We start from the raw sequence: 71,239 nt of genomic DNA on the forward strand, positions 1-71,239 counted from the left end.
TCATGACCAACAACTGTGTCCATCACACATTTAGATATTATGGAGATTGGTGGTCAACATAGGAACTACAATGCAGCCACAAAGATACCACCAACAAGTAAAGTTTTTCTACATTAGAGAATATGACCTAGTCTAACAAAACCAAGAAGCTAATGTTTCGATTTTCTCAGACTAACGGCGACAAGAAAGTTTGGATAAATAAACCTTGTCCTCGAATCGGGAAGATAAAACTAACATGAACGAAAGCATATGGGAGATGGAGCATAGAAACTACGACCAAGCAAAAAAAATCATAAAGTCGACTTAATAAACAATCCAAGTAAATATTCAAAAAGGTTATACTCCTATTTCACAGGTGTAACTTGGTTGAAAGCATAGTTAGAAAAATAGATATATGAGAGAGGGAAACATATTGAGTGGTAAGTATTAGCACTAAATGGATGTATCCAGCTACCAGTAATTCTCTCCTCCAAGATAGCATCATCAATTGCAAAGTTGTCGTGAAGAAATTGACTTCAACCACCTATGTCGGAGAAGGAGAATATTTTGGTGGGTACAAAGGAACGAGTCTCTTTATGTCCCTTGCAGATATACACCAGTTCGTTCAGATTCGGTCATTGGAGAACTTGGACAATCTGAGCCAAGTGATGTAGTCTTGGCAGGTATATTTTCATTTGGAATAAATAAATTTGATTTAAACTGCTCCTCATGTCTACACTTACTGTGTCAGAATTGCCAAGAACCGAGGTGCTAGCTCTCACTGGTAAAGCTCCTCATAGGCCTCAAGTGAACCGAACCAATCATACCAGGTCTTTACTCCGTGCAGCAATTTCAGGATGCCTGACACAGTTTATTGTGAGGTGATGTTGTCACTCTCGAGCATTTCTGGTTTGTTTGTATCAGGAATTCCTAGAATAGACAAGCTAGAAATAGAGGGCCGAGGTTTCCACACCAATTTATACGCTGTGAAAGGAACTTACAGCGGAGGAAAGCAAGCCATAACTATCAATTATATTATTGTTTTTCATTATCAGACTACATATTGAAAAACAGAGATGACCACCAAAAGAAAAATGTTTCTCTCATGGCCTGGTTGCAGTTGGGTGATTTTGAATGACGTGATACATATATAAACCATCATTTATGTATACAATCTCCAATATATATATATATATATATATATATAGACATAATCAAAGTATAATTAATATTAAGTGTATAACTAGAGAACAAATCTCAGTCCCACATTATCTTAATCCAATGACTAAAATAAGTAAACATTTTTAGTTAATAAAAACTGCATGGGGTATTTTAGGAAATCAATTTTATTCTCATATTTTCACATACACACACCATTCACCCTCACACACAAACACACACTCTCTCCTTCTCCCACGAAAGAGGATAACTAATTCCCTTCAATTTAGACGTTTCTTCACATTTTGATGCTCAATAAATCGAAGTAAAATAGGCGTGTAGGAGAATCGATCTAAGGATTATAAGATCTATACTAAATCGATTGAAATTTGTTCAAATGTTTTTTATACTAAATCATCTCGCGAAACAAGCAGACAACATCATCTGAACAGTGTATGCAGCTGAAATCTATCGTCGGCGTGCCCAAATATCGCCTCTTTTCTCCATCGAGATCACGGGAAGCTACGGATTTGGTTGAAAATCCTCTGTGAAGACGCTGGATTGATGAATCGATGATCTTTCGCATCACATCTTCTTCTATCTACGGAAATGAGCAGTGCTGCAGATCTTTTAATTCTGCTCCTGTTTCAACTTCTGGTTCCATTTCATTCGCCTAATTTTATTCAATCAGATTTCATGTTCTAATTTTGTGAATGGATTCATGAATTTAGATTCTATAGATTTAGCTTTGCAGCTGTGCAGTGGAAGAAGGATTTAGTTCACTGAGATGGAAATGTCCACTCCGCCGCCGCCGCAACGCCTACAGAATCACTCTCGTCGCTCAGCAACTGCGACGAAGATTGCTTTTAATCGCCGGGGACTGAGCAATACGATCGGCGTCGAGGCCGGACATGAGGTCCCATGAATTGATGCTCTCGTATCGAGCATCAATTTTGTCGATATGTTATTCAAGAGAAATGTTATAGGAATTGTTATAGGAATTTTATAGGAATTGATTTGATTGGGGAAATAGATGGTGATTGTTTATATTTCAACTCTATTCTTTTCACTCCAAGTTTTCTTTCACTCAAAAGAAATTTGTGTATGAAGAATACAAAATCAGTGATATTTTCTTATAGTGATCTATTTTGTTAACATCAGTGAAGTAAATATATGGTTAGAGTGATGTGTATGTGATATTTTCTTATAGTAATCTATTTTGTTAACATCAGTGAAGTAAGTACATGCTTAGAGTGATGTGTGGAACAGAGACTGATTGTGGAGTGGATGATGAGATGATTTTGTGGTGTGATCCAAATTAAAGCAGTGGGAGCTTGTTTGTGTATAGTTTTCGATTCGGTAATTGGTAATTGTCTACTTCAGTGATGTTAACAAAATACATTACTATAACAAAAAATCAAAGAAACATCACTCTGACCCTAAAACACATCACTGTAACCATGTTTTTACTTCACTGGTGTTAACAAAATACATCACTATAGCAAAAAATCAAAGAAACATCACTATAACCCTGGAACACATCACTATAACCATGTTTTTACTTCATTGGTGTTAACAAAATACATCACTATAGCAAAATATCAAAGATACATCACCATAACCCTGGAACGCATCACTATAACCATGTTTTTACTTCACTGATGTTAACAAAATACATCACTATAGCAAAAAATCAAAGAAGCATCACTCTTACCCTGTAACACATCACTATAACCATGTATTTACTTCACTGATACTAATAAAATACATCACTATAACAAAAAATCAAAGAAACGCCGCTCTAACCCTGGAACACATCACTATAACCATGTTTTTACTTCACTGATGTTAACAAAATACATCACTATAACAAAATACATCTCTAATTCTCTGCCACATGACTTTATTTTCTCCGCTAATCTCCTTAACCCTTTTGCAATTCCCTCAATTTAACGCACAACCTCCTCCTCTCTCTCTCTACCTACATCTGTTTTGCACCAAAAAGAATTCGATCTATCGAATCTATCCAACCACCGCTTTCCACCACCATTCAATCCCATTACCTTTTCCAATTAAAATTCTATACGAGTTTCCATTAATGTTTTCCAATTAAAACCTCTTCTATCCAACTATGTTCAGCTCTGACGCCATTTCCAGAGACTTCCTCCACTCCAATCCCTCTCACACCACCAATTTCAAGCACGAAGCCGATTTCTTCACCAATCATGATCAACATCAACACCAGCAGCAGAGCTCCGGATTAGCTCGATACCGGTCGGCGCCGAGCTCCTTCCTCGCGGCGCTTCTCGATTCCAACAGCGATAATAACAGCAGCAGCGGCGATGAATCGGACGCTTTCTTCTCCGCGCTCATGGAAGCGCCGCCGCGCGATCTCAACCCCAAGAGTACTATGAAGCGGTAAGATGAGAGAATTTGCAGAAGAGATCGAGCTTAACTTTCAAATGAGATAAAAATTTACGTAACCTAATTTTTTCTGTGCAATGACCATTATACCCCTGTCTAGTTATTGTGAAGTAATTTGTGATAGATGGAACTAATTTCTCCTTTAAATTTGAAAATCACATGTATTAATACTAGCCCTTGATTTTCTTGATCTTGTGGTTGTGATTTGTTATGTAGTTATGTGCTTAATTAACTATGACCTAAAAGTGCCCTACCTATGATATTGTTCCGCGTTTCTATATTTAAATCTAGTTTTGCATAGATCAAAACCTAGGGAGATGATCAAAATAAAAATGCATTTAAATATAGAAATGCAGCCCAAATCTTGGTCCTAGGATTAGATGATCTAATGGTCAATAATTAACCAAAAACACGGAAGGTCATAATTAAGCAATTTTAGGTCATATTATAATATTTGAGTTTAATGTCATGCTAAGATCATTTTAGGTCATGCTTTGTTAGCATGACCTAAAAATTAACTAACTATGACCTAAAAGTGTCATACGTATGATATTGTTCTGCGTTTCTGTATTTAATATATCAACAATAAGGTAAGAAACGAGGGTTATCAATACACCCGATTCTAATTCTTTAATCGAAACCGATCCAACACGGTGTCGTCTTTAATATTAAAATCCCTTTTAGCTTTTAATATTATGAACTTGAACTTTAATTTTAAACCAATAGATACATAGGTCGCATAAGAATATAAATATTCTTACAAGAAAAACAAGCAAAAGTGCCCCGAGAAGAGCAGCAACACCCAGCTGCTTGTAAAGAAGAATCAGGGCAACAATAATTCGTAAAGGAGCTGACCACAAAGTGTGGAGTGATTGACATATTTGCTGCAAAAAAATGTAGAGTAATATTAAGCAATGATTTATACGATCAAATATTACAAAGTAATAATTAAAGCATTTTAGTATGTGTTCAAACATGAACTCGTGTATAAACTATCATGCTCTCTCCTTTTGAGTTTCTCACTTATTATCGCTTTAATAAACAGGTAAACATTGAAAAGAACTAAAACGTGGTGAGTATAAGGAGAAAAGAATGGCAATGGAACCAATAGAAAATGCAGTTTCATTCACAGATCACCTCAGCAATGTCCAGTTTGGAAAAAAAATAAAAAAAAACAGAAATGTCTTCTTCCATAGAAGTTTTTGGGCATAAAAAAGAAGTGTTGGGCCATCAAGAAGAAATTCAGCTTGGCTCACCTCATGCTGAGATATTGTGCAAACAATTTTCATCAAAGATCAGTTGGTGCACATGGGAAGTCCTACCTTAGTAAGTTATATAAAAGTTTTGCCTCAGCCTTACACACACTTTGAAGGACTTATTTACATTATGTCAGATAAAACCAGTCCTCAAATTTTCATGCATGCAATAATGAAGAACCACAGCTCATGCTTCTCAGCAAGAAATGATATATACCTGAAGAGCTTCAGCATCTGTAGTCATCAAATTAGTAATTTTACCAGATGCAAACATTTTGCGGCTCTCATGAGTCAACCTTAAAGATTTGCGGAAAATTGCAGCAACCTAAAAATCATTTTAAAAATTAATAAGAACCTTGCAGAACAAAAATTCTACTCAAAGCACACACAGTGCCATTTTTAAATAGTAAGACTCTCCAGTCTCCTCCCACCCAAACCAAACTTACTATGGAAATTGAGAGGATAACTCACAAACTAAAGGATATTCATACCAAATACTCCCTCCGTCCATGAAAAGTATACAACGTATGACCAGCACACGTTTTAAGAAAATAGTTGGTGGATACTGGTGGGTGTGTTTTCAGTGGATAAAGGGTATTACTAAAGGTCCTACTATGTAGAAAAAGTGTATTTTTTTTGGTTAAAAAGAGAGGTTTGTAAGGTTGAGATATATAATAAGAGTGTGGGATCTTGTAAAAAGGGAAGTTGTATACTCTTGGAGTGAACTTAATCCAAAATAAACAAAGAATCAAGTACATCATAACCAACCAGTTCCAACCAGTTGCAAATTTTCCTATCACTTTTTTTCTGTCCCACAATGATATCCATATATGCCCACACTGCATGCTATTTGAAACAAGGCAAGCTGATGAATTCAATGTTAAATGGACAAACAAATAGTTGTATTCAATCCTAATGTTATATCACTGATTCACACCCCCCCCCCCCCCCCAAGCAACAAAAAAAAACATAAAAATGCAATACAAGCATGAAACTATTGGGATCTATTGCCAAGAGGAAAACTATGAATATCATTTTGTGAACTAGCGGTATAATAAGATTATAAAAAGGACTTCCAAATCACAAACCTAAGATCGAAAAAATAATTGAGACGTCCAAGGGAAATTCAGAAACTAGTTCTAAGAAAAAGAGAGCAGCACTTTACATAACCTAATACAGTGGTTGTGATTGAATTAATAACAATAAACCATCCAAGGGAAATCAATCTCACCAGTTTCCTTAATGCCTACATTTACCTATCTTCTTTGAGATTATTTTACCAGTATGTATATCGAAGAATGGCTGAACTTTGCAGTTCAACTATGGAGAGCCTGTTTTGTATTAGACGAAAAATGCCCACGTTCCACAAATCGCAGCATAAGCTTATCAGCCTCCTCTAGTTTCTTCTGTGAGATCAACTTCTTACTCACTTCCTCACACAACTTCAAATCAGGAACCAAATTCCGATTGAACATTCTAGAAGCCACTTGATATGATCCAAGAGGATTCTCATTCCTTAAGAAGGTTCTCATAAGAATGTGGCAAGTATCCACATCAATTTTGGAAGCAGTTCTCAGAACTCTTCCCATGAGCTTGTAAGCCTCATCAGTGTGCCCAAAACAACAAAGCTTTTCAATAATTTGGTTGTAGGCTGTTTTGAAGCTTTGTCGAGGCAGCAGCTTGTCTATCAGCTTCAACATATCATCTACCCTTCCATGCTGGCAGAAATTATGGATAAGTGACCTATAGGTGACAGGAGTAGGAAGCAAACCGCGATGGAGCATTTTCTTGACCATTTCAGTAGCCTCGTCAATTCTACCTTTCCTTCCCAGCGTATCTACTACCGTTGTAAATGTCACTGCATCGGGGTGTTTGTTATTCAAATACATGTCATCAAACACAGATAGAGCTGAGGCTAAGTCATCATTTTGGCAAAATCCATGAATTACAGAGGTGTAGTTCACAACATTGACAGCACACCCCTTTTTAAGGCACTCCTCCATTAACTTCCTAGCTTGCTCTGTCTTGCCAACTCGACATAATGATTGAATCAATAGGTTGATGTCGACAGGAGAAGGATAAAACCCTTTTCTGATCATCTCCATCACTATATCACAGGCCTCAGACAGCTTCCCTTCACGACGAAACCCATGCAAGATTACACTGTACGTCACAGAGTTCGGAGTCCACCACCCCTCGCTCATGTCCATCATCTCTCTTGCCTCCGAAGAGTTCCCACCCCTACAAAGCCCGTTTAACAAGGCTGTGTATGATACACAGTTAGGCTTGCAACCATGCTTGTACATCTCCTGCAGCAATTTCTTAGCTTGGTCAACTTTCCCCACGCGACAAAATCCATTCAAAACAGCAGTATATGTCACAACATCTGGGCTGCATCCCTTCAATAGCATTTCATCAATGATACCTTTAGCCCTATCTATTTGTCCTTCCTGACAAAAGCAATGCACTACCGCAGTGTGCCCAACTTTGTCGATACGAAACCCTCTCTCCTCTGCTTCGCGTAGGAACCCCAGTGCCTCATCTCCATGACCATGCTTGCAAAGCATGTGAATAAGAGTATTATAAGTGACTTGATCTGGCTGCAATTTACTCACTTCCAACATCTTCTTCAGAAGCCCTTTCAGTTCATCAATCCTTTTCTCCTTGCATAAAACTCCCGTCACAGTATAATAACTAACTTTATCTGGAGCACAACCTTTCAGAGGCATTTCTTCGATCAGCTTCACTGCATCATCCAACTGTTTCCTTTCACAATAGCCCTTAACCAGACAGTTAAACGTAACAACATTAGGTTCAATCCCGACCATCTGCATCCTCTCCGAAAACCTTAATGCTTTCTCCAACTTATCCCCCTCCACCAAGACATTAACCGCAGTATTGCACACCGAGATATCAAGCTCGACTCCCGCTCTCTGCATTACGTTCAACATCTGCAAGGCTTTGCTGAGATGACCAGCTCTACTGAAAGACACCATTACACAACCAAAATCTTCGGGCCAGAGCTCAATCTTCCTCCTAATCATAAGATGAAGAACTCGCTTAGCACCTTGGCATAGCTTCGTCTTACTCAGAATTCTCAGCATATCATGATAAACAACAGGGTAATGCATGTACCGCCATTGCCTGTCAGCCCAGTAGAAGAAATTCAAAGCATTTCTTTCATCAGATTGAGCTCGAAGCACGGCGCACACTTGGCTAGGTTTCAGGCTGCGCAATAATCGCTTCAACTCCGATTCAAGCTTCGGAGACCATGCTGCCCTGCGATCAATCAACCTACATATCTCTCTCACTAAAGGATGCCTCAAATCACCTTCGTCCACCTCGATTCTTCTAGAAGCTTCGATTCGCGCTCTGTTCCCATCAAAGGCACTCAATACCCTAAATTCCTCGTCGCTGCCTTCTTCACTCTTCCCCTCTTCTACTTCTTCATCAGACTCGTCGAAACCATCAAAATTGCAGTTTTCTCCATCCCAACTGTTCGAATTATAATCTGAACTCAATAGGCGTTCTTTAGAAACCGTTTCCGCAGTCCTAACATAAAAACGTTTGCTATCGTCGATACTATCGCTTTTCACGCGTTCGTCGCGAATTTCGGAAATATCAGCTGAACACGATGAGAAAAAATGTGGAATTGCTCCAATGCGAGTGGAAAACCGTTCACGGAAGTAATTGTGTCCAATATAATCAGAACAAGAACACGTATGTGACGCAAAAATCTCACTCAATCGGTGAGTGATAGCTGAAGTTTCCCGAATTTTCTTAAATTTTCTGAAATTCAATGACATTTCCAGTTAATTATAGAGCAGATTGGAGTGTATGAAGTTTAGAAATAGGGTTTTGAGAAATCACATTTGAAATATTCAGGGATTTATAGCTGGAAGGGCTGAAACTGAAGCAAGTTGCAAAAACACTTCTTAAACTGCAGGTTCACGAAGTACTGTAGAAGAAATGTAATTAACCACGAATCAGAACAATAAATTACTAATTAAAAACATTTAAAAAAATTATGTATAACACATAATATATCTCATTAAATATATTCATAAAGAGGTGCATTAAGGTCCCAACACCCTCTTAGTCTTAAATATAAAACAAATCATAGCCATTAGATAGATGGATTGGATGGATGTGATTTAAATTACCCGAGCTACATTATTTCACGCATAATGCACATTATGGGGGCAGAATTGTAAACACGGTGCTTATTGAATCTGTTTTAAAACTGCAGGTCCTATAATTCCGCGGGATAATTATGACAGACGATTCACAAACCACTCTCTCTCCGTCATTCCACTCTCTTTCATCTCTCACATCTCCCTCACTTTCTCCCACATCCAAAACCCTAACCGTGGTATTTTTTAATCTAAAGAACAGATTTCACCGTCGATTGACCGTGCAAACATGATTTCCCCTTCTTGTTCTCATCATTCGAATGTCATATTTTGTTTTTAGGTGCAACTAGGAGTCGTCGATTTTTCTAAAGCCCAATATCAGGAGCAAGAATTTCAGTTTGCGTGTATATAAAAGTGCATTTGTTTTGGAAATTCGATGTCGTTTTTTTCATCACAGAACTAGAATTTTCCTTCCAGGAATGTACATCGCGATTCAGTAATTCGTATAATTTCCTTCCAGGAATGTACATCGCGATTCAGTAATTCGTTCATTATACGGGTTAGGGTTGTACAGTTTCTAGTTTATTGAATTTTTTGTATGTGTTTTGTATTCTTCTATGATTACTACTTATTCTAACAACTGTTTCTAGTGTATTGATTGATGTCAAATTTGGATTTTTGTTCCATTCATTTTTTCACAAAAAACTATCAAATTAGCAGCATGTACATGCGATTGTCAAAATATTCAGTTGTTGATCCCTAATTTGATTGTGTGTGCTTGTAGTATTCGTTTCTACATAAAGGTAATCGATTGCTATACATGTTTTGCGGGATGTTCTGTACATTTAGTTCATTACTGAATAAGAGTGCTACATTATGCTCAACTAGTTTGTTACATTATTCTCTATTATATTATCACATTGTGCTCTCTAGTGTTCATGATTGTGCTACATTATTGATGTGCATGTTTTACATTATGACATGTTCTATTTTTACAGCAGTGTACATTATGTGCACTCACATTAGAAAAGTATTTACATTATACTCACTATGTAATTTACATTACTTTACATGTTATTTACATTATTTATTAATGTAAATATTTATTTGCTAATAATGTAATTCCTTTATGACTAGTAATGTACCATTTTGAGTAACGAATGAATCTGTTTCTGAATAGGTACAAAGAGGGCCGGTGTTGAATTCGATAATGACTTCGACGATGACATGTCAATTGATGTGTGAAAACAATGATGCGTCCGTCTGTATTAGATTAGAATGTTTTTGTTTTAAAGTAAGAGGGTGACCGAAAACAATTAATGGTTTGTAACTTACGTTTTGAAGAATGTCTAATATTTGGGAATATTATTTTGTTAATGTATTGTACATTATTCTTTGCAATTTGTACATTATTCACTGTTACGAATGTACATTATTAGATACTATTTGTACATTATTTACTGTACCAAATCTAAAACACACAGAAAAAATAAAATTTAATTCATGTGGTGGTACTATACCCTAGCCCATGGAATAATAAACCCTAGGGAATGAATCAAACTTCCTGCTCTTGGTGATAATTTTCGTTTGTGAATGAGTACTATAACCTTGCTCTATGGATTCCTAAACCCAAAGGGCATGAATTCAAGTTCCTTTCAACATTATTCTCTTCAATCTGTACATTATTGATTAATATGAATGTACATTATTAGATACTATCGGTACATTATTTACTGTACCAAATCTAAAATACATTAAAAAAATTAAATTTAATTCATGTGGTGGTACTATACCCTAGCCTCATGGGATGCTAAACCCAAGGGGAATGATTAAAACTCCATGCCCTTGGTGATGGTTTCGTTTGTGAGTGGGTACTACAACCTAGCCTCATGGATTGCTAAACACAAAGGGCATGAATTCAAGTTCCTTTCAACATTATTCTCTTCAATTTGTACGTTATTCAGTGTTACGAATGTACATTATTAGATACTAATGGTACATTACTTACTGTACCAAATCTAAAACACACATTAAAAAATGAAATTTAATTCATGTGATGGTACTATACCCTGGCCCCATGAGTTGATAAACCCAAGGGGAATGATTCAAACTCCCTGCCCTTAGTGATGGTTTCTTTTGTGAGTGTGTACTACAACCTAGCCTCATGGATTGCTAAACCCAAATGGTATGGATTCAACTCTCGCCAAACATTAAATACTTACACAGGTACATCATTTAATATGACGCGTGTACATTAAAGGCCACTTGGCGCACATTATTTAGTTCTACTTAAACTAAACATTATTCCCTGAAACACGTACATTATTTAAATTTGGACTGTACATTACTAGACATTACGCGTACAATATTTCCTGTACATTAAAAACTGTCAATCATGTACTTCATAGCATTATATTCCGTCATTAGTTTCACACTTCTCGCTGTAACTTTGTAAATTAACATGAAATATCATGCTATGGAAGGAAGGTAAATTATACTAATAAAGTAATTATTAATAATTTGAGAATGAACATCTCAAATTTATGAAACGTGAATTAAGGAGTTTGTAGATTAATTTGATATACTAAGTATGTTTGGGGAATGAAAATAATAGGCGTGTGTGCAGGGAATAAAAAACATAGCGTGAATTATGGGCAATTAAGAGCATCCACAATGGAGGCGAGCGGACCGGCTAGCCGATTCCCGGCGTTGGCCGGTTCGCTCGCCGAACCTGCAGGCGGCGAGCGGCAATTCGGCGAGAAAATCGGCGAGCGCACGCCGATTTTCGGGCACTGGCCGATCCGCTCGCCGGTCGGCTAGCCGCCATTGCAGGCTCCCGATCGACGAGCGATCGGCCATCCCATTTTTTTATTTATTTAATTTTCGAAACGTAGCTGATTACCGGCTGTGGATTTGACATGCGTATTTTGGGGTAGCCGGGTCGAACAACGACCTCAACTCGTCGCCCCTTTTCAACGAGCAGTGCCAGGGCGTCGGTCCGGCCATCCATTTTGTCGCCAACGGCAACCGGCATGATATGGGCTACTACTTGGCGGATGGGATATACCCTAGGTGGCCCGTCTTTGTGAAGACGATCAGATGCGCATCATATGAGAGGAAGGCCTACTTTGCGGAACGGCAGGAGTCGGTGCGCAAGGACGTGGAACGCGCATTTGGTGTGCTCCAGTCTTGATGGGCGGCAATTAGGGGTCCAACGTGTTTGTGGCATGTCGACTGCATTGCTGATATAATGTACGCCTGTATTATCATGCACAACATGATTGTCGAAGATGAAGGTGTACAACTGACTAGTTGGGCCAACGACGATAATGAAGCCGGTCCAAGCCACGGCGTGGCCGCCCCCAACGTACAAAGCGGGGTACCTCATGATGAAGCCGGCCGCCTCCAAGCACATGCCGACATGCGCCAAGTGGATGCTCATATTCGACTCCAAAAGGATTTAATTGAAGAGTTGTGGGCGCGGAGGACTGCATGGCGTTAGTTTTTTTTTAATTATGTCATTTTTTTAATCTACCTTTTTTTTAATTATCTAATTTTTTTTAATTAATGTACTTTTTTAAAATTAAATATTATTATTGAATTTTCTCATATTTGTGTGGTAAATTTAATTCCGTATTTTGTGTGAGTGTTAATTATTTATTTTTTATAATTTTGTTTATTGTGGTTAGCCTATGGCTAGCTTATTGCTTGTCCAGTTGCTTGTTCTGATGATGTGGCAGGAAGAGTTTTTAGTGCTGATGATGTGGCAGGAGGAGTTTGTGGCTAGGCTATGGCTGGTCTATTGCTATTGAAGATGCTCTAATTACCAGCGTGAATTTGCTATTCCATTCTTGCCCTTTTCAGTTTTTTTTAATAATTAAACTAATGACAAGTGGCATCAAAATCAACCATCAGATGACAAAAATCAATGCATGGAATTAGTTTTGAGTTTTGGTATTATTTAGCATAAGGATATGAATACATCCCTATTCATAAATCATCAAATAGTTAGTTTAACTAATTTATATGCAATATAGTAATACTCCCTCCATCCCTTTGTAGCGGAGTGTCGTGGGTGAGGGTAGATTGCAGAATTTGAAAGTATGTTTTTTTTGCTATTTACCCAAACAAATAAAATCAAACATATTTAAATATAATCCTATCTTATTGATGTTGGGCCTTGTGAATTTTCAGCCATATTTTGATACTGGGCTTCTGAACTTCAGCCCATATTCTGATGTTGGGCTTATGAATTTCAGCCCATAAACCAAGATATATTTGTAACAGAATATTACCAGACAAACACCACCATCGCCTCAGAGCTCTCTCTCTCTTTCTCTCTCTCACACACACAAACATAGACACGTCATAAATTCATTTCGCCGGAGAGATGGCAGCTGCCACCGTGGTGGTCGCCGACAACGGCAATGCGCGGACGGAGAAATCCGCTTTGATATTTCTCGGTACCGGTTGTTCGAGTGCAGTTCCTAACGCGTTGTGCTTGATCCAACCTTCTGATCCTCCCTGCCCCGTCTGCTCCCAATCTCTAACCCTACCGCCTGATCAAAACCCTAATTACAGGTATTTGATTGATTGCTGCAGCGGTTTCACTACTTATTAGTGTTTTAAGCAATGCTGCAGTCAGTTTGTCTTGATCCTTATTCATTCTTTTCTGTTTCTGGAATGATCACTTTTGAGCTACTAAATATAGCATATAATGTAGATTCCTCCATTCTAGATTCCAATGCTATAGCAATTTCATTGCGTAATATACAATTTAGTAAACTGTTAAGGAATGTGATGCGGTAGATGCGGTGTTGCTTGTTTGAGTGATTGGTGTTGATGGTTTTTTGTAGGTGCAATACATCTCTCTTGATTGATTACTTTGGCAGCGAGGGAAAACATAAATATATTTTGATAGATGTTGGGAAGACTTTCAGGGAGCAAGTACTCCGATGGTTCACTTGTCATAAAATCCCTCAAGTAGATTCAGTAAGTTGTGTATCTTCATTTTCTAAAAAAATCTCTCAATCTTTAACTTTCCGGCACAATCATTTGTCTTGCTGAAATTCATACGTACCTAGTGACTTGGTGTTGCATTTAATCAATAAGGCAATGATCATAGTTATTCCTTCATGCTACCTAATTTACTGTTACATAGTGATACTGTAATGATAAAGCTGTATACAAAATGATAAAATCTATGTCCTGAAAAATGGAGAATCCACTAACATATAGTAATGAACTGCCACTGGATCACATCCAGCAAGATTGATGGTAGAACAATATTGATGGTTATAAAATCTTGGTCAGGTTTGGGCAAACAAGAGAATTAGGTTGGATGAATTTAATTAGGAGTTATTCCTTCTTCCTGTTCACCTTATTCACATTATATGTTCGAGTTTCATCACTTGGTATCTATTGTTGAACTATTAGGATAATATGTTCTCATCATATCTTATGTTTGTTTAATTTCACTTTTCTTTCCCCATGATTTAGTAAAGGCATTAAGATAAACTATTTCGTACAATGGATGATTCCTAGTCAACTGAACAGAGAAGTTAGTGTTTTTAGATGGAAAGGAACTTCTCATTGTTTACATTTCTTCTCGAATTTAATTAATCTTCCATGCTTTATTTTTTTAACACGGGAAAGAAAATAGAAAATGAATAAGAAAGTGGCAAAAGTTGATTCATCTTAAACAAAAAGATTATGTATTATGAGACTGCATCCCCTTAATGTTTGTAACAATGATGAATGCCTACTTCTGCTTTACGTACTTAACCCAGGTGAGGTTGTCTCACTACCTGATCTGGGTAATGGTCCAGTAATTGTTCTACTTGATCAATTTTGAAACCTGTACAGATTATATTAACTCATGAACACGCTGATGCTGTTCTTGGTTTGGATGATATACGTGCTGTGCAACCTTTTAGTCCAACAAATGACATTAACCCGACTCCCGTCTACCTTACTCAAGATTCAATGGAAAGGTATACTTCACCTTGAAAGAATTTTGCCCATACTTCCAGTGGTAAAACTGTATTAATGCTTTTCATTGCCATATCTTATAACCCGACTAGCAAGCTTAAGCAGTAAAATGATTTCATTACTTCATTATGATTTGAAAAGGTGATACCAGTTGGAGTACACATACAATTTTTTTTATGTTGAATAGGTTTTTGATATTAAGTTTCCTTGTGTCATTAGTGGATCTGTCTGCAGTTAACATAAGATATCTTATGCATACAATCTTAGACTATAAACCTTGACATTTATATTGTATGCGATTATAATTAATTATAGTTAAAAGCAAACTGTAAATAGAAAATCTTGCGACCAATGTTGTTTGCAAATGCAATATTCTATGCTACATAATTAATTTTATTTTAACAGCATTGCAGTGAAATTCCCTTACTTGGTTCAGAAAAAGCTAAAGCCTGGCCAGGAAGTTAGACGTGTAACACAACTTGACTGGAAAAATATAGAGAGTGATTTGACAAAGCCATTCATGGCATCTGGATTGCAGTTTGTTCCTCTCCCAGTTAGTTATATCTTATTCCTTTTGTCCGACAAGTGTATTGTTTTATCTGAAGATAGTTCTTATGCCTTACTTGTATACTCAAGTTTTTCTGCTCTTTATAGGTGATGCATGGTGAAGACTATGTGTGCTTAGGTTTTCTCTTTGGCGAAAGATATAAAGTAGCTTATATATCAGATGTTTCACGCTTTCTTCCATCTACAGAAAACTGTAAGCACTCACTTTCTTTACTGTCGATCCAGCCTGGCCAATCTGTTATCCAGCAGATATGCTATGTATAGCATGTCTATCATCATTAATTAGAAGTGTGCTAAAGAATAAGAACTCAAATGGTATATCTTATGAAAGGAAAATGGTCTAATGAACAGATTTAATTATCGAATGGTCTAATGGTAAGACTTAATTAAAGGGTCTAGTGGCAAGATTTAGTCAAATGGTCTAATGATAAGGTTTAATCAAATGGTCTAATGATAAGATTTAATCTTATCAATAAACCTATTATTGTTCTCTTAAATCTTTGTATTCTTTGTGTCTATTTTGTGATACAATTTCTTTTTATCTTCCATGGCAAAAACGTGTTGAAGAACTTCCAAGGTAAGAGAAAATAAATCAAATGGTCTAATCTTGTAACCAGAAGTTGTGATTTATATGCTGCTGTGCTGCGTGACAAAGAAACACATTTGATTAGCCTGAAGTTATGCACTTGTGCATCAGTAGAAATCCAAACCCTCTTACAAAATACACCCCTGTTTTTGTAGATATTTCAAAAGATGGTGGTCAACAGTTAGATCTTCTTATCTTGGACACTCTGTATAAGGTAAGCTGCTGCACCTAAGATCCTTATATATTCATGTTTATAGTGCCACTTAATTCATGAAGAATTTTGCTTAAAATCAGTTCTAGTTCTCGTAATATTTTTTCTTCGATTTGTTAGATAAATTGAAGAACTTGCTTATTCTAAAAATGCAGAGAGCTTTCAGTTTTGAATGTGTTTTCCTATATTAGTAAAACTTCTTTATTACTTTCCAGTTATTGCCTCTTTGAAAAGCCATTTGATTTGAATCATTTGATATGTTTCATTCTCACGGACTGCTAGAATCTAATATTTGTACGCGTATAGCTTCTCTAGTGCTAAAGCGCAAGTTCCGAGCTAACTAATTACCATTTTTTATGGATTTTTAGGTCCTCGTTATTTCCTTTTCTTCTTAATTAACTCTTATATGCATGCTTTGCTTATCTATCTACTCATATTTGCAGAAAGCATCCCACAACACTCACTTATGCTTTCCTCAGGTTCAGCTTATGTATTTACTTCCTTAATAAAAGAAATTCCTCAATGCCACGTGTTTCACTGTAAAGTTTGTTCTTCAGACTCTTGATGCCTTGAAGAGGATACATCCAAAGAGGGCTTTGCTTATTGGAATGACCCATGAGTTTGATCACCATAAAGACAACGAATTTCTCAAAGACTGGTCTGAAAGGTGTGCTTATAATAATAAGTTCAATTTTCAGAGGAGGTGAGCGGATCACATATTTGCATTGACGCCCTCCATACTATGCTTGTGTATTCAACATTTAGACATGACATACAATTGTTTTATTGTTTCCAGAGAAGGAATTCCGGTTCAGCTTGCACATGACGGACTGCGAATCCCTGTAGACTTGTAATGAGGTAAACTTTCGAAGTCATTAATTACTGATGTAGCCGAATCAATCATTTTTCTTTATACTGATGCTGAATGAAAGTTCTTCCAAGTCGACTTTAATGCTCATTCTTTCCAGTGAAGTTGATGATGAAATTGTTTGGGATACAACACATCACGAATGCTATGTGTATACAATGTCTTATTACTGCGTCTTTAAGGGATACACATCACATTCTAATTGCATTAGCTAGTATTGATTGAGATTAAAAATTTACCTTTTTTTGTGTGTTTTGAAGGAAGGTCGAATAAACTGCTTGTATGAGAATGACTGGAGACTCTCTTGGTTTAACTGAATATACTTGATCTTCTAGCACCATGCACTGAGTTTGAAACTCCAATTTTACCTCAATACCCAATCATTTGTCAAAAATTTCAGCACAAATACAACTGTGATCAAATTACGAGATCCTTACAGTTTACACCAAATGCATTTTGTTGTTTTAATATACATATATCAGTTTCTGTAGCATAGCATTACGAATGTTTCCCAAATTCTAATTCATAATTCAGTTTACGTCATGCACAAGAGAGCACTTTGATTGGTTGGAATTTTTATATTTTACAGAGCGACTTAAGGTTAAGGGTATGTTTGGACGACATTTAATTTAATGTACTCTTTCTTTCAATTTTGTCTGACATAGTTTACCATATTGAGATTTCCCTCCACAACTCAAAAATAAAATGAAATGATTGACTTAGTACTAATTGGATAACTCGATCCTAAATTTTCTTTAGTGCGTTATACGATAATAACTACTTAAGTGAAAGAATTAAATACTACTCCAAATCTCTTTAATTGATAACTTGTTCAGATTTCGCTAAATGCCCCCAGTTTTTTATATTTATCATATTGGTCCTTTGTGTTTTATTGTCTTCTTCTTTTGTCTCCTTTTAATTTTTTGTCCCTTCTAACAAAATGCTATTGTCTCAAGACACTCCCTCACTTGGAAGTTGAGCTATGTAAATGCGATTTTATTGAATTTTTTCATTAAATTAAGTTCAATAAGTAAATCAGAAAAAAAATCTGGTGCTATCAATGAAATTTTCGATTCAAAATTATGTCTTATGTTTGCCAATAGTCCATATCCATGCCAATTATATGATCCATTTTTATGTTCTGTAGCTAAAAGTGAATTTATGGCATAAATAGATTGGCAATGTGAAGGCAATATTGGTCAAAGATTTCATCCACAAATTGATGGGTGGTCAAAGAATTGGGCAAGGTCATAAAATGGAAGCTATAAAATGGAAAAAGATATTTGAATTTTGAGGGAAATGTCTATCAAGAAGAGAGGGGACACTTTCCATGTGAATGTGGGTTCACTAGTAAAATGCAATTAGCCCTACCCTTGGAAAGAATGTTTTGGACTCATGCTTTCCCATATTGACAAAATTCCCCTTACAGCATTAGTAGTGGGGAAGAGGCGGGTCGGGCATATGTCACGAGTGGCTAGTCGCGTAGCAAGGGGAGAGGTCGGGTCGCGTACGGTTGAGATGAGTGGTTGTCTTCCCGGCCCTCAGTAACATATTAGAAGGAAGTGCAAAGATAATGCAAGAGAAATAAAAATAACATTTTGCAAGAAATAAAAATAACAGTAATAAAATAATTAGGAATCACGTGAGGCACGTTTGAAGGTCATAAGAGCATCTGTAACGCCATGGGCCAGGCCGCAAATCGCGAGTCCCGGCCCGTCCCATGCATTACACGGAAGGGCGGCACGGCTCAGGCCCGTCCCGGGGTCGCGTTCCCGGCCTGGGGAGGGTCTCGCGTCCCGGCCCGGGACGGGGTTGCACGGTGACGGGCCGCATGTCCCGCGTCCCGGCCCAGCGTTACATGCTCTTCGGGCCGGGCCGCAAATCTTTTTTTTTTAATTCGATGTCTATAAATACGAGCATGCGTTCCATCCATTTCAATCCCGCGTTCCATTTCAATACTCTATTATACCCTTTGTTTCGGCGCCAATGGATTGGTTCAACAGCGATCAACGTAGAGGAATGAAATGTTATTTCAAATTTGCTTCGTCTAGTAATGTAATGTTAATTTCTAATGAACAATGCATTTTCCCGGTTTCAATTGTTCAACGAATTGCGTTTACGAGTTAAATAGGTTGGAGTTGTGAATAGTGTCATTTATTAGTTGCGGCCCGGGCCGCAACCTGTAGGGTTACAGCAGTTGGGGCCTGGGCCGCAACTGTAGAGGAATGATGACGTGGAGGGGACTTGGGGCCAGAAATAGGGACGGGGTTAATGATGCCCTAAAATGTGTCTCATATGGATATGCAATTAGCAGGTCTTGGGGTTCGCGATCACATGGGATTAACTTTAAGCTAATACCAAATGATAGCATGAAAAAAAAGTAGCTAATTAGTACCTGAAAAAAACATACTCCCTCCGTCCCACATAATTTGGGACACTTTGACCGGGCACGGGTTTTAAGAAATATAATGAAAAGTGAGTTGAAAAAGTTAGTGGAATGTGAGTCCTACTTTTATATATTAGTTTTATAATTAAATGTGAGTAGGAATGAGTTAGTGGAATGTGGGGTCCACTACAAAAAATGGTAAAAGTGAAATGGGTCAAATTATGTGGGACGACCCAAAATGGAAAACTGGGTCAAATTATGTTTGACGGAGGGAGTAATTTATATGCCTAATCCAATGCCCTATTACATAATCATGATGCATGAGTAATAGCCTAGCCCCCATCTATATGTGACAAAAATATAGACTTTGGATGCCCCTTTATATAATGAGAAATTTCAGAATAAGGGGTTAAATTCGCTGACCTTTCGTAATTAGGGATTCAATTCGCTGGTCTTTCATAATTTAGGATCGAGGCATGCGTATTCTCCAGAATAAGGGATTTATGATATTTTATCTTATTTATATTCTTTTTTAATATTATTTCCCTCTAACCATTTATCAATTACCTAAATTACCCTCTTCAATTTTTTACTAAATTCTACTTTATAAAAATTTCAGCGACCTAAATTCTATTTCATAAAAGTTTCAGCGCCATTTAGTGTCCTCTTTTCCTCATTCTGCCCGTTTCATCTCTCCCAATTTTTTTTGGATTTTTTTCTTGAAATGCATGAACACGACTGTAGAGTGGCCGCATTGTGAGCGTCTGGTGTAGCCACCACCTCCTCCTTCTGCTGTGGACTGATCTCTGCCATTCCCTCTCTACAAAAAACCAAAGAGAAGAAGGGAGAACGCAGAAAGCAGAAAATTTGGAAGGCTGAATTTGTGGAGTTTGGCAGTAGTAATAAGAGTGGAGGAGGAGAGGTAAGAGGGCTATATAGCTATGTAGCGTCCACAGCTGGTTGTTATGTTTTCGAGAGAAATAGACAAAGAGATAAAGAGTGAGAGACTACGGTTTTATTTTCAATTTCAAAAAATAGACAAAGAATATTGGATGGATAATTTAGGCAATTGATAAATAGTTAGAGGGAAATAATATTAAAAAGGAACATAAATGAGATAAAATATCACAAATCCCTTATTCTGGAGAATACGCATGCATCGATCCTAAATTACGAAAGGCCAGCGAATTGAATCCCTAATTACGAAAGGTCAGCGAATTTAACCCCGTATTCCGAAATTTCTCTTATATAATGCATATACAAATTTTTTTTATACTCAAAATAGTTATATTTTTATCTCGAAGCATACAAAAAAGTGTTTGTCTTCTAGAGACCACTAATTACCTAGAGTAAATTTTAATTTGAAAACTAAACATAAACTTACGGAATTTCAATTATTTCGAATAGTTTTATCTTAGAACAAAACATTGTCTTTTATTAATACTTTAAACAACATTGTTTTATTAAAATAAGTATTTTTTATTTTATTTATTCATAAATGAAAGGTGTCATATTTTCATAAATACTACTAGTATTTTCATATATTGTTTTAATTCGAAAAACAATATAGGAATTTGGAGTTAAAACGATTCAAATATAAGTATATTTTGTATTATCGAAACATCATCAACTTAGGCAATGGGGAATTGCACGATTGGCCATACAAAAAAAATTACAAACATATGATATTTTAGAGGAAAAGCGAAATATTATTAAAAATATAAAATCACATTGTACATTATATTGCGATGCATTATTCTAGATATAAATAAAGCAATTAGATGTATAAATTAAAGTTTATAACGTACATTATAATGTGATTTATTTGTTGGGTGTAATGAGGAGCCAGTTGGAAATTTATTGAGGGGTTAATTAACACACAATTTTAAATAGTATACATGGATGAAATATTGTAAAATACGTATGAAATTAAAGAAGTTGTACAAAATGCGATCCTCTCACAACAATTTTCTTTTATTTTTTGTGCTGTTAAAAGATTATAGTACTCTCATCGTCCATTATTATTTGTCACTAATTTCTTTTAGTTCCGTTTGCCAAATCTTATTTGTGAAAAATAAATGTCATAATCCTGATTGACAGAATCGAAGCCACTGTACAAATGGTCAAACATTAAAGTCATAAATGTCATTACAGCTTAGATGTAATCATCATAATTGCTAAAGACAAACTTTGTGAAGTGGAAATGAATAGATTAGGGCATTAATAGTATTTCGGAATAAATTTCCTTCAAATAATAAAATGAGTAATTGAGTCTCAGGAATATTTACCACTAAATACCATTTATGCACCAACCAATATTTCAATACCAATCTCCTAAATATTCTTCTCCCACGTTGTAGATTGTTTGTGGATGACTTCTATGTAAATACTAGTATCATTCTATATTATAATTACACAAAAAAAAAATCTTTAATTAGCGTTTATATAAACTTCTCACTTTATAGAAAAAATATCAGGACAAATTATCAAATAAATTGCAAAAGATAAAAATTCTTGTCTTTTCCACACGTTTCAAAAACTGAATTATAAATTATGAAGATTGTACTTTTCGCAATTATTTAAATCGTTTAATTTCCAATAAAATACATGATAATGTGATAACCAATTTTAAATATGTGGATATGCTATGGCTACTACGTTAGGAATATCAATTCACCTCATTATAATGATACATGTTTACGCAGTGAATGACGTTTTCAAAATCAGATGCAAGATCATCATGTATCTTAATGAAAAAAAGACAATGAGATGATCGCAAAAATTACAATCATTGTAATTCATAGTTCAATTTTGGAAAAGTTTGGAATATATCAGAATTTGACATTCCTGATTTGTTTGACAATTTATCAAATTATTAATCTCTCTAATCCCCATTAATTATCTCATTTTTTACTATTTTTAAGATTTTTTTTTACTTTATTAGATCATCTTCAACCATTTATACCAAACTCAAACTCACTTTTTAGTATATGTTACACTAAAAAGTAATTATACTTGAACCATTTACACAAAGCTTAAATTTTGGCATCATTTTTAAGTATATGTCTCGCAAAATTTTTACAATAGCCCCATATTTAGTGTTTTTCCGTATAAAAAATGAGTTGGAATTTGTAATATAATTAGAAAAAAAATTACACAAAAAATGAGATTGAATGTATATTGGAAATGGGCTTAAAAAACTGGAAGAGAAAAAAGTATTGAAATACTCCATATACTTATCAAATATAGTAAAATAGAATTAGACAATTAATGCAGATAGGATAAGAATAACAAAATGAGACAATTAATGAGGATTTGAAAGAGTATTTTTTTCAAAAAATCATTCCAACCCTCTCTAAATAAGGCATCAGATTAGCAGTGCTCTGAGTCTCTGACCATAAACAGTGTATTGGCTGGCTTAGCTCACCCTCTCCTCTCTCTCTACACCTCTCTTCACGGTTTTCTTTATATACTCCTACTTATCTGCGCCTGTGAATATAACAATAGTAGAAAGCAAAAAAGTATAGGCAGAATCTAATGGACTACGATAGGATACACAAGGTCCAGGTATTCCAATCTTTTACTATCTTCTCTCTGCATACATGCATTTCTCCTCCTTTTTCCTGGTTTCTTCATCGATATATTTCAAATTAGATGTTTTGTGATCCCAGCACTCCAATTGCTTGATTGATGGTTTCAGAGAAAATCACGCTTAAAGAAAATTAAGGTTGAATTGAGATCATTTAAATGGGGTAAATTTAAATTTTTAATCTTTTCCAACTTTTCTAAAGTGGGGTGTGTTGAAGTTTCTCAATTTGGATAATTTTTCATTTTTTTTGCAGACTGGCATTCTATCTCCGAGTAAACTGAGGATGAAGCTTATGGGGTCACACCATCAAAAGAGATCAAACAGTATTTCTTCAAGAACATCTCCTGTTAGAATGGAAGATTCAGAGTTTGCCAAGGACAGCTTATTGGCAGCCGAAAATGGGGATTTTGGAGAGGAAGGTTTGATGATTTTTCCCCTTTACCTTTTTGCCTTATGTTACTCTGTTATTATTGGTTGGTTGCATTTGTTAGTTATCTTTAGTCCTTAGATATCATTGAATTAGTGCTAGTGCTAGTGGGCCTAGTAGCTTTTGCCTTCTTTGAGCTGTTTCTATTGGTATGATATATAGTTTCTGGAAAAAATCGTTGAATTAGTTTTAAGTTTTTCACTGGGGAAAGACTTGAGTGAAGTTATTTGTTTCTTTGAGTGAAGCAGCAGTTTTAGTGCTCTAATTGTGAAAAGCCCATTTGCTGATTTTAGGCTTGCATCCTGTTTTCGTTTTGCAGCATTGAATTTAGAGGTTTCACAAGTTAAGTCTGGTGGTGCTAGCCAAGGTGATGGGAATTCATTGCAGCTGAAGGCTAATGGCGATGCTAGTCGTTTTAGAATGCAGCTTCTTTCCAAGGGAGATACCGGTAATTCCAGTTCTGTCCACCCCATCAGAATGACAGAGGATGAAAATCTTGATTATGATAGCACCTCGAGCTTTGAGTTCCATAAAGGGGAGAGGTCGCTGCACCATTCCATAACAAGATCGTTCTCGAGGCCAATGTCATCTAAATGGAACGATGCAGAGAAGTGGATTATGAACAAGAAAAATGTGCAATCCAATATCTCAAAGAAGGCCAACATCCAAAATCAGGTGAACAGACAACCAGCGAAAATGGTAAGAGTTGTGCCAGAGCCATCGGTGAAGCGTGTCGATTTTTGCCAATCTGCTTCGCAGACAGGACCGGGGAAATATGCATTGATGGATTTGTGCCCTGAGAGTAATGGTGTAACAGACGAAACAACAGGTGAATATGGTGCTTTTACTCTCTTGTATATTTTGAATGGGTATCTTAGTTTTCATGCTTTTTGACTTCATCAGCTTGAACTACCATTGCTTTTTATCACTACCCTACTTAGGAGTAACTATCTCATTAGACTGGAAATTTGGTTGATTTGTTTTGAAATATGGTTCTTTAGTACTCAAAAAGTTGTACTACAAGAAAGTTGTACTTGCTTGAATCTCTTCTTAATCGGGAAACTGATTAATTATTTTACTCCAATGATTCTGTTGCTGCAGCTGCTGCTATCTTGATCTTGTCAGGGAATGAATGAATATAATGTGTAGCTAAGAAAGAAAACAATGGTTTGCAACTTTGTGAAATTGCATTGCTTATTGGCTTCTTTTGATGCCAGCAGATCCTGCCATACGATCAGTATCAATGAGAGACATGGGAACAGAAATGACTCCTGTTCCGAGCCAAGAGCCGTCAAGGAGTACTACACCGGTAAGTCCAACAACCCCAATTCGCAGCCCAATGTCTTCCATACCATCTACTCCTCGGAGAGGGGAACAAGCACCCACACCAACGGAACATTCCATCAGCAATTCCACTCAGAACTTGGCCGAACATGCTAAGAAGGAATTGTCCGAGCAAGAGCAAAAGCTTAAAACGAGAAGGGAGATTGTGGCCCTGGGCGTTCAACTCGGTAAGATGAATATTGCCGCTTGGGCAAGCAAAGACGAGACTGATGAGAGTGATTCTGGGTATGAAGCTATAGACAATGATGAGCTTACACCGACTGAGTATACAAAACGCGCAGCTGCCTGGGAAGAAGCTGAGTATGCTAAGCATGCTGCCAGGTTCCTTCTTCAAGCTTTTGTTTTGTAGTTGAAGTACCGCTGTTGTTATCAGTTGCAGCTTTCAACTTACTTGAATCTGATTTCAGATATAAACGCGAAGAGATAAGAATTCAGGCATGGGAGAGTCAGCAGAAAGCTAAGCTTGAAGCTGAAATGAGGCAAATAGAGGTAAAAGCATCTCATCTCCTTACCAATGAAATCCATAAGAATTCAATGTCGTGCATCAAAAGGAAAACTGATAAAAAATCAATAATCAGGCTCAAATCGAGCAAATGAAAGCCCAGGCTCAAGCAAAGATGGTGAAGAAAGTAGCAATGGCAAGACGAAAATCGGAAGAGAAACGAGCATTAGCGGAAGCTAGGAAAAAACAACAGGCTGAAAAAACAGCGTTGCAGGCAGAATACATATGCGACACAGGCCGTATCCCTTCTTCCACCTTCATCTGCTGTGGTTGGTCATAACCGAGCAGGACGTCCTCTCAGCAAAATAAGCAGGAAAACACACTCCTGTGGGAATAAGTTTGTCCATGTGAGAATCACCATTGTGGTTATGCTTTCCACCATATATTTATTTTCAGTCAAGAATTTGAAGCTTTTGGATTGAAGTTGAACTGCTAGTCTTTGCAGCTATACATGTCCTCATTCACACCAAGTATAGTTTTGATGTAATATCTGCCATTTTTTGTTATACTATATAGTTTCCTATCAAGTTGAGTCAACTTAAAAAGACTAAATTGGCTTGTCAAAAAAAGAGTGTAAACAAGACATGAGAAGTAAACAAAATAGGGCTATACTGAGTTTTTTAAAATTGATAGACAATCAAAACTAGTGCTATTTCAAGATCAACTAATACTACTAAACAAGAACATGGGAAGAGAACAGAGGAAGATGAACTATGAGATACTTACAGTATTATAGCTTCTATTATAAAATATTTTCAAGTTAGAAATAGAAATTCTCATGGCTACCAGATTCAGACAAGGCTAATATTACAGACAGAGATTGCAACTATTAATACAACTGGCTCAGAATTCAGAAATCAAGACTTCCAACAGACGGTATACCGGTGCTCATGTTCCTACCCTCCTGCCGGCTTCCATAACTATCACAGCCGCCGTTTTGGACAGGCAACCTTTGTAGGGGGATGGAGTTTAGAAGCTCCAGTCCTTGTTTCCCCATTTCCTGCACCTCTTGTGGCGACAGGATCTTAATGCACCATACGCTGTTTACGAACTCCCTGAAGTAGTACAGGAATCAGAGAGTCCTCGAGGCGGCAGAAGATATATACATTTGCATATTCTGTTAAGAATGTGAGTGAGAAATGGAGAGAGAACTTACTGCCAGGGGTCGTCCCCGAGAAGAAGGACATCTTTTTCACGGTCCACAAATACAAGCTGCCAGCCTGATCTCAACGGATCTTCCAATTCTCCTTCAAGGCCAAACATCTGAGCAAGCTCACTGCGCAGCTCCGGATAACTGCTAAATTTGGTGATGTCGAGCGACCTTCCGAACGACCCAGTTTTGTGAACCTGTGGAATAGTCACAAACACGTACCAGATATCAACTCGTAAGATGGCATTTACTTTGGGTGATAGATTAGATTCATAATGCACAGAGCAGAGTTTTCGAAGGATTAGACATATCTATGAAACCTATCCCCAAATATTTTTCGAGGAAATTACCTTAACAAAGGTTCTATCGGCCGGATCATTATGCCCACCATTGTCATTAGATATCAGAAAACCCGAGTCATCGATGCAACTGCTTGAAGTCACTGCATGATTGATGGAGTAATCAGCACCGGAGCTAGTCATGTAGCTGGAAGAGGCGAAGGTCATGGCCGCATTATCAGGCTCACTGACTGCTTTCAGGTTTGACAATCCATTCGGCATGAGAAGAGAGGAGGAATCTATGTTCACTCCAAAGAGAAAGTGGTTGTGGGGATCGTTATTCGCTTCTTGCTCCATCAAGCAATCTCTACCGGGAAATGGAGGCAAAGAAACCGGATTGCTGGTTGCATTTGAGTTTAAGAGTCCCAACTGATCAGCCCGCGGTGAGATAGTCTGCGAGGGGATACCACTGGAAAGAGGATCTAGAGCAACCCGTTTTGTCGGCCAACCACTCGAAGATAGCAAGTTGTTCGATCTTGACACGTTGAGGAGGTTGGAGGCCTCCTCCTGGGTGACCGAACTCAACAGGCTGTGCAGAGGAGAGCTCATATTACCGACAGGTTTCACATTCGACTCTGGAAAACACTGCTGCATGGAAGACATCGAGTGCATCGTCTGAGACTGCACTTGAGAATTTGATGACAACTGTGATAGCTGAGGATCAACAACATGCTGCGTCTGATTACTGTGCTGCTGCTGCTGCTGCTGGTGGATCTGTGCATCGTTGAACGAGTTTTGTTGAAGCAGTTGCTGCTGGAGGAGATTTTCATGCGACTGAGACATTGCCTGAGACTGAATTCCTTGAAGGCTTTGAACAAAGGGAGCAGAGGACTGAGGCTGCTGCATAAAGCCTGCAGATCTGCTGCCGATGGATTGGGGCTGCTGGAATTGCATAATCGGGGAAAGCATTTGTTTCGAAGGGTCCATAACCCTCATATCCTGCATAGCTGCAGCTGCCATAGCATGATAAATATCGTTTTGCATGCCAAGCATCGATGCATCAAACCTCGGCTGCATCCAAGGTGAGACCCCCATCCCTTGGTTCAGGGCTTGCATTCCTCCGTCTCCACGAAGCCACATGAGGGAGGGATTTAACCCCATGTCATCAATCTTCATCCCTAGGTACAACAAACAATGCGGATTTTAGAAATACAATCAGACACGCATGTGTGAGAGATGACAATATAGATAGAGCTCGAATAGATCCAGTCAAGTGTGGAAGTGGGATTCAACCTGCATAGGAGGGGAGACCTGACGGCCATGGCCGCTTCAGTCTTAGAGGAAACGGTGATGGATACATAGGGAATGAGGTTAGAGGTTCGATTTCCCAAAGTGAAACTCTCGGCTGCCTCTCTCCAGCTGTTGATTCGTCCCAGCCAACCTTTATTGATCAGAAATCATCTAATTAAGAAGGCAGCTCACTACAGTTCTTTCAGAGTAGTGGGAGTGGTGAATACGATCAATGTGTATCTATCCATGAAGTCATACACGAGTTGGTAGGAAGCTGAGAAGGTGTAGCTTACCTTAACTGATCGCCAATGTGAATTCGGCCACCTGACAGGATCTGAGTCGCTTATGCCAGTTATTGTGCCCATATAGCTGGAACCATAAACATCTCAGAACCAACGCAAAAAAAACATGTCGAAAAAACATTTCTCAGCGTAAAAAGCATCAAAACATACCGACGAACACTAGATTCTTCTGTTTCAAATAGCATCCGGAAGCGCATCCCCACAGATACTCGCGTATGATGCACTGCTTTTATGTATTTAGCCAGAGGTATAACAAATTCGGAGGGACTTGCCCTGAATCAAAATTGGTGTCAGCAGAATGTCGTTAGAATCCGATATATATCAAATCGTGCAGGCATTTATCTTGAGGAAGCAGCATACCTGGGATTATAGAATATCGTGAAACGGCTATTTGTTGCAGCTGCATGAGCAGCAGCAGCAAGCAGACCTAAATGCATACTATCACTAGATAACACCGACGAAGGCATCACTGTTTGTGGGCGGTTAGCACGTCGAATGCCAAGAAGCAGCTGATTCTTCTCGTTCCTGATCAACACATAAACAAACCAAGTAAGACCTCGCCGCCCTAGAATTTTTGAACAAGATGTTGCCACATTCTAGAGAAATAAAGTGTGTACCATATGAAAAGAACCGAATCACCAGCAACAAGTCTTTTAGCACTCACAAAAACACTCCAACCAGTTGTTAGCAGATGCCTCTTTGGCTGACCTGAGATTGTGATAAAGTAAGATTTTAACATCATATTGTTGAAAATTATTGAAAAGAAAAATCCATGGCATAAGCATACATTTTATGACACTAACATCAATTAAAATTTTAATTATCAAAACCAGATGTAACGATTATGCTAATAGACCAAAGTCACCAAACCTAAAGGCCATATATATTTAGGTTTTGGTAAAATATGCAAACTGAAGATATTACAATCATTCCCCATCTACATTTTTGTATAGTCAAGAACTCACCTCGAAATATATGCCTGAATTTCCACTCGTTGTTATGAAGATCCCTGGCAATCAATTCTTGTGCTGGAGGTTGCTGTGAAAAATCCTGTAAACAGATATTGATTGCATAACTATAAATGCCAGATAGCAAAAAGATTTTTTAAAAAAAGACATGTTTTAAAATTTCAAAAACAATATTTTTACCAATGGTGGGAACACTTTTTCAGCTGCCCTACGCGGAACTGAGAAGCCACCGTGAGTACTTGTGTCACTAGCTGTCAAAGTTTTGCAGAAGTAATTCGTCGGCTGTTTACTGGCTGCACCCATGTCTGCTGGAAGAAAGGAAACCTCTTTCTGTTCCTGCTGCAAAAGATCACAAAAATAAACAAAGATTAAGCAAAATTTGTGATTTTATCCCAAGGATAAAGACTAAGATTTAAGGAATCCACAATGAGATAAGTGACATACTGCATTTAGTGGCTGCAGGGTCATCTGTGCATACACCTCATCCGTCTCTATGTCGGCCTGGTTAATAACATAAACATGAGCTTCATGAACTAGCTCACATGAGACGTGATAAAATTTCCAGACGCGAGATGACTTACATGCATGGTCACGTTATGAAGCTGGCAAACGAGCTGTGCAGGTAAACTTTGGTAATTGGGCATCTGAGCATCGACTTCCTTGTTCGTGGACACAGCAACCTATGCAGCACGCATTAAGAACTATGAGCTTTTGATTCACAAACCATGAGTCTTTGATTCACAAACTATGTTCATGAATAAATAAATAAATGTAGTGTGAGACGAATACCTGCTCGCTGTGGCCCTGAGGAAAATACACCACATGACTTCCGAGAGACGGGAGAGAAACGAGAGGGCCAGCACAGGCATGCCAAAGTTCAGAATTTAGGCAGCTCTTCTCTCCTGATCGAATTCGAGAAAAATCATCAGTAATCAAGAACAGTCAGAATCAACACATATTCAAGAAAAATCATCAATACTCAAATACAGATGAGGAATCAACAACCATTTACGCCAAACTCAAACCCATTTTTGAGTATATGTCACATTAAAAAGTAGTTTTACTCCAACCATTTACACCATATTTAAAATTTGCACCATTTTTGGGTATTTGTCTCATAAAAATTTTGCAACAACGCCAAATATGGTGTTAATCCATTGAAAAACCCAAAAATAGGTTTGGGTATGGTGTATGGTTGGAGAAATTGTCTACACAAAAAATGGGTTTTGGTGTATGATTGGAGATGGTCTAACACACAAAAAAAGGAAAATGTTGAAAAAGGGCCATGAAAATATTCATGAAAAAGGGAAAGGCAAAATATTCAAACTCCCAGAAAACCTCATCACCCAGAAAAAACAAGGAAAGAAGAGAAAATTCAAGAAAGAGAATCAAGTTCTTTTGCAGATTTTGCAGAGTTGAATTATTACTTACTATTAGTATTTAATTTTAAACTTAGAAAAGCATAAAACAAATCAAGATTCCACATCAACTTTCTCCAATAAGTATATGTCAAAATCTCACAGTTGAGCAGCCCCAAACCATCAATGCATAGAAACAAAAGGGAAGAAAGGGAAATCTCACCTTCAGGAGACTGCTGATTCAAGCAAGCAGAGAGTTTCATGATGAAGATTCAAACAATACAGTTGAAGAAGCACAATAAACAGCAGTAACTGCAAATAGGAAAATCCAAACAAATCATAAATACTAAAATAAATCCCTAATATTCCCAAAACTCAAAATAATTCAGCTTCCAGTTACCTCCTCTCCACCCCCAAATAGCATAACACCTGTACTTTTATCCTCCGAATTTCACCCTCCAAAATTTCAAAACTCAATTTTCTACCCCCTCACTCCTCCAATTTATTGAAATCCAAGAACAAATTAAGCCTTATTTCATGAAGAAAGTAAGGCCAAATTGAAAAAGTTTCCCCCAAAACTCAGCACAATCAGTTCCTGATTTTTTTCCTCCTCAATCAGAGAAAATGCAATTGAGAAACATTATCTTTAGCTCAAAAAAAAAACAAAGAAACTTTCCAAGCCTCCTCAGATCTCAACATCTCATGCTAGAAGAAAGTAGCACACCAAAACCCTCAGCAAAATTGAACCTTTTTCCCCTGAACCAACGCAAACAAACAAAAAAAAAGAAGTCTTGTGTTGTATTCGAAGGCGCGGATTTCCAGACGAGGACTAAATCAAACTCCACCGTTGCATGCGCGTAACAATGCTTCGGTAAGTGTGGAAATGGCGAAAACTGAGATACTCCTCCAGCTGCAAATTAAGCAGAGCCAGTGACTTGGAGGAAAGGAGTAGAATATAGCGATTCTCTCTCTGTCTCTGTGTATATATGGGTTTCTTTCTCACTCCTGCTCCAATCAGTCAATATTCAATATCACCTTTTCCAATTCTTCAGATGTCATTTTTAATTTAGGCGAGAGAGAGAGAGAATGTGGTGGGAAGAGAAGAGTGGACCATGCAATAATTAGATCTTTTGAACATGGGAATTACTTTTTTAACCTTTTTGTGCTTTTTCCCATCTTCACATATTTTTAAATTAAATTAATTTGTAAATTCCAATTCGAAGTGGGCCTGGCCTTCTCAGATTAAGACTGAGATCTGCTGAAATTGCTGTCAGTAAAGGCCCACTGCCAGCCCACCCTTCATTTTTTTTAAAATTATTTATATTTGTCTATTTATAATTATTATGTACAGAGACATTTAAATCGCAGTTATTTGAGAGAATTGAGTCATTATCAGTTCTATGTGACTTTCAAATCCAGGATATTTTGTCACACTGCATGGTTGGATGATCATGCAAGGGTGTAGTTGGTTTCGAATTGCAGGAAAATGAATCCTGAACAAGCCTGGCTACATATTTGATCATTTCAGTTTCAAACAGTCATTTTCGATTCAAATTTTTTTATTTTTCTTTTTTTTTTCAATTTTGTCCATTTTCATGGTTAGTTTCGGTTTTGTGCCAAAATCGACGATTAACCGTCAATTCCCGATTTAAAAATATTCGATATGTAAAATCAATAAGTCAATCTGATTAGGTCTTTCGCAGCCATAGCTGATTAAGATTCAAATACTCGAATTATCAATCTGATTTGTGATTGGATGACGTTCTTATTTAACCATGTATATTGAAGACTTGAAGTGAAAAGCTTGTAAATGTTGCAAGCTATGTGCCTCTTGATGGACTAAATGCACAATTCATCTATCAAATAAATTACAATTAAAAATCTAATTAATCTGTAAAACGAACTTGATTGAATCTCTTTTAATTGAGTCAATCTTAGTATCAGCATGTCATCCAATCATATGAGGGTACGTGTGGGAGTCACTCAATCCCCCCATAAAATGAAAAGGTATTTAACTTGTAAGAATTGCGTAAAATTTGATTTTATTCATTAATTGGTAAGTTGACTTGACTCTCAAATTTTAATAAATATAATAGAATTGTGAAAAAAAAAAGTTAGTGGAGTGTCAAATATGTGTCATATTTTTTTAATTTAGTTTTATAATAAAATGTAAAAAAATGAGTTACTATAAAATATGTGATCCATGAAAATTAAACAATTATTTACCGATAGACTTAAAACAATTAATCATGGACGAAGGAATAGAATATGGTATTACTAAATTCAAGCAACTAGTGGAAATGAAATTTTTTTCTCATGCCACCATAAATGAAACACATGCTCTGTTTAATGGATAGAGAATTTATGGGATTAAACCTCTTTAGATTTAGGGGCCTATCAATCAATTAATATAGCCAGGTCCATCCGTGAACTACCTAACGACTAATGATGCCAATTAAATTATCGAACCCCACAATTTTATTTTATCTTTGTCTACTCCCCCGTCTCATTTACGATGATTATCTTTCGTTTTTTTAGTTTGTCTTATTGAAGATGTCCACTTTTTATATTCGAAAATAAATATCTCTCCCCTCTTCTTATTAAAATATTCAACAACTTTTTCTCTCTATTACTCCACCAAACAACTTCTTCTAAGATCTTGTGTTACTCAAGAATGTGGACATCTTGAGTGGGACGGGGGAAATAGTGCTTAATTAAGTTTAGTTTCAATCATATTTATTCCAGCATGCCACACTTAATAAAAGTGGATATTCGTCGTTGTTGATTAGATTATACTTTGGTTTTTTCTTAAAAAAGGTACCCACAAAAATGGTCCATTTTTCTTTATCCGTCCCAACAAAGATGATTGCTAATTTATTTAGTAAATAACTAAAATATATAACTTTATTTTACTTTATTTGTTCTCTATCTATATTCATTTCTAAAATTTTAAAATATCCAATAATCTTTTTTCTTTCTTACTTTATTCATCTTTCATACTTTAAAACATAAAATAACCTTTTCTCTCTCTATTTAAACTTTTTTAAAATAAAAATGCATAAAATCATGTGCCGACCAGAAACGGGTTATCTTCCCAGCGAAGGGAGTTATATTTTAGGCCAACGTATTGAGATACTTGTATGTAAGTCGTGTTGCTTTAAAAATATAGAATAACATGATGTCAATATAGTACTTAATATTTAGCGAGTCACTCCTCAAATCACCAATTAATTTTGAGGTGAGATCTCACTAGAATTTATTTTCTCTCCCTTTTACGTATCAACACAGTAATGAATGAAAGTGTATAAAACACTCTAAAAGTTAACATAGTACTCTCTCCGTTCCATGTTAATAGAGTCATTTTTCTATTTTGGGAAGTTCCAAGTTAATTGAGTCATTTCTATTTTTTGAAAAAACAATTCTTCTTTTTACTTTATTCTCTCTTCATCTCTCTTGTTTTATTTTCTCTTATTTTTTTCACCATCCATTAAACACACTATTCTTAAACTCTGTGCTGAAAAGAAGTGCATCTATTAACAAGGAACAAAGGGAGTATTAGAGTGGACGTCATGCTCGAGCTGAACGTGCCGGTCGAGGTGATGGGGTATGGATGATCATACTCAAATAAACAAATAAGAATGAGTCGTATATAAGGATGTGTGTTGCAATATTAACATTTACATTGTTATTGATATATTTGGTTTTTAGATCTTGCCAAATACAAAGGACTAACATGGGAGGGGGCTTGCTGAGATATTCACATATATCTTATCTTTCATTAGGGATTGATTTTTAAATTTAATAAATACGAATGACTCACATGCAACAATTGACGCAAAGAAACATGTCAATGGGCTTCGGCCCTTATAAACCTTATTCTTTTACTGCATTTGTTCCATTTTAAGTGGTAAATTTTTATTTTTGGAATGTCCCATTCAAAATGACACATTTCTTAAAATATAAATATCACTTTCTATATTTTATTCTTTCTTATACTTTATTCTCTATCCACTTAACTAATAAACCAACATTACTTAAAATCTTGTGACGAATAAAAAATGTCCTATTTAAAATGGGTCGGAAGGATTAGCTTTCTTCTAGCATTATAGAGATTTCAAATGTAACTAAATTTTATGTAAATTGTCATTCAATAGACCCTATAACGACCCGGATCACAAAAATAAATTTTTATATAAAATTTGTAAACGTAGGCCCTATTAATATAACACTCGTGCATACATATAGAGTGGAGAGGGGCATGTTGAGATATTTACGTGTACATTGATTTAAATAGCTAGGTGTTTTTTTCGATAAGCTCCTACGAATGATAATGCAAACTTTTCTTTATTAAAAAAGATACTTAATGATAATGTCTAATTTATAGTATGTAAAACTGTTGTATTTTAATGTCATAGTATTATTAAGAGTCATTGATCCAATGTTAGAGAAACAATTCTCTTTTCATTTGAATGTGTCTGTCACTACATAGAACTAAGAAGAGTTTTAAGTTCCTCTACCAAGCAAAAGAATTTATTTTTAATCCTATTCTACAATAAAATTCTTTGTAATTAGTGTAAATTGTCGAAAAAAGTCTTTAATAACGCATTAAACTCAATTTTTAGATTCAAAATTTTAAACATATAGCTTTATAATAAAAATTTATACTCCACTTTCTCCCCAATAGTCTAGTTGAATTATGAAATAGTGAGGAAATGAAGCTAAGAGCATTAGCAATTGGGAGCCCTATGGCGCGCCACGTCAGCAGTTTTATCCTCCTACCTCCCCACCTGCAGTGGGGGGCGCGCCCTATGGCGCGCCACATCATCATTTTATTGTTTTGTTTAATTAATTTAACTGTTTTCAAATAACAAGTAACGAGTAAATAAAAAACAGTCTAAATAACAAACGGCGAAGTTTTAATAAAAAAAAATTACATCATTGAACTAATAAAAAAAAAACTAAGTCGGACCAATTCCCAACTTCCGACGCAACTCATCGAGTAACGCCCGGAGATATTCGGCTTCGTCGGGGTCGGTACACTTCGCCGCTCCCCTGTGACCGCGTGAACTTCTCGAACTCCGCCGCGTACAAGTTCACTTGCTTCTTGACTTGATCCAAGTGCTTGCGGAGTTGCTCACGCTTGCGCTTGTAAGCGGTCGGCGGCTTCACCGAATTGTAGAGGTCCGCGATGCGTTCCCAGTACGCGATCTGTCGCTGGTTGTTTGCGAATATCGGATCTTCCGATATATCTACCCAACACCGGGCCAAGGTGAGAGTTTCGTCGTCGTTGTAGTTCGTACGGCCGGGGGCGTACTCATCGCAATCACCGGGAGGCGACAACTTCTGCGCCTGCTGCCGGTTCCGCTTCTTTCTGGCTGGGGCGGAAGCGGTCGTGGCGGGGTCGGGATCGGCCGCTGCGGTTGGGCGGTGCGGAGACGGCTCCATGTCAGACAACCCATACGATTACGTACTGAAATCGGGATCGTAATGGGCGTTGGTGTCGATGGCGCGGACGATCGTTTATAAAAAAACGAAACCGCGTGCCATCGTCCGCGGTTGATCGTCCGCGACCTCCACAATGGGGCGGACGATGGCACGGACGATGGCCATCGTCCGCGACAGTCGCAATGGGGCGGACGATGGTCATCGTCCGCGCTATCCTCCGCGACCGAAGTATAGGGCGCGACTATCGTCCGCGCCCTATGGCGCGCACCCGCAATGGGTGCGGACGATGTATGGCACGGACGATGCGCGCCATCGGGCGTGCCATCGTCCGCCCATTGCAGATGCCCTACAAAAACAAAGCAAAAAAGGCTTCTCCATTGCCACCTTTTCTGATCGACCTTGACATCACACGTGCAAGTTGTCATGAAATGGTCTTGAATAAGTAGATACATCTAATCTCCATCAAATAGTACTTGCTCTTAGACTTAGATCCCAATGCAAAATTTGCATTAGGCCATCCACAACGCTGTCTCTATACCGTCTCTTAAACCGTCTCTTAACTACTATTTGAGCACTATTTGAGGGCCCCACTGTCCTTTTTTCCTCCATCTCTTAACTAAGAGACGGAGGCTGCAACGCTCCGTCTCTTAACCGTCTCTATACCGTCTCTTAATTACTATTCATTCAATTTAATTTATAATTTTTTTTAAAACCCAATTCAATTTAAACAAACACACTTTATTAAAATTAAAACAATATTACAACTTAACATTAAAAAAGCGAAGACATAATTAACATTCTAAAAAAATAAAAATGACATAATTTAATATTCTCCGCCAAAGTTTTCCCAAATGTGCTCAATTAGATCCTCTTGGAGTTGGGTGTGGGCGCTAGAGTCGCGTGTCCTTGCCCGAATAGCCAACCGTTCTTGTATAGATGGATGCGCTCCACTTCGCGGCGGACTACTTGCAGTTGAGCTTCCGGGGGATTCGGGGTCGAACCAATTTCCGGCATCGGGTCCTTCGTCTCGGACAATCATGTTGTGCAAGATTATGCACGTATACATGATGTCGACCATGCTCTCCATGAACCACGAACGAGCCGGGGCTTTGATGATGTTGAAGCGCGCTTGGAGAACCCCGAACGCCCTCTCCACATCCTTGCGCGCAGCCTCCTGCTTCTGCGCAAAAAGAGCCTGCTTTGGGTTCGCTGGCCTGCCGCACGTCTTCACGAAGGTCGGCCACTTCGGGTAGATGCCGTCGGCGAGATAGTACCCCATTTTATACCGTCGGTTGTTGGCGACGAAGTTGATGGCCGGCGCTTTACCATCCAAAACTTCGGTAAAGAGGTCGGACTGTTGGAGCACGTTTACGTCGTTGTTCGAGCCAGGGACCCCGAAGTACGCGTGCCAGATCCAAAGTCGGTAGTCGGCAACGGCCTCGAGTACAACGGTTGGGTGGGTGCCTTTGTGGCCGCTCGTGTAGGAACCCCTCCAAGCCACCGGGCAATTCTTCCATTGCCAGTGCATGCAATCGACACTGCCAAGCATCCCGGGGAATCCGTGCACTTGTTCGTGCAGGTTGAGGAGGAACTGACAATCCTCCGTGGTTGGCCTCCGGAGAAATTCGTCACTGAAGGCTGCCCGGACGCCTCTGAAGAAGTTGAGCAAGCACAAGCGCCCAGTACTGTCTCCGATGTGCAGGTATTCGTCGAATATGTAGGCCGTTTGTCCAGTCGCAAGCTGCCGGATGGCTGCAGTACATTTCTGCAGCGTCGTGTGGCTGGGACGACCGACCGCGTCGAACCCTTCTCGGAAGAACTCCTCCCTGGCCGCCAAAGTATTCGCTATGTGGAGAAATAGCGGTTTCCGCATGCGGAAACGGCGACGGAAATAGGTATCTCCCCAAATCGGGTTATCGCAGAAGTAGTCGCGTACTAACCGTGCGGCGGCTTCCTCCCGGTTCCGATTGATGTACTTCCGGGAGCGTCGTGGGGGTGGTGCGGCTTCCTCCGCCTCTCGTCGTCGATCTTCTTCGAGTGATTGTTCCATTAATTGACGCATTTGCTCAAAAGGATCCATTTGTTTGAGTTGATTGAAGATGGAAATTGGAGTGATAGAGAGGATTTGAGAGGAATAGATGTGTGTTTGTGTTTGAAATGAGTATGGAATAGAATTATTTATAGAGTAAAAAAATTAAAAATTTAAAAAATGAAAATAAATATTTAACGGTAATATTACCGTTTGAAAAAAAAAAAATTTTTTTTATTAAAAATCGATTTTTTTTTAAAAAAAAATGAATTATTGCGTCATCAGTGACGACGCCCACTCGCGGGCCAGCGAGTGGGCGTCACGCACGCATGGGGACGTGCCACGTGTCTCGGGCGCGTGGCGAGACAGCTCGTCTCGTGTCTCTCCGAGACGAGCTACGCGACGAGCCGGTCGCGAGCTGGAGACGAGATGGCCGCTGCAATGCGTCTCGCGGGGGTCTCGTCTCTCCGAGACGAGACGCGAGCCCGGCGCGAGACGCGTTGTGGATGGTCTTATATTCCCAGTTCGCCAGCAAGATTCATAAAATTAATTTTCTCGTACTATTTGGTCAGTATTATAGATAAATTCAATAATTGAGTGGGGGTGATTTAATTAAATGGGATGGGCAGGGGAGTGAAAGATAACCTGTCACCAAACAATACAAGCCAAATTTAATAAAAAGAATCACATGTGTAGGTTGGTCCAAGCAATTATAGTTAGAGAGAGAGAGAGATGGTTAGACCATCCACAACGCGTCTCGCGCCGGGCTCGCGTCTCGTCTCGGAGAGACGAGACCCCCGCGAGACGCATTGCAGCGCCCATCTCGTCTCCAGCTCGCGCCCGTCTCGTCGCGTAGCTCGTCTCGGCGAGACACGAGACGAGATGTCTCGCCACGCGCCAGGGACACGTGGCACGTCCCCATGCGTGCGTGACGCCCACTCGCTGGCCCGCGAGTGGGCGTCGTCACTGATGACGCAATAATTCATTTTTTTTAAAAAAAATCGTTTTTTAATAAAAAATTTTTTTTTTTCAAACGGTAATATTACCGTTAAATATTTATTTTCATTTTTTAAATTTTTAATTTTTTTACTCTATAAATAATTCTATTCCATACTCATTTCAAACACAAACACACATCTATTCCTCTCAAATCCTCTCTATCACTCCAATTTCCATCTTCAATCAACTCAAACAAATGGATCCTTTTGAGCAAATGCGCCAATTAATGGAACAATCACTCGAAGAAGATCGACGACGAGAGGCGGAGGAAGCCGCACCACCCACACCCAACTCCAAGAGGATTTAATTGAGCACATTTGGGAAAACTTTGGCGGAGAAGATTAAATTATGTTATTTTTATTTTTTTTTAATTTTAATTTTGTCTTCGTTTTTTTAATGTTAAGTTGTAATATTGTTTTAATTTTAATAAAGTGTGTTTGTTTAAATTGAATTGGGTTTTAAAAAAATTATAAATTAAATTGAATGAATAGTAATTAAGAGACGGTATAGAGACGGTTAAGAGACGGAGCGTTGCAGGTTCCGTCTCTTAGTTAAGAGATGGAGGAAAAAAGGACAGTGGGGCCCTCAAATAGTGCTCAAATAGTAGTTAAGAGACGGTTTAAGAGACGGTATAGAGACAGCGTTGTGGATGGCCTTAGCCTAACATGGTGGGTTAGGGGGTGGGCTCTTTGTGTAGAGAATGAATTCTTAAAAATTCTATAATTATTTGTGGATAAGCAAAAACAAAAATAGAACGGGATACGGACACCTAGTACGGTTTCCGTACTTTTTTGGGAATTTGGACCACTCCTTACCTTTGATATCTATGTCATTGTCTTCTACACCGTTACGCCGTTTTTTTGTTTGGATGAATTTTGGGATATAGATCGGCAACTTGTCTCCACTGATTATGTCGTTATAATTAGTGCTAATAATTATATAGGAATAGATGGGAGGTCCGTGAAATGGAACGAACTTGTGGGGCGGACAGAGCCGATCAATATTGTAGCCGGCATGGGAAGATAAATACGGACAACAAGGTACGAAGGGCGCTCCTGACAATTTAACAAAAGGAACAGGGGATAAATAAGGCCAGAACAAGACAACAACGGCTTAGACAACAGTAGAAAGGAAAGTATATGCGATGAGACGAAGAGGAAGTGAAGTATCTGACAAGCCGAATCTCCATTTCCCAAAAAATTGAAAGGTATGGATAAAGAATAAAAGTGAATTGTGGTTGGGACGGAGCAACAACTGTGTGAAAGTCTTTTTTTTCTCAATTCTCTAGCTCACAATTGAATTAGTATAAACTCTTAGTACTTTCAAACAAGAGGTGAAAATGTGGATAAATGACATTATGAAATATGGCAGTGTTAATAAATGAGTTGTAGGTATTGCCTTTTGAATTATTCTTGCAGTGTGCAATTTAATGCATGATAAATATCATAGGGTAAATTTGAAATGAAGAATAATAGTATGCGATGTAATTTTCGATAGCTTCTAATATATTTGTGGAAAAAAGGTATTAACATTGATGCATGAAATGATATTTTTGTCATGCGTCTTAATGTGACCTTAACACAAAGTGCGATGAAGTTGATATTATTCACATACTGAAATTTCATCACATCGTAAAAGGCCAAAAACAACATATATTTTGCGTACAAAATTCGGTATCAAAGTTTCTTCATATTTGATTGGTTTAAACCTACATTGAGAATTCAATATGTTTGATTTTTGCTATTCAGACGTTATTTTTCCATGTGATTGTGTCAGCTGTCAAAGGTACAATTCGAATTATATGTAGAATTAGTAAACCATAGTATATCCCTCATTCCTAATAATCCAATCTTTAATATTTTCATATATAGTGAAAATTTATTATATTTATATTTTCCGAAAAAATATAAAAATATAAAAGGGTGTTTGGATCCATCCAAGTGTTATGTGATGTAGCTGTCGTGAGTGGGCATAGAAAAGTGATGGGCCTAAAATAAAAAAGTAGTACAATCACATTTAGCTCTTAAAAATTCTTGTCAGTATTTAATACTAATATACTGTAAAAGTTATGTAAGTTAAATTATATGGTGAGAAGTTAATTACCATATTAAAGAAACCTTGACTTGGTGCGTCATATCCTTGCATTGATTAGTAATATATCTCGCAATGGATATACTTACTGCAACATATTTTAAAATTATTTAAAAAGACCTGAACAATTTAATTATTATTCATTATTAAAACACATGCATTTCACAGTAAAAAATAGTGCTCTACCTCTAGATCACGATGGAGTATTTCTTAATAAGTGATCTCAATATAATATTTACCCACTTGTTCTCGTGTGGATACGCTACAGCATACAACTTTCGGTATCGCCTACCCCAAACCCGAACCCACCCCACCCGAACCCAACCCAACCCCACCTTCTAATTTGAGTCCATGAACAAAGACGTACCTTTTTGTTTGTTTGTTTGTTTGAATTGATTTGTACAGAGAGAGTGCAAGCTCATACGCAACCATAATATATAGGGTATGTGTCCATTCACAATTTAGGATGGTCGAGTGTCACATTTCATCTCTCAATAATGCAACATCATTCACATCATATTATATAGTATATGTAATTTATACTAGTATATTCTATGGATATTTAACTTGGATGAATGTGTAACACTCAAAAGTAACTTGCTGTATACACAATAAACGTGCATGCATTCTATGCCATAGAATGTTTTAGAGTTGTCATCCACTTATTGATCTTTTTGATCGAATTTCCCTTTATATTTACTCTATCGAAGCAAAATAATACGCGATGTTATAATGTACATGAGTAATATATATTTAAGTGTTAGCAAAGAAATGAGAATATTACTAGTTTACAAGAAAATTGCTTCAAATAAGAGCTCTTTGCCATATACATTGACTATATTATTTGAAATTCTTTATATACTACTAGGAAATAGGAATTCACTCTACGAATTTCACGAAAAAAGTGAATACCCTTTACGAATAACGAGACAGTGGCGCAATTTTCACTTTTTATCTCTTGACCACTTTTTCATGTTCAAAAATCGCTTTTTCCTTTGCTTATTATGGGAAAAAAATTGAACAATACCTCGAATTATTAATTTATATTTTTCTAGTTATTTATGAAATTACGTTGGCCGCGTTAAGACCACTAAGCATTGCTACTCTTCATAAAATATCTCATGTTACAATGCATATAGATTACTGTGAATCTGTAACTGACTTTTAATTCCCTATTTCCCATTGAAATATACTAGCATAGTTTTATTTTAGGTTTATGTTACGTGTACAATTATTTAGCAGAGATATAAACAGTGGATCACGTTTATCTTTCAGTTGAGAGTATACTGATTTTATACAAAATTAAAGCATGTTTAATAAAATTAGTTATGCTGACCTTCTTTTGTTCGTGCATGTTCTAACAATTATTCGATTTGGATTCCTTAATACTTCTACAAGGAGTATTATTTATGGAATCTCACAGGGTCTTGTCGGGAAATCAATGATTGATTGTCTAATTAAGGTGTTTAAGGACATAAAACAACTAACATATTAAACTAATCATTTGGATACTGATATTGGACACTATCATATCATAAAATCAAATTTTAAAATCTGTTCACTACAGATTAGTTAGTTGTGTCTTGTTGTGGAAGTCTCGAAAAACTCTATTAACTTCACTTTTTTAATTGTCAATTTTTACGGTGTAACAACACCATTCCAATCCTTTGAGATTTGTGATTCACTTCCCCTCTTGTTTTACTGGAGTATCATTTGTCGCTATCTATATATCAGAGTGTTGTTTGTATCGAAATTTCTTTTTTAGTGAATATTGTTTTTATACAAATTAATTGATCGATTCGATTGAAGCTCAATTAATTTTTAAAACTAATTTGCATCTCAATAACACTTCGGAAATGAAATAATTGATATTCAATTATGTAAAAGAATAATACGGAGTAATATTTTATTTCACAATGATAGGAAATATTAAAAAAAATTTATTTCGTACAAAATATAGCTATTACATTTTTCAAAAAATTGTTTTCGTTAAGGAATGGTTTACATATGTTACTTCCTTTGGAGAAGACATTGATGAGTCCTTTGTAATCCATGGTAATTTCCTCATTGTAATGGTACATTTTGCCATAACTAATGCAGTTGAAGAAGTGGCTGATTTAGAAAGTCAGATTGTAGTAGCTTCAAAAATTTTGATTGCCAGTGGAAAAGTGGAGGCTCCTCTTGTGGACTTTCGTTGCAGAATTTCAGAGTTTGGTGTCTTAGCCGAGGGACTTATGAACAATCGATCTAAGAATTGTCCAAGGATTTCTCCAGTTGATCTATTCGTCATGGCTTCTTCATCAACACTCTTTGTTGCTTCTTGGTTTCCACCTTGAGGGCAAGGTGAATTTCAACTATGGGGGAGTTGTAGGGGTGTGCATTCGGGTTTCGGTTCAGTTTTTTGCCAAAACCGAAAAACCGAATTTAGTTCAAAATCCAAACCGAACCGAACCCGAAAAACCGAAAACCGAACTTAAAAAACCGAAAAACCCGAACAAAATCGAAAAATCCGAAAAATCAAAAAACCTGAAAAAAATAAATATAATATAAATATATATATTTATATATGTATATTTTATTTTATATATACTAATAAAATATTTATATATAATATAAAATTAATAATACATATAATATATATTATATAGTAGAATATATTAAAAGAATATATATTATATATAATATAATATATTAAATTAATAGAATATATATATAATTCGGTTTTTCGGTTTTTTTCTTCGCCCGAACCGAACCGAACCGAACTGAAAAACCAAATTTCTTTTATTTTTAAAACCGAACCGAACCGAAAAACCGAAAAAACCGAACCGAATTTCAAAATTTCAGTTTAGTTCGGTTCGGATATTCGGTTTCCGATTTTTTTGCTCACCCCTAAGGAGTTGATACAAGTATATCTACAAGATATTCTCATATCTCTATTATTTTATATATTATTGATTTAGCATATCTAAGTTAGGTTATTAGGGAGTATTATAAATAGGAGCCTTTGTTATCTTTTGAATCATGCATTGAAGAAATACAATTTATCCTTTTTATCGTCTTTTACTTTTAGTTATTTACTTTCTCTGTAAATTCATCTCGCCAAACCCTAATTGGCCGAGAAATCTAGGCAGCTCGACGGGGAGACCCCGCGAACGAACTTACCCCTTCGCCAGCAATCTCTCGCTGCCAAAACCGATACGAGTACCCTCGTATCAGTCCACATATTAATACTATATTTTAAATACAAGCTGTCTTTATTGATTTAGACATACTTTGTGAAAACATGAACTTTTTAATTTTAGAAGTTTAACTACACTACTAATAATAATATGAATTTACTTTCCTATAACAGTATTTTTACTATTTTTTTATATCTCTCTTATTTTATGACTATGCATTAAAATTCATACTCAACTAAATCATTATATTTTTTTAGGGACTGAGGGCAGAGTATAAAGTTTCAAGCTCTCAACCAACCGATATCTGTGGACTGTAATGAGTAGGTCGCGAAGACTTCTATTCTGCTAACATAAAATTCGGTGAAAATTGAAAATGATAAGTTATCCCTTTTTACAAACATATGTAGTTTATTCCTTAATTAACTAAATTATCCATGCTATAGCGGTCACATAAACAACCATTTACACAATTTAACACTTCCTTTCGCTTTTATTTACATATATTTTAATTTGTTCTTATATAAAAGAATCAATCCATTTGAAACTAGAACAAATGAATAAAAATAAAAAGAAGATTATGAAAGTACTATGGCGAAAATCGTGATATAGTTTCGTTCTAGAAAACTGTGATATAGTTTTCGTACTAAAAAATCATGATATAGTTTTGTTCATATACATTTTTAACGTTTAAACTACAAATTGTCCCTATAAATTTAAAAATAGTGTGAAATTATATAATAGATCTCGCTATCCACTAACTTCACCAATTCATATTTTGTTATAAAATTAACATAAAATAAAATCTGCATTCTATTACTTTTTTAATCTACTTTCTACTACTGGAGGATTATATTAAAATCTGATCTGAATTAAACAGAAGTAGTATAACAAACTTCTTTGGAGGATCATAAAATAAACAAAAAAACTTTTAACAAATGTGCAGATTTACCTATGCCACAAAGGAAAACCTAATTCAATAAAGTCGGCCGCCGAATTAAAAAGTAAAACAAAAATGGTGGAAAACGTTTAAAAGTGTTTAATTTAGATAATGAAAAATTAGAGGGGCATGGAAATAAAAGTGAAGGAAGAAAGGAACAGCTCAGCTCTTAGATTTGGGGGTCCCACCGAATTTCTGCAAAATCTAGATTTCCTCGCCTGCGGGTCCCACAGACGTATGTCGCTCTTTTTTGACGATGACCTTCTCTCACCTTTCACACATTCTCCTTCTCTTTATAAAGTGTCTTCTAATTTAAGTTAGTATGGATTTGAGAAGTCGATTCCCTTTGTTATCAGAATTAAGACAATATTTCTAATATTAAAAAATCATAATAACTGAAAGAATATAAAATGGAATAATAGTTAATTTTTAGTAACCTAATTATATATAGTAAATTTATTATCAATTACACATGACTATATATATATAAACACATTTAATCAACTTTCATGGTAGTGCTTTATAAATCAGGTTGCGCTTAATTTATACTATAAATTAAAAGGCTTGTATCGGTAAGAATATATGAGTATTATTGCTGGTCATAAATAATTGATGTATCCAAAATAATACAATATAGATAAATAGACGACTTTGGCAAACAAAATATTGATTCTATGAGAAGTTCATTTTTCGTCTATCACAGTTGCGGCGTCGATGAATTCTATGAATATTCCAGGTCTGTTTTATTAGTAAAATAGCAAAATAATAGTACTCCACAATTTTAAACCAAAAAATTCATTAATTCCCTGAACTCTTTTACAGATATATTCCATCACTTCATTAAATGGATTATACTACACTTTATTAACTCATTTGACTTATATCTTGTCATAAAAATAAAAATAACATAGAACATAGTACTTTGAATAACTTAGAATTTATGCCACCATAGTCCATAAAATCCACTTGTGTTTTTTTTTTCCATTGTGGGCCCATATAGTGGGCTAGTTGTGAAATGACTGAATTGGAGACGCGTAATCCTACACCCCAGCCCATATTAGTGGATTGGTCTTGGAAGAGGGAAAATACCGGAATATTTGCTACTATTTTTTTCCCATTGTGTGTCTCTACTGTCTCACTCTCACCTATAATTAAATGGCCAGGATAGGTTTAGTACCCGTCATTAATCCTTAATTAAAAGCAACTTAATACATGGTTAAGACAATTTTGTATTGACACATGAATCTGTCCTGTTGTGATTAGAACATCTCCAATGCACGGATGTCCTGCCACGTCACTAGGACTTCCCATCCCACTGCCACGTCACTAGGACTTCCCCTGCACAATCCGCCCTTCCCATCGCCCTTCCCACTAGGACTTCCCGCAATAAAAAAAATCACAAATTCACAAATAAAGCAATTTACGTTTACGGAAATAAAATTTCAACACGCATATGAACGGGAAAAATTAACAGCTTCATTAAAAAAAAACATACATGATTCGAAAAAAAATTACATAGTAATAAAACAAAAAATGTAATAACATCAACGTCAACCCCTCCGCGTTCAAACCTCTTCGATAATATCGTGCTGAAGTCGAACATGGGCATCTGTTTGCCGCATGTCGCCAAATGCACGCATCCGCTTGACCTCTCCATGAGGTACCCCTATATTCACATTCGCGGTGGCCACGCCGTGACTTGGACCTGCACCCGTATCATCTTCATTGGTCCACTGAGTTAGTTCCGCAGCTTCATTTTCGACAATCATGTTGTGCATTATGATACATGCGTACATGACATCGCCGATGTTGGGAATATACCACTGCCGTGCAGGACCCTTCAGTACCGCCCATCGACTCTGGAGCACACCAAATGCCCGCTCCACATCCTTGCGCGCTGCTTCCTGACGGCTCGCAAAGTATGTTTTCTTTTGTCCGAGCGGATGCTTGATTGTCTTCACAAAGACGGGTCAGTTTGGGTATATCCCATCCGCCAAATAGTATCCCATATTGTGTTGGTTGCCGTTGGCGACGAAACTGATGGCGGGACCAACACCATTGCACTGAGCGTTGAACAGGGGCGACGACTGGAGAACGTTGACGTCGTTGTTCGACCCGGCGACTCCAAAATAAGCATGCCATATCCACAGCCGGTAGTCAGCTACAGCTTCAAGGATCATCGTGGGATGCTTGGCTTTGAAGCCGGTAGTGTACATCCCCTTCCAGGCGGCAGGACAGTTCTTCCACTCCCAATGCATACAATCTATGCTGCCCAACATCCCAGGGAACCCGTGCACCGACCCATGCATATCTATCAGCCTCTGGCAGTATTCGGGGCTCGGACTCCGAAGATACCGCTCCCCGAATATCGCTCTCACGCCCGTGCAAAAATTCTGCAGACACTCGACGGCTGTCGACTCGCCAATGTAGAGGTACTCGTCGAACATGTCGGTCGCGCCTCCGTACGCCAGTTGTCTGATTGCGACAGTGCACTTCTGTAAGGGCGTGAGTCCGGGTTTGCCAACTGCATCCTCCCTAATCCTAAAATACAGGTATCTTCTCTCTAAAGCACCCACGATATGCATAAACAGCGGACGATGCATCCTAAAACGTCGCCGAAATAAGGCATCCCCAAAACGCGGCTGTGGAGCGAAGTAGTCCTGATACAACCGAATATGTGCAGCAAGGTGGTCACGGGGTATTGTAGTTCGACGACGGATCGGCCGATGTACCGCCGCCTGCTGCCGCCGCTGCTCCCTCTGGTGTAGCAGCCTATCTATCGCACTTTCCACAGCGACCTCCAATTCATCCTCGCTATCACTGTCACTAGCCATTCTAGATCTACTTTAAAATAGAGATGTAGAGAGAGAAACTTGTTAACACAAGTGGTGCGAATGAAATGAAGTTCAACGAGCCGTATATATAGAGTTTTATAAAAAATAAATAAATAAATAAATACCGGACGTCCGACCCACGCCACAATGGCGGACGTCCGCCCGTCCGTCGCCCGCACGTCCGAGGACATCCGACGTCCTTACGGGACGTCCGTATCCGAGTTGCCACGCCACAATGGCGGACGTCCCGGTCGCCCGTAACGGATGTCCGATCGGACGTCCGCCATTGGAGATGCTCTTAAGATAATTTAATGTTGGATACAACTCCATTATGCGCTAACACGAAAAGACTAGATTACCCTTCGAGCTACTATAAGTACAACTTTAATTTGCTAATAATTCTTGCGTATAATTTGACACATGCAATCGAGGGAATTCGAACTTTCAACCTATTGATCGGAGGAACACCTTTCAACACTTCATAGGATGATATCTTCTGTTTTGCTTTACATTGAATTCATACATGATTAATATTTTTGTTTTCAACAAGAATAGATGGCTGAATAGGGTTACAATATAATGCTCTCTTGCAATATCCAAATTCCAGCATATTGGTAAGTGTAACTATATGAAATTATGAATTTCTTCTATACTTTCCAATTCGACTATTGGCTACAAGTTTCTCTAGCAAATTTTGAATATTCAGCATTAATTAGCGACAGGGCGGAGACATGTATAATAAGGGTGGGGCTAAAGCCCTTAATAAATTTATTTTTACCTTTCATTAAATCACGATATAGAATAAAATATTAACTTTTACTAGTATTTTTACCGTCAAATGTTATGAACACGTAACCGTCTTTATGAAAACGACATGAATAAATTGTAAATTAATTATCAAATCTGTATGTGGATTAGCATGTTTGAATTAGCAATGATATACTAGAATAAAGAGAGGAATATAAACGCTATGATTAGTGGAGCCCCAGGTGCTAATCATGTTCGTGTGTATCAGGAAAATGATTATCTTTTTGAAACAAAAGACAGTTACTTAAAGGGTGACTTAATTAATTATGATTAGGAATATAATGATACTAATTACTAATTAGTGTTTGCTGCCTTCTCAAATTTCCCTAGCGATGCATATAGTGGTTTGACTGAATATTTTGTGTATATTAGTACGAGATACTTAAATTTCATAGATTCTCCATATTTATTTTATTCATTCATAAAATCGAAGAACATTAATATGAAAATTAATAAAAACCACATTGATAGCTAGAATTATAGTTTCCAAACATAGGGATTTTGTAAAATTCAAATATCATTTTCACATTGCATGAAGGAAGTGATTGTTAGGATTATTTTAAGTTTGTATGATCGACTCTAATGATTAATACAATCCCAATTATGAATAAAAAAGGGAAACAAGGCAAGGAAACAAGAAAACAATTGATTTGTTGGTTTTCTTGATCATGTTTTTGGTGACACAGAGGATCCAACACATATGTCTAATGATGGAGTACGTACTAAACAAGCCCAACAGCAGTAAAGCCCAAGAAAGAGTATCAGTTCGGCATGACTAAAGAGTTCAGTTCGGCACAACCAAAGAGTTCGGCCCCAGCCTACAGCTCGGTAAAAGCCAACCAATCAAACTCTGCTCTCAGGTCGGCATCAAGCTCTACTCTCAGATCGACAAAAGCTGCTCGGCAATAATTCAGCAGTTCGGTCTCAGTATTCGACCGAACTGGGAGATAGTGGACTCATGCAGAACCTCCACGACCTCCACTACACCCACGATCTGTTTAGTGGTGTCAAGCAGTCATTAACTCATGCAGGATAGTGGACCCATGCAAGATCGCCACGATCTCCACGACATCCACTACCTAGTAAATAGCTGCATGCCACGATCTTGGTCCTTTGTATAAATAGAACCTAGATCAGATAGATAGGGTTACATTCTCTCGATCTCTAGAGATAAAATACAAAATAGCAAGTCTGTATTGTAAGCTGTAGAAAACAGATCAAGCAATACAACTCTGCCCTCTTTTCTTCCCGTGGACGTAGATTTACCTCAGTAAATCGAACCACGTAAATTCTCTGTGTCGTGATCTGCATTTTCCTGCATTCATCACTAACATCAAATTTTCGCCGAGCCATCACTGGCGCCGTCTGTGGGAAACAGAGAACCAAATTTGTGATAAAAGCGAATTTTTGACCCTTTTTCCACCCAAAAAAAAAAAATGCATACCAGATCACACACTACCCGTAATACCGTTCGTGATAACCGTGAGGAAGCTAGTCCAGCTCGCAGGTCTGAAAAACGGCCTCGGGAGACATCTACCTCCGGTTCTCACGAAGAAGGAACAAGCCACTCCAGGAGTCATCGCACCGAGTCTTCCCAGCAGCCCGATTTAAATGAAGCTGTCAAGCTGTTCTTGGCCGAGAAGCAGGAGGAGTTCTTAACCTTCCTGCAGAAGAGCCAACAGCCGGAGAAGACAACGACGGATTCTCCCTCCTCATCTAGGCATGAAAGTCACTACCGCAGTAGTGACGTGTCTTCCAGGAGAAAGAATCCTCAACCCCGACATGTTCCTGTTCCTCCTCGGTACCGGAACCACAGGAGAACTCCATCTCCTCCGTACCGAAGAGATGTCGGGTTCGCCATGTACGGAGCATTAAAGACTCCGTTCTCGGACGATATCACCCGAACTCCTTTGCCGCGGAACTACCGAACTCCGTCGATAACCTATGACGGACTCGTGGATCCTCATGATTTCTTGGGACGCTATCAATATAACATGGCGAACCAGGGTCTCAACGAGGTCCACATGTGCAAGCTGTTCCCCGAGCTGCTCATCGGAAACGCCAGAAGGTGGTTCGACAGCCTTCCTCAAGGCAGCATTAGATCCTACCGAGATCTAATGGATGCTTTCCACAGGAGGTTCTTTCAGAAAGCGGAAGCCCGGATCACTCCGGCTCAGCTGCTTTCTATTCGTCAAGGTCGCGACGAAAAAATCAGCGACTTTATGACAAGATTCCACAAGGAATGCCTGCAAGTAGACGATCTCAACGATCTGCTTGTCATCTCGGCATTCCAAAATGGAATCCTGCCTGGAGCTCTCTACAGGAAGCTCGTTGAGTGCGGTCCGCAGACAGCTCAGGAAATGTGGGACATTGTGGACCAGTACTCCCGGGCCGATGAGGCAGACCGTCGCAAACGGTCGTTAGACAGCTCATCGTCCCGAGGAGACAGAAGGAAGCCCGATCATAGCGATCAGGGGCATCCTCGCCGGACTCCATTTGAAAGAATTCAAAGGGCTCCGGTGCAAGACAGATTGGGACCCCGTCTCAATCCCGAGAAGCCGCCCGCTCAGTTCGTACCGCTGAACAAGTCAAGAGCGGAAATTTTCGAACTACATTCCGATATGTTCGAAAGACCAAAGCGGATGACGAAATCAGCCGTGCGGCGACCTCAGGATCAATATTGCTCCTTCCATCAAGCCCACGGACACGATACCGAGGAGTGCCGAGATTTGGCTGCAGGTATTGATGTTCTTGTGAAAACAGGAACGTTAAAAAAATACCAAAGCAAGCAGCCGAAAAAGAACAAAAGGCAGAGAGGTGCGAACTGCAATCCTCAGGATCCGAAAAGGCATGAGGATCCCGAAGACGACGACGAGCCGCAATATGATGGAGTAATCCAGACTATTGATGCTCTCCCTGCCGGGAAGACTAAGTCGTCCCTAAAAGCAGAACGCAGAGGTTCCAATCAAGAGGAGCCAACACATAAAAGGCTGAAGAAAGACGAAGTGATTACATTTTCAGATGCCGATCCCGTCCCAGCCATCTCTCCTCACCAAGACGCTATTGTCATTCAAGCCGGAGTGGCAAACAAACTGATCCACAGAGTATTTGTGGATACAGGAGCGTCAGTCAGCATTCTTTTTAAAGAATGTTTCGATAAAATGGAAGTGGATCCAGCTCGGCTCAGTCCGGCTCCACTTCCTCTGAAAAGTTTCGCCCAGGAGGACACCCGCCCTGAAGGTATTATCAGCCTTCCGATCACGGTGGAAAAAGCGCCTACAAGCTCCAATACGATGATCGAGTTCTTTGTGGTGAAAGCTCGGTCCCCGTACAACATCATCCTGGGGAGAGACTGGCTCAACACAGTTCGGGCCGTTTGCTCTACTTATCACCTCACCATCAAGATCCCCACTAAAGGTGGGATAGCGGTCATCCGAGGTGATCAAAAGAGAGCAAAAGAATGTCTGCAGGTTGCGCTTAAAAGTGCCGAGCAATCAGTTCGGCACCATCAAGCATAGCAATCACAGCAACCGGAGTCAGAGGCAAGCGAGATGACCGAAGTCACTTCAGAGCCGAACTCAATGACCGTTCAGTTATACGAAGATGATCCATCCAGAGCGGTCAAGATCGGCTTCGCAGGAACGCCTCTACTCCGGGAAAAGACCATTCAGCTCCTCAAGGAGTACAAAGATGTCTTTGCATGGTCTCCGTTGGACATGACCGGAGTGCCCCCCGAGGTAATCACTCATCGGTTAAATATTGATCCTTCAATCCGGCCAGTAAAACAGAAGCAAAGACTCTTTGCGGCAGAAAGAAGCCAAGTCATCCATGACGAAGTCCGCCAATTACTAAAAGCGGATGTACTATTCGAGGTGAAATATCCTTCTTGGGTGGCCAATCCTGTGATGATCAAGAAAAAAGGAGGAGGATGGCGGATGTGCATAGATTTTACCGATCTAAACAAGCACTGTCCTAAAGATTGCTATCCCCTTCCGAATATAGATAAAAAAGTAGAAGCTTTGATCGGCTTCGAAATTTTCTGTTTTCTTGATTTATACAAAGGATATCACCAAGTGTTGATGGATGAGAGTGACGCTCCGAAAACAGCTTTCATTACCGATTTCGGCATTTTCGCTTATAAAAAGATGCCATTCGGTTTAAAGAATGCCGGAGCCACTTATCAAAGGATGGTAGAAAAGCTTTTTCGGCACCTAATCGGAAAACAGGTTGAAGTGTATGTCGACGACATAGTTGTCAAAAGCAAAAGCACTTCGGAGTACGAAGACAACCTCAAATCCACTCTCAACGTGCTCCGAAAAGCCAACCTCAAACTCTGCCCTCAAAAATGTACCTTTTTGGTAGATTCGGGAAAGTTTCTGGGTTGTTGGGTTTCAAAGGACGGACTCAAGGCAAACCCCTCAAAAGTTCAAGTCGTTCAGAACATGGCAATGCCGAAGTCCATACATGACGTGCAAAGGCTAACCGGATGTCTAGCCGCACTGAATCGATTCCTTTCCCAAGCAGCCGAAAAGCAACTGCCGTTCTTCAAGGTGTTGAAAAAGGCACCAAAGTTCGAGTGGGGAGCCGAGCAGAAAAAGGCCTTTGACGAGCTCAAAAGTTATCTAGCCGAGCTTCCTATTCTCTCTGCTCCAACCGAAGCCGAAGTAATATTCTTATACTTAGCGGCATCAGATCAAACCATCAGCGCGGTGCTTGTACGAGAAGAAGGCCTAAAGCAGTTTCCCATCTACTTTACAAGCCGAGCATTAAGAGGTCCAGAAACAAGGTATCAACCTCTGGAGAAAATTGCTCTGGCGTTAGTAAATGCAGCAAGGAGACTGCGGCCGTACTTCTATGCTCACAAGATATGCGTCTTAACCGATCTGCCTCTTCGGCAAGTTTTGACCAAGCCAGAAGCATCAGGCAGAATCGCCAAATGGGCCATAGAGCTGGGAGAACACTCAATCGAGTACCTACCTCGGAAAGCCATCAAGGGACAAGCCTTGGCAGATTTTCTTGCAGAGGCCAAGTTCGATCAAGCAATCCCTGTCATTGCCGAACAGAAAAATTCTACCAATGCCGAACTAGCACAGCCCTCGGAATCCAAAGTAGAGCCGCCAGACTGCTGGAGCGGATTCGTAGATGGAGCTTCAAACAAGATGGGAAGTGGAGCTGGTATTTTACTCGTCGCTCCCGACGGACACGAGGTAACCTACTCACTTCGGTTCCTATTCCCCACTACTAATAATGAAGCCGAGTACGAAGCCCTCCTGGCCGGACTCCAGTTAGCGCAAAGTCTGCTCGTCAAATCTCTCAAAGTCCATTGTGATTCACAAGTCATAGTAAATCACATGTTGGGTACAAGTGAAGCCCGTGACGAGAGAATGAAGAAGTATTTGGACAAAGCGCAAAACCTCAGCCGAAGTTTCTCCTATTTTCGGATAATCCGCGTTCCCAGAGCGGAAAATAGCCGAGCAGATACCTTAAGTAAGTTGGCCTCAGATCCGAGCTCAAAGGCGGAAGAATTAATGCATCGAAGCATTGATGAAGCCGAGGTACATTCAGTATCCAGCTCGCCGAACTGGATGACGCCGATCTTGCAGTATCTGGATCAAGGACAATTGCCCGAGGATAAGAGAGAAGCTCGGAAGATCACATGCCGAGCACTTCGGTACGAACTTCATGAAGGAGTCCTCTTTAGAAAGTCTTACCTCCAGCCGTTATTGCGGTGCGTAGGACCAGAAGAGACGGACTACATCCTCAGAGAAGTTCATGAAGGATCGTGCGGCAGCCACATCGGAGCTAGAGCTTTAGCTAAAAAAGTTCTAAGATGGGGATATTATTGGCCAACCTTGGTACAAGAAGCAGTGCAGCTCGTCAAGACATGCCCGAAGTGCCAAATCCATGCAAATATCCCAAGGATGCCGCAGACCGATCTATTCACTATGCAAAGCCCTTGGCCTTTCATGCAATGGGGCATAGACATAGTGGGACCACTTCCTCAAGCTCCTCGGCAAATGAAATTCCTAATCGTTGCCGTGGACTACTTTACAAAGTGGGTGGAAGCTGAACCATTAGCTACGATAACGAGCTCGAAGGCATTGGATTTCGTCTGGAAGAACATAGTGTGCCGATTTGGCATACCCCACATCCTCATCTCGGATAACGGGACTCAGTTCACCGACAAGACGTTCAAGAATTGGTGCCAAGAGCTGAATATTCAACAGCGGTTCACTTCGGTCTCTCATCCACAAGCAAACGGACAAACGGAGGTAACAAATCGTATCCTGGTGAAAGGGTTAAAAGCTCGGTTAGAACAAGCCAAAGGACAATGGGTAGAAAATCTCCCTCAAGTCCTATGGTCCTACCGAACTACACCCACAACCTCCAACGGTGAAACTCCGTACAGTCTTGTGTACGGCACTGAAGCCGTGATTCCGGTGGAGATCGGCGTACCCAGTCCCCGAACTCTAAATTTCTCCTCAGAAATGAATGACGACGGACTGAGAGCCGAGCTAGATCTTGCCGAAGAAAGAAGAGAATTGGCATGCATAAAAGCAGCCAAGTACAAGGAGCAAGTAGCCCGGTATTACAACCAAAGGGTGAAGAAGCTACAATTTCAAGTGGGAGATCTCATCTTGAGAAACAACGAAGTAAGCCGAGCAGAAAAGCTGGGCAAGCTCGAACCCACATGGGAAGGTCCGTATCGGGTGTCAGAAGTCCTCGGCAAAGGGTCTTACAAATTGGCTCACATGTCAGGAGAACAGGTACCCCGAACATGGCACATTTCCAACCTCAAAAAGTTCCATTTGTAAGAGACAGTCCGGTCAGTCAGTCTTGAGTCTTGTTCAGTCAATGTGCTTTATTTGGTTTACTTGGTCTTTATTTGTCTCTGTGCGTTTTGTCTATATGCGTTTTGTCTGTCTCTGTGCGTGTCGTCTCTTACAAATGTTACTGAGGTATCTTGTTCTTCGAAGGCTGATCCCCTTCTTAGAACATATACAAGCTAAACGATTGTGAGTCAAAGCTTCTACAGAAGATACAAGACCACAATTCAGCTTAAACAAGCAGTTCGTCTGAAACGAGCTGCAATAAGCCAACGATTGTGAAGTCAAAGCTTCTAAAGAGGATACAAGACCACAATTCAGCTTAAACAAGCACTTCGTCTGAAACGAACTGCAATAAGCCAACGATTGTGAAGTCAAAGCTTCTAAAGAGGATACAAGACCACAATTCGGCTTAAAAATCAAGCACTTCGTCTGAAACGAACTGCAACGAAAGTCCGATTCTCGCGATAAAACTTGCCTGAATTAGGACAAGGGAAAGTCCGATCCACGCGATAAAACTCGCCGAATTAGGACAAGGGAAAGTCCGATCCCCAAATTAGGACAACGGAAAGTCCGATCCGAGCGATAAAACTCGCCAAATTAGGACAACAAGCTTAGTCCGGTCAAAGATGTTTATTTCATCAGACCAAAGACGAGTCCAGTCAAAGATGTTTATTTCATCAGACCAAAGACGAGTCCGGTCAAAGAAGAGTTCACTTCATAAGACCGAGGACAAACATCAACTTACCCCGTACCTTTATCCAGAATGCCGAAGTAATTCACTTCGCTTTCCGGGGGGGGGTAGTGATGGAGTACGTACTAAACAAGCCCAACAGCAGTAAAGCCCAAGAAAGAGTATCAGTTCGGCATGACTAAAGAGTTCAGTTCGGCACAACCAAAGAGTTCGGCCCCAGCCTACAGCTCGGTAAAAGCCAACCAATCAAACTCTGCTCTCAGGTCGGCATCAAGCTCTACTCTCAGATCGACAAAAGCTGCTCGGCAATAATTCAGCAGTTCGGTCTCAGTATTCGACCGAACTGGGAGATAGTGGACTCATGCAGAACCTCCACGACCTCCACTACACCCACGATCTGTTTAGTGGTGTCAAGCAGTCATTAACTCATGCAGGATAGTGGACCCATGCAAGATCGCCACGATCTCCACGACATCCACTACCTAGTAAATAGCTGCATGCCACGATCTTGGTCCTTTGTATAAATAGAACCTAGATCAGATAGATAGGGTTACATTCTCTCGATCTCTAGAGATAAAATACAAAATAGCAAGTCTGTATTGTAAGCTGTAGAAAACAGATCAAGCAATACAACTCTGCCCTCTTTTCTTCCCGTGGACGTAGATTTACCTCAGTAAATCGAACCACGTAAATTCTCTGTGTCGTGATCTGCATTTTCCTGCATTCATCACTAACATCAAATTTTCGCCGAGCCATCATCTAAGAAAGTCCTAAAAAAGATATAATTCGATGTAAGATCTTTGTATTTAATTATGATGTTTTAAAACCGACCTCACTAATCATTGTTATATCATCCATCCGAGAATTAAGGAACCAAAATGGTCCTTAAATAATATATTAATCCTAGTATTTTTTTTATTTATTCTTTCTCTTGTTTTCCATGAATAAGGGAACCAAGGGTCCCTAGAAATATTTATATATGTACTTTTAGCTAAAATTATGTTAAATATGGTTTTATAGTGATATGCATATTAAGCAATAGTTAGAAACATTCATGCATATAAGACATTCAAATTTGATAACCGTGTCCAGCAAATTTTAACATGTTAAACATGTGCAGTCTTGGGAAGTTGCAAGGATTTATATTAGTACTACAAAACAAGTAGCACCACACAACCTAGCGTTATCTTTCGAACTACTATAGAAAAAAAGAGGACAAACACAAAAAACAGAAGTAAAGGACAATTAATATGAAAAAAAGAGGACAAACACAAACACAAAAAACAAGTAACTTTAGCGTTATTTTCCAAACTCATCAATTAAGGAGTGATTTCACAATAATCACAAAAAATACAAAAAACAAGCTACCAAAGTATACTAAGGTTATTGAGAGAGAGGGATGCATGCGAATTATTGAGGTTTGAAAAATAATAGTAGTCTCTGCACATGATGGGACCATATATATTCCAAACACATATAACGTGTGACGCATATGGTAGGGTTTGACATGCATAAATATTTGAGAATTATTGAGGTTTGATATTCATACAATTTTAAGAGCTACAGTCTATCTCTCTCCCCCTAAATAGTTGATGAGTGGGAAAAAAAGGATATATGTGAGAAAAAGATTACTTGTCAAAGCACTTTTAAGATATCAAAGAGATAGTGTAGGCCAACCCTAGATTATGTATTAATGAAGGCTGGGCAATACCAAATTAAAGAAGAAAAATGGGTGGGTCCCCATATATACACATAAAAAAAAGGACTATCTAATAATGTGTTTTAGTTTCATTTCATATAATACCACTAATTTAGCATGCTATTACACTATATTTCTTATCTAGTTATCTTACACCATTTTATTTTCTTCGTAAATGCAGCCCATTTGATTTTATAAATAATTTAGACTCGATAATGAAAAACAATTTAATTGGTGTGGCATTTCTTCACCAACTAATAAATTGATGGTCCAAGTCATCAAGGGTGCTTGTCGGTAAATCTCAAAAGAAAATTTGGGTTATATTATAAATTTATAATCCTCAATATTTAATTTTAGACTTTCGATAATGTCTCGGCCCATTATAAAGTGAAGCCCATTAACTCTATAAATGTTTCTTGATTTTTAACTTCTGATTTTTCACTCTAGCTAGATTTTGAAAAACCACTTTTGATGTAAAGCATTTAATCCTCATATTACAATTATATGTAGTAATTTCATAATCCTGAGAATAATTATTAGTCAATAATTTATAAATGACAGCTTCTGCAAATATGGCACTTTAATTTTCAAGATATCTCATCAACCATCAAATTAAAAGAACTTAAACGAAAAAAAATATACACATAACTCAAAAATATTCCTAATATGAGCAGTCATTCCATAGATTGTTATGACGCTGGACTTGATTGTGCAAATTAATTGTATTTAATTAATTATAAGTGAGTTTTTGTCTTTTATTAATTTTATTCCCCAGTATCCTAATCTATTCATCCCCATCTAGGCCATGATTAAGATTTAATCTTTGTGTATTATTGTTGTTTTTTGCTAGCAATTTATTTCATTTATTTCGGTGACTGGGGACAATTTTTTTAGGGGCAGCCCATTTATTGCCCAAGGAATCTGTTGGGCTAGGCCCATCTAATTAGCACACTTGCTCGGTCAAATTTAATTCAATTGAACTCATTCTAAATCAAATCGTATTAGTTTGATCGTAAAATGGGTCTCCTGTTTTTAAATATGTGCACTTTCCATTTCCATCCGTTCCATAAGTATTTTTATTTATGGAAAGTTATCCAAATTTCCCTATATATCAAGTTATTTACCAGTATTAAAACACTAATAGCAATGGAGGCCTATATATGTGCTTTACGTGATATATATACGCTGCCTTTTCTAAACAATTCATAGTATTTCAATGCGTTTCTTATATCCTAAGATTTCCTTTATGATTGTGCACAAGTTTTTAGAGTTATATGAAATTTAATACCTAATTTTTGTGGCCATGTGCAATTTTAGACCTATTCCACTTTTAGGAATATAAAGACCAAAATTTAACAATGGTGATATTGGACTCGAAATTAATCGAGGTCTTTTGAATCCAATAGTTTGAGTTGTCCTTTTGTGTTGTCAAATCCATTGTTGAATGTCCAAAATGACAACTTCAGTTGTCCTTAAATCTGAACCTAGATCAGTTAACATATATCAAATATCCAATGTTTAAATTGATGACATCAAAGAGACATTAAGCTTCAAAAGCCATAATCAATTTTAGATTTCAACATTACATGAATATCGAAATCTCGAATCCAATATCATTCAAAAATTTAGATAGGTCTAAATTGTAAAATAATTTATAGGAGTACTAAAGTTTGGTCTTTATTGCTACTTTTTATAATTGAGGTCTAAATTGCAAGTCATGTCAAAGATTGAACATTAATTTATAGATACTCCGTTTTTATAATAGTAATATAGTAGTAATTATTTTTTCTTGCATTCATTGTGTTGCAAGATGCATAAAATCAAAACTGAAATGGAGTCCTACAATTGGAATATGGATAACCCAAGAGAATGTCTTGTCGTAACATTGATTTCACGATGGATGGATCTTCTGTTGATGTGGCACTAATGAAGAAGACGATTCATCCAAAAAGGTTTTTTTCTAAAATGGAAATCATATGATGTCAGGCATTGGCAAAACTACTTATGCCAAAAAAATTATCCTAGATGAGGAAATATTTTCCAATTTTGATCATAGTGTTTGGATCACTCTAGGACCAAGTTATGAAGCAAAAGATATCTCAATAGATATTTTAGCACAAATATATCCTAGTGAAGATAAAATACAAATGAAAGAAGATGATGAGTTAGTCACAAAGTTATGTGAAGAATTATCTAGTAAGAGAATCTTGATTGTGATGGATGATTTATGGAGCAAAGAGCCCTTGCATCATTTGCAAACATTATTCCCTAACATCAAGGCAAAGCTTTGGTGACAACTAGGTTGAGAGAAGTAACTCAATGGGGAGAAGATGATATTGTTTATAAAATTCGGTTACTAAATAAAGAAGAGAGTTGGTGTCTTCTTCGTCAAAAGGTGTTTCCCGAGGGAGTGTGCCCGCCTGAGTTAGAGAAAGCCGGGTGAAAAATTGCAGAGGAATGTGATGGTCTTCCACTCCTAATCCTCAAAGTGGCCGAACAATTGCTCCAAGAGGATAAAGATCCGGAGTTCTGGAACCTTGTAGCCTCTGGGAAAGAAACTTCTGTGTTTGCGAACGCACAAGATGAAATATCCGAGGCATTACTTCCGAGCTACAAGAGATTGCCACAACATCTAAAAGCACGCTTCTCTACATGGGAGTTTTTCGTAAATGTTGTGACATCAGCGTATTCAAGGTCAATGATAAGTTGGTTGCTGAGGATTTTCTCGAACATATTGTTTTCGAATGTTTACTTGGCCTAGAGAGTGAGAGTGTCATTATGATCCATTGGAACACCCTCGGTTCCCTCATAAAGAGTTGTCGCCTCCATTCTGTGTTTTGGCATCTATGCAACAATGAAGCCGCAAAGAATGGCTTTTTTCATGCAATCAATAGTTATGACGACTGTTTCGTGGAAAACATGAAGAGTCAACGCAGGTTATGCATTCGCAATAGTGCTTTGTTGGGCTTCAGAGATGTACACGCCTCAATGGAGTCTGTTGCAAGTGCACGTTCTTTTTTATGTGTGAGTCCACCTCATCAATATATCCGGTCCCGTAAGTTTTGGCTTGAGGTTGCTTAGGGTTTTGGATGCCCTAGCAATCCGCCAATACCAGTTCCCAGTTGAACTACTTCAACTGAGATACCTTGCCTTGACTTGTTACGGCAGTCTGCCTACATCAATATCCAAGCTTTGGAAGCTTCAATTCTTGATTGTGAATCGGTACATGAGCACCAACACATCTTCGCTTTTGCCCATGGAAATTTGGGACATGAAGGAATTGAGGCATCTTCAAATCATGGGGGGGGGGGGGGGGGTCACATACCTAACCCTAATTAGGGATACGAATTGAGCTAGCCTCCGATGATGAAGGCGATTCTTCCTTCACTTTCTTGAACAACATTTCTCACATTTCCGGACTAAAGTCACTTAAATGTGTCGTTGTAAATCCTCAATTCGGATCGAAGACGGTTCATCCACCTCCACCAATGTTCCCATCAAGCCTTACAAAGTTAACCTTGAGCGGTTTTGGATATCCTTGGGAATACATGAGTATCATTGGTAAATTGCCAATTGAAGTGCTCAAATTGAAAAGTTATGCATTTCGAGTTCCAGTATGGGAGATTAATGAGTTACCTTATTTCAAGAACCTCAACTTTCTTCTAATTGAAGATACAGATTTGGTGCATTGGAAGATCAAAGTTCCTAGTTTCAGGAAAATTTCAATGTCTTAGGATAAGACATTGCTACAAACTGAAAGAGCTCCATATTATCTTAAATTTGAGTAATAAAGTGGAGATAATAGATTGCAGTCCTTTCACCGTGAATTGGGCAGAGCAGATGAGGCTAAAAGTATTGCCATTCCAATTGCCAACCCAACTTTCTTGGATTGGTCCAAAAGGTTAGTCATTTGATTTTTATGTATTGCCATTCGTGAGCATCGTTCTCGTTTACTCCATGTTAGCATAGTTGTATGTGTTTTATCCATATAATATGACTATATTGTCCATTAAATGTTTTCTGTTATTTCTGCTCTAGAAGAATGAGAATTGCAGTGCTTCTTCAAAGTGTAACAAGTTTGCTTGATTTCAGTAATTGTTTGCACCATGGGTACTACCGGTTTGTGTTTAGTTTATTTTTAAACTCTTAACAAAGTTCTTGATTTCAACAGTTATTAGGTAATTGAGCTTGTTTTGAATTGTATAAATATTAACAACAGTTATTCAAACAATTGTAACTTGATTTCGTGTGCTTTTGTAATATCTTGGGATACAGGTACTTCATCGACACATCACAACTGTCGAGTAACCCCATCACCAGGCGCGATGGTTACGTCTCGACCATGCCACCAAGCCACACATTCTAGCTATCTACAATATTGTGTTTGAGTCAAATCGAGTCTTTCCTTTTATTAGCATTATTTTATGTTATTTAATAAATTGTTTTGTATTGAGTCAAGTAGAATTATAAGCTTTATTTCGGGTTTTCTTTGTCGGTTGTTTCCCGAAATGTAAAATATAGTCGAACCGCATAGGGTCTAGATTCTTATAAACAGGACTATTGTATTTTTATAATCATTCAAGAAAACAATACTAAGTTGTCTATTCTCTTCTCTAAAATTCTCAATACTCATAACTAGGGTCTGAAACACCACATTATATGAGAATTTGTCATATGATTTACTCCCTCCGACTTGGACGTGTTCACCTTATCATTTTAGAAATGCCCGGTTTTAATTCTCGCAAGATTTGGGATACTGTTTAAATGGGTAATGGAAGGTGTTATAGCATGTTTAGAATCCAAGAATAAGCCTCCAGATATGCATATGAAGTTACTGTATCCATACACTGTTCACGAGGAAATGTCTACTCTGTCCCTCTTGAATTCACAAATTTAGTTCTTGCTACTCTAATTCCTTCCTCCACGAAGAAATTGCAACAGAGATATTCTCAAATTTACCATAATCAACACCAAACTAATAACCACAATCAATGACCCATTCTCAATTGTTTAATCAACTCGACACCAATCTCCTCATCAAGCTCACCTCCCTCCACCGGAGCCTTGAATCTGTCTTGGATGAAAAGTTTTTCGGCGTCTCAAAATTCTGGATGAATCTTACAAGGAATTTTGTCGAGGATCGACGGTTATAAGTGGAGAGGCGACACCGCCTCAGTGCTGCCAGAGCTTTTGGGATAAGCTCAGCAACGCTGCGATCTTCTTATTGGGCTCCCCGGTTCTCCTCTCCGGATTTGCGGCGGCGTTCTTACTCGGAACCCTCACGTGGCGCGCCTTTAGCTACTCTGGGTTCCTTCTTGATAGTGTCCGCCGACAAGGAAAGCGGAGCAATAGCTTAGGGATTTTCGAGTTTGACATAATTTGGGGAAAGTACAGCTTTTTGGTGGGAAACGAAAGTGTAATCTCACCTTCATTTCTGGTGTTCCAAAATATAAAAACCACCTCTGAGCCAGTATTTGGTGCGGGCCCTATGATATTTCTAGGGGCTTTTGTTGGTATATAATCAATGAATGTGAACACGAGTATTCCTCCATAAATTGATCTATTTTTTTGGTATATCCAAGAAAGTGAACGAGTCCTAATTAGTTAGGGCATGAGTTTTAAGAAATGTAAGGAAAATGAATTGAATAAATTAGTGAAATATAAGTTTCACTTATATATATTACTTTTATAATAAAACATGACTCTTATTACTTTTATAATAAAACATGACTCTTAAGTTGGGACGAAGGAGTACTTTTTTATTATTGTTGTTGACTATTTCATTGCAGCAAGATCTGTCCCTCCGTAGCCAACTGCACTACGCCCCTGCGGGCAGTTGTTGACTATTTCAAGTATAAGTAGTAGTAGGATACATTTCTCAGAATTCACCAAATAATTTCCATATATTGTACTATAAAAAAAACTTGCAATCACTCTACTTGTCTCATAGGTTCACTTGTCGAGGTAACAAATCAAGATCCGAATCCAAACACATATCTAATGATATAATTATAATTTCATTCGTGTTTGAAATCCAAGTATAGATGTCGAACCCATAGATCGGTTCAAGTTGTGCCAACATCGATGAGGAATGAACACAAAAAAGTCTCCAACCCATGGGTAAATCTTGTGATTAGTCCTTACAGCTGGAAAATGATAATTAAGTCGAACACAAAGAAATAAATCATAATTTTCTCAATTTCATGTAACAAGCTTCCACCAAACCAAACACCATCTTTTCGAAAACCATCTCAACTAAATTATTGGGGTATGTTATATATTTCATGAAAGTCCACAACGACGGAATCAGCTTACTGCAAACCTTACAGGTGAAGCTTCAGACAAGAAGTATGAAGATATTGCCAAGTCTGCATGTCAGGAACTAACAAGTAACAATGGACCCAAATGTAGTTTCAGATTCAATGGTAAGAGAATTGGTAGAGATAAAATGAAGAGACTGAAATCAAGATTCTCCTCCTTATCATAGACATATACCATTGGCCGTTGTATAAGGTAAAAACAAACCCGGTTGTTCGGATACACGATCCTTTGGACATCAAATTGATCTTCCAACCATGCGTAAATTGGAATATCATTGCATATCACAGAACTATACTGTATTAGACAAACTGGTTTTCATCAGATTGATCTAAAGAAATCAAATCAAACACAGCCTCCACTTTTTTCTGATAGGCAAATGAATAGAAATTTAAAGATCGCGTCATGGTACACTAGAGGATAAAGCATCTTAACATAATCTAAGAACAAAAAACAGAAAGATAGATAGGAAATGTGTAAAATTTGTTAACAAGAATGGTTGTCTTCATATAGTTTTGGGCCTTTTGGTACTAGTAGAGGCTGTAGAGCATAATCTGCCCATCTATGATAGAGTATCATGTAGGACTTCGAACCAAAATTCCAAGGTCAGCCACTATAAAACAGGGAAGAGGCATAATCATAAAAGACATCAAATGCAGAGAGAATTTTCAAGTCATCATATCTGTCTCGGGTATATTGTTTATTCAGGTAAGAGTCCTTTACGATTAAGGTCAAAATGATTAATTAAGATCACAACTAGCTAAAATACACACATAAGTTATAACACAGTGGACTTGCATACAAAGTTAAAGTAGCGACTAGAGAGCAGCACAAATTAATTAATATGCATAGTCCCTCAAGGCAAAGTTCATTTGGAAACTAAACTAATTTTCATAAAATAAACAGTAGAGGCAGCAAGTGACTTACAACCCAGTTAATCCGCCATCGTTTAACCGCAGACCACTGTCACACTGCTTAATCTACAACACACCTTCTTCAACCTGCTGGACTCTTAAACACCAAGCACTTTGAGTCGTTGAGCAAAACATCATGACTCCTGACAAAAACCGTCTGTCATCTCAGGCCCACAACAGGGCCTTGACTGGTGGAAGAACTGATGTTGTTACCACAAGCCAGTAGGTTCTAACTTAACGTCAGCTTTTGAGATTCTGTGAGGAAGATCCTTAACTCACAGCTCTGATTGTCTCCTAATTTTTCGTCATTTACAGCTAACAAGAAATTCAAAAGGTTTTATCAAGCAAAATACCAAATAACTGGAGTTGCTGATAGCTTAACTGTGTAAATCTGATGGTAGCAACCACAAGTTCAGCATTATAGTCATATTATGTAATAACACTACATATTTATATATGCTAGGGGTTAATCGAGCTTGTAAAAATATGGAGTAATAACAATGAGTAAATTACGAGTTAATCCGGCAGATGAAAATTCATCCATCATAACAAATCAAGTTCAGGACAAGTAAATCATCAAGTGTTCTTAGAATTGAGGATAAAATACAAACTTTCTAGTAAACTAGGCAAAAGAAAGCAGCAAAGGAAGTAAATCATCATGATTAACAAAGACCAAAAACAATAGAATTAAGCAGCTTCTCATTTGTCAAATTAAACAACCAAGAAACTGCAATTAGAGTTGAAAGACTAAACAAAGTGAACAGTGTTTGTATAAAATAAACCTTGTTCAAACACTAGGTGAAGCTACCAATAATGGTCAGTAAAGCACCACTAATTCACAAACAGAATCATCATCTACTCATACCCTCAGAATCTGTAGCTTGTTCGAAAACGCAATCGCCACCCAATCCGGCTGCGAGGACGACCACTGCAGCTGCTCAATCTCCGCCCCGGCAGTGTACGCCAGAATGGGGTCCAACCCGCCCTCCACCGGCTGCCCCATCGACGAGAGGTCCCAAATCAAAGCCTGCGAATCATCCCCCGCCGTGCAAATGTGGCAGGAGCTATGCGGCGCCCACGCAATCGCATTCACACCTGCCTGATGCCGCTGCAGCTCCACCACCGGCAGCGTCGGGAAGCGAATATCCAACACCACGACCTTGCTACTGTCCATTATGATTGTCGCCATGTATCTCGGATCCTGCTTGTTCCAGCCGAGCCGCACCAGCGGCGTGTCCGGCTCCGAGCTCTCGTAAATTATAGTCGAATGCTCCTTGTCGCGGAGATCGAAAACCCTAACCGAGCCGTCGGCGGAGACAGACGCGAAAACGCCAACGCCGCCCCAGGCGATGTCGTAGACCTCCTTATCGTGCGCGATGAGCTGCGTATCGACCACCTCCTTCTCGATGTCCCAAATCGTGCAGGTGGTGTCGATGCTGGAGGTCCCGATCCGGCGCGGCTCGGCTTCGTTCCAGTCGAAGGAGGTGAGCGGGCCGGAGAATTCGCTGTTGCGGTTGTTGTTGAGGAGGCACTTGAGCTCGACGCGGCGGGAGGAGGAGTCGGAGTCGGAGATCTGCCAGAGGCGGAGGAAATCGGAGGAGGAGGCGAGGAGATCGGGGCGCTGGCAGTCCTTGTCGGGGACGAAGATGAGCTTGGTAGGGGGGTAGGGGTGGTCGAAGGAGATGGCGGAGTCGGAGCGGATCTCGCCGGTGTAGTCGTCGAGCTGGACGATTTCGACGCGGTTAGGGAACTGCTCGAGGAGGCTGGCGATTGCGAGGCGGTATTTCTTGTCCTTGCGGACGCTCCAGTTCATGGCGTAGATGTGCCATGGGGCTTCGTAGGTGTAGATTTCCGAGCGGCGCTGCTGCTCGTCCGATCCGTCTTGGTTCGGATCGCTGCTCGCACCCATTTTCGGCGCGGATTTGGCTCTCTCTATCTATTTCTATCTCTTCACTCTCTGATTGTGGATGCTCACTGGAGAAGAATTGCCGCACGCGGGGGTTGTACCCTGACGTACTACTTAATTTCCAGTCCACAGATAAATAATCACGGCTGAAAAACCCAATTCGATTTTCATGTATCCATTTTTAGGTCAACCCATTTTACAGTAACACCCTTATTTCGAAATATCCCCGCAAATAAGTAGGATTAAACTAAATTGACAAGGACAGAGTGGAGTATTAAATTACAATTCTTCGAAAATTTAATTTATGGAGTGATTCCATTTCCACCTATAACTGCGCTGGAACCTCCCTCCACTGGTTGCCTTCCGCCCCAGTCAATTTGTATGAAGATGAATTAAATATTGAGCTATAGGCTTCTGCACTTATTTTTATTACCCACTAATATTATACTCACTTGGCCCAATTTCGCTTTAATTTGGAAGCCCAAATATTACTCCCAATTTCACATCCTAAATTATAGGAGTAGATGATAAAAGTATTAGTTAATTGAGAGTATGAAACAACAAGTGAGTCATTATATAATTTCTTATTAGTTTGACTTTGACATAGTTTGATATGATCATTTATTTTACTTATATAAAGATGATTGTAAGTGTTTGACTTTAATTCGGAAAATATAAATAGTGACTCGGGGTTATACAAACCTATTGTTGATTATAATGTTCAAGTTAGGGATCACATTCAAAGAGAATACATCTCTAAAGGACCTTGTCAACCAATAGCTCATGTCTTGTAAGGATATTATATGTAAACATGTTTTTTATTATTAGTGTGTTCTTAAATTTCATCCCCCGCGACGTGTTTAAATTTCTTGTTCCATCAGTGACCACAGTGCACATTACAAATCCCCCAGAGAAATGATATTTTTATGTGACAATCTATTGAAAGGGCATTCTCATTTCTGACTTGCTGTAATGTTTGAGGCAAGTCGTACATTACACACACCCCATTGCTGCAACTCCGGTCCAAGATTTTGTCAATGAGTAATAACCTTATGTTTAATGATGACACACTTTCACACAAGACCTAGGCAAGTGGAAAAGCGTATCTCATCATCGTATCTAGCTAATTGTTTAGACTAAGTTTATCGGCGTGGGAGGGTCGACCTCCACGTCAGAAATTCAATTAAAAAAAAAATTAATTGACACAAGAGTCTCTCTCTCTTGGACCTAGGTCCGTTTCTCTCTTCCAACCGACCGAGAGGTCTCTCCACCTCTTTCACCCCTCAGCCAATGAGATTGTGCCAAATGACACAATTTCATTGGCTGATATTATTATTTTTAATAATTAATATATTTTTAATATATTATATTAAAAAATTATAAAATTTATACCAAAATTCATAATTTTTCTTCCTCTATATATAGAGACCACATTTGCTATAGTTTTGCACAAAAAAATATTATCTTTTCTCCTCCTATAATCCTTATTGTTTAGTAGAATTTCATATTTTCTAGTTTCCCTTGTTGCTAGCTATGGAGGATGATGAGGATATTATATTTTTAGTTTGTCCTTTATTACGTTTTTCGATAAATTTATAATAATAAGTATTTGATGTAATAATAATAGTATTAAAAATAATATAAAAATAAATATATAATAGTGTGGTTGGGTGGTCATTGATAAATCATGAAAATATGTGTGGTTGGGTTGGGTGAATATTAATGATGTGGAAGATGATGTGGAGGAGATAAAAATGAATTAAATATTGAAAAAGTGGATGGTTGGGTTGGGTTGGGGGTTGCTGATAAACATGGTCTTAAGGTTTACCCTTACTTTCACCGATGCTCAAGTGAGCTATATAGGATGTTGTACAGTGTCGCGATAGTCATCTAGTGTCTTTAGTAGTACTAATACTAATGCCATGAAAGAGATTGCTCAATGCCTAAATTTTGTGGGAACTCTTATCCTTAAAGCATAGTGTATAAAATAGTTGTGTAATTTTGCTCTTCCATTCTTCATTAGTTTACATTTGAGTTTCATTTTATTGTTGCACTGTGCTAAATGTGGGTTCAATCAGGGATGGAGACACCAGTGGCCAAGCCACCGCTCGAGCGGGGGCTTGGCCGGTCCCAGAAGCCTCCCACCACTGGTCACCCTCCGCGCCGGCGCCCGTGCGCTCCGGCACCGAATCCAAACTATTCACGATTGAGTTTTGCGCCGCCCAAAAAATTTGGGGGAGAAGATGATAGTAAATGGGCTTCAACTATTATTCTACTGGGCCTTAACCTTTATTGTATTTATTTAACAAATTTTCATTGAATTGTAATAGTACTATAATAAAATAAGTTCAAGTTTAAATAATTAAACCCACATGCGGCATGCCAAGCAGCCAATGAGAATTTCTTTTTCATCAATTTTGCTCTCTTCTTTTAATTTACTTTTTTACTTCCCATTTTATTTTTAATTTTTAAGCAAGGGTGGAAAGTTGTCACCATATTGTCAAAATTTTAATTCTTAAAGGAGTATAAAGTTTGCACACACTATAATTTCAATCTCCTCACCTTAATATTTCATAGATAAAATTCAAATACAACACTCTAATTAGTTTGCACACAATCTCCATCGATCTAATCATCAATTATATAGATTTTATGATTTAAGTTACTTTTGATTTTATTAAAGAAATAAAATCAAATTTAAAGATAAATACCTAAATTACAACAACTAAATTAGTTTTGATTCTAATACTTCTGTTTATTGATTTATTTTGATTCTAATATTTCATTTAAGTTATTTTTCTCTCTCTCTATCCCTTAAAAATAAGAATTTTTAAAAGCGCATGAATTCTAATGCGCAAATATATTGATAAAATAAGAGAGAGAAAGAAAAAGTAATTTAAATTTTATTTAATAATAATACTCTTACCTCATTAAAAATGAATTTTTTTTTTCTAAAATCAAAAGTGCCTAAATTTAAGGAATATATAGAATTTAGGTTTTATTTTTAAAAGACACATAAATTTTTGTTTTTTAGTTCGGTTTTGATTTTTAAAATTAAATAAAAAAATAAATCAAATTATATTTTATATAAATTAAGTTTTTAATAATATTATTATATATAAATTTTCAGCACCGACTAATTTATTTTTCTAGTTCCATCCCTGGGTTCAATTATTCTTATTCTTCCTTTTAGTTTCTTCTATTGAGTTAGCAAAGAGGGTAGTCGTTCGCGGAAGGGATCACCTCATGCATTATATACTGCATTTGCTAATACACCATTATAAAGTGGACATGTGGAACCTATAATTATGGTAGAATCCATTTTCAATACAACCTCTCTCATATTTCCTCTCTTTACCATTTTTAATCTAAATGTGTAAACTCATTTTATAAATAATTGTATTAGTAATTAGCATTTCTAAATTTTTTTATTACGAAGAGAATTATGTTTATTATGAGATCAGTTTATGAATTATGAATCTATTTAAACCTAATTAATTAGCCACACGATGTCTTTCTATAATCTAAGCAAATACACTTGTTTATACACGAATGTGTTCTTCTTTGCGAAGAAAATAATGTGAAAAGTTATGATTTTTTGTATATGATATATATAGCCTAAACAACTTAAAGCACATGAACTTTAGAGAGGCATGCAATATTTGTTATTTTTATAGGAATCATTTATATCGTGAAATTTGTTTCAATACAATATGAAAAATTAAGAAAATAATAAAAGAAAAATTATTTTGAAACAATCACTAAAAACTTATGTTGCCATTTTATATTTTAA

At 38.1% G+C, this 71,239-nt stretch overlaps 5 protein-coding genes across 19 annotated transcripts; 2 read left to right on the top strand and 3 right to left on the bottom strand.

Moving 5' to 3' along the window:
- Window positions 1-4,222: 4,222 nt before the first annotated feature.
- LOC121743823 (pentatricopeptide repeat-containing protein At5g39710-like) lies at window positions 4,223-8,743 on the bottom strand. Of its 3 annotated transcripts, none has more exons than XM_042137190.1 (3): window positions 6,074-8,743; window positions 5,035-5,142; window positions 4,223-4,445 (listed from the first exon to the last, which is right to left on the bottom strand). In XM_042137190.1, the coding sequence occupies exon 1, from the start codon at window positions 8,621-8,623 to the stop codon at window positions 6,134-6,136; it is 2,490 nt and encodes an 829-aa protein (XP_041993124.1). In that variant the 5' UTR covers window positions 8,624-8,743; the 3' UTR covers window positions 4,223-4,445; window positions 5,035-5,142; window positions 6,074-6,133. The 3 variants fall into 3 exon arrangements, with proteins under 3 accessions (XP_041993124.1, XP_041993125.1, XP_041993122.1); XM_042137191.1 differs by having other exon boundaries at window positions 6,049-8,743; XM_042137188.1 differs by having other exon boundaries at window positions 5,035-8,743.
- Window positions 8,744-13,271: 4,528 nt separating this feature from the next.
- LOC121745606 (putative hydrolase C777.06c) lies at window positions 13,272-17,823 on the top strand. 4 transcript variants are annotated; one of them, XM_042139571.1, is made up of 10 exons: window positions 13,272-13,531; window positions 13,807-13,942; window positions 14,816-14,943; window positions 15,347-15,494; window positions 15,596-15,701; window positions 16,250-16,308; window positions 16,749-16,784; window positions 16,863-17,008; window positions 17,102-17,163; window positions 17,434-17,823. In XM_042139571.1, the coding sequence occupies exons 1-9, from the start codon at window positions 13,341-13,343 to the stop codon at window positions 17,157-17,159; spliced, it is 1,008 nt and encodes a 335-aa protein (XP_041995505.1). In that variant the 5' UTR covers window positions 13,272-13,340; the 3' UTR covers window positions 17,160-17,163; window positions 17,434-17,823. The 4 variants fall into 4 exon arrangements, with proteins under 4 accessions (XP_041995505.1, XP_041995506.1, XP_041995507.1 ...); XM_042139572.1 differs by having other exon boundaries at window positions 17,438-17,823; XM_042139573.1 differs by having other exon boundaries at window positions 16,863-16,972.
- A 5,088-nt stretch (window positions 17,824-22,911) lies between these two features.
- Window positions 22,912-25,908, top strand: LOC121745421 (titin homolog). Of its 7 annotated transcripts, none has more exons than XM_042139318.1 (7): window positions 22,912-23,126; window positions 23,214-23,311; window positions 23,402-23,567; window positions 23,895-24,404; window positions 24,793-25,240; window positions 25,327-25,408; window positions 25,498-25,908. In XM_042139318.1, the coding sequence occupies exons 3-7, from the start codon at window positions 23,432-23,434 to the stop codon at window positions 25,699-25,701; spliced, it is 1,380 nt and encodes a 459-aa protein (XP_041995252.1). In that variant the 5' UTR covers window positions 22,912-23,126; window positions 23,214-23,311; window positions 23,402-23,431; the 3' UTR covers window positions 25,702-25,908. The 7 variants fall into 7 exon arrangements, with proteins under 7 accessions (XP_041995252.1, XP_041995253.1, XP_041995251.1 ...); XM_042139319.1 differs by having other exon boundaries at window positions 23,214-23,286; XM_042139317.1 differs by having other exon boundaries at window positions 23,231-23,311.
- Window positions 25,909-26,128: 220 nt separating this feature from the next.
- Window positions 26,129-31,810, bottom strand: LOC121745419 (auxin response factor 6-like). 2 transcript variants are annotated; one of them, XM_042139313.1, is made up of 15 exons: window positions 31,168-31,810; window positions 30,991-31,079; window positions 30,199-30,311; window positions 29,991-30,089; window positions 29,854-29,910; window positions 29,590-29,745; window positions 29,407-29,491; window positions 29,059-29,149; window positions 28,802-28,966; window positions 28,592-28,714; window positions 28,433-28,508; window positions 28,143-28,290; window positions 26,922-28,027; window positions 26,578-26,768; window positions 26,129-26,476 (listed from the first exon to the last, which is right to left on the bottom strand). In XM_042139313.1, the coding sequence occupies exons 2-15, from the start codon at window positions 31,028-31,030 to the stop codon at window positions 26,272-26,274; spliced, it is 2,655 nt and encodes an 884-aa protein (XP_041995247.1). In that variant the 5' UTR covers window positions 31,031-31,079; window positions 31,168-31,810; the 3' UTR covers window positions 26,129-26,271. The 2 variants fall into 2 exon arrangements, with proteins under 2 accessions (XP_041995247.1, XP_041995246.1); XM_042139312.1 differs by having other exon boundaries at window positions 29,590-29,748; window positions 31,168-31,809.
- Window positions 31,811-64,309: 32,499 nt separating this feature from the next.
- Window positions 64,310-67,737, bottom strand: LOC121745548 (WD repeat-containing protein LWD1-like). 3 transcript variants are annotated; one of them, XR_006038850.1, is made up of 3 exons: window positions 66,406-67,737; window positions 65,554-65,683; window positions 64,310-65,239 (listed from the first exon to the last, which is right to left on the bottom strand). XR_006038850.1 is itself a non-coding variant. In XM_042139502.1 (2 exons), exons 1-2 carry the CDS (start codon window positions 67,447-67,449, stop codon window positions 65,675-65,677), a joined length of 1,053 nt encoding a protein of 350 aa, XP_041995436.1. In that variant the 5' UTR covers window positions 67,450-67,737; the 3' UTR covers window positions 65,439-65,674. The 3 variants fall into 3 exon arrangements, 2 of the variants coding, with proteins under 2 accessions (XP_041995436.1, XP_041995437.1); XM_042139502.1 differs by lacking the exon at window positions 64,310-65,239 and having other exon boundaries at window positions 65,439-65,683; XM_042139503.1 differs by lacking the exon at window positions 64,310-65,239 and having other exon boundaries at window positions 65,439-65,855; window positions 66,406-67,733.
- Between the last annotated feature and the right edge of the window lie 3,502 nt (window positions 67,738-71,239).

This window comes from Salvia splendens, chromosome 8, assembly GCF_004379255.2.
Source record: "Salvia splendens isolate huo1 chromosome 8, SspV2, whole genome shotgun sequence".
NCBI classification, from domain to species: Eukaryota; Viridiplantae; Streptophyta; class Magnoliopsida; order Lamiales; family Lamiaceae; genus Salvia; species Salvia splendens.

Bases quoted from the DNA above. Each gene is read 5' to 3' on its own strand.
- LOC121743823 (XM_042137190.1), bottom strand. From the start codon at position 8,623: ATGTCATTGAATTTCAGAAAATTTAAGAAAATTCGGGAAACTTCAGCT.
- LOC121745606 (XM_042139571.1), top strand. From the start codon at position 13,341: ATGGCAGCTGCCACCGTGGTGGTCGCCGACAACGGCAATGCGCGGACG. The intron at 13,532-13,806 runs GTATTTGATTGA...GGTTTTTTGTAG, and splicing joins GATCAAAACCCTAATTACAG to GTGCAATACATCTCTCTTGA. The intron at 17,009-17,101 runs GTGAGCGGATCA...TATTGTTTCCAG, and splicing joins AAGTTCAATTTTCAGAGGAG to AGAAGGAATTCCGGTTCAGC.
- LOC121745421 (XM_042139314.1), top strand. From the start codon at position 23,097: ATGGACTACGATAGGATACACAAGGTCCAG. The intron at 23,127-23,401 runs GTATTCCAATCT...TTTTTTTTGCAG, and splicing joins ATAGGATACACAAGGTCCAG to ACTGGCATTCTATCTCCGAG. The intron at 25,241-25,326 runs GTTCCTTCTTCA...ATCTGATTTCAG, and splicing joins TATGCTAAGCATGCTGCCAG to ATATAAACGCGAAGAGATAA.
- LOC121745419 (XM_042139312.1), bottom strand. From the start codon at position 31,030: ATGAAACTCTCTGCTTGCTTGAATCAGCAGTCTCCTGAAG. The intron at 30,090-30,198 runs GTATTCGTCTCA...CGTGCTGCATAG, and splicing joins CTCAGGGCCACAGCGAGCAG to GTTGCTGTGTCCACGAACAA. The intron at 29,492-29,589 runs GTAAAAATATTG...ATCTGTTTACAG, and splicing joins AAAAAGTGTTCCCACCATTG to GATTTTTCACAGCAACCTCC.
- LOC121745548 (XM_042139502.1), bottom strand. From the start codon at position 67,449: ATGGGTGCGAGCAGCGATCCGAACCAAGACGGATCGGACGAGCAGCAG.